General features: G+C 34.1%; 2 protein-coding genes across 2 annotated transcripts; both read left to right on the forward strand.

Moving 5' to 3' along the window:
• The first annotated feature begins 23,033 nt into the window (after nt 1–23,033).
• Nucleotides 23,034–34,818, forward strand: LOC128200461 (uncharacterized). Its single transcript, XM_052893944.1, has 5 exons — nt 23,034–23,222; nt 27,342–27,438; nt 28,603–28,842; nt 32,943–33,078; nt 34,069–34,818. The coding sequence occupies exons 1-5, from the start codon at nt 23,182–23,184 to the stop codon at nt 34,248–34,250; spliced, it is 696 nt and encodes a 231-aa protein (XP_052749904.1). The 5' UTR covers nt 23,034–23,181; the 3' UTR covers nt 34,251–34,818.
• A 2,117-nt stretch (nt 34,819–36,935) lies between these two features.
• LOC113509198 (uncharacterized) lies at nt 36,936–56,924 on the forward strand. The gene is made up of 5 exons (XM_031909130.2): nt 36,936–37,095; nt 47,621–47,717; nt 49,810–50,046; nt 55,686–55,821; nt 56,707–56,924. Exons 1-5 carry the CDS (start codon nt 37,067–37,069, stop codon nt 56,859–56,861), a joined length of 654 nt encoding a protein of 217 aa, XP_031764990.1. The 5' UTR covers nt 36,936–37,066; the 3' UTR covers nt 56,862–56,924.
• The last annotated feature ends 15,165 nt before the right edge of the window (nt 56,925–72,089 follow it).

Genomic DNA, 72,089 nt, shown 5'->3' on the forward strand with positions numbered 1-72,089 from the left:
TAGTTTCCAGGCAGAACCGCGAGGAGGTCGACCTGGTTGAGTATATTGCTAGCAATGGGATTCTCAGTCTCTATCACTAACAATTCCTTTCCCCCAACGCAATATTTAACTTCAACACATACGACCAAAATATGACTTGTCATACAAAAACCAAATCTGTAAACCAAATGTTTAGGCTTTGTTCGGACTATTTAGTAGATAGTTTATGTGAAGTTTGCACGAAATCGGTCGAGCGGTTCTTCATTTATCACATTTTTTTGCAACAAATGAAATCAATAAATGGCGGATCATTTTGTTGATTGGGATTTTTGTGTCAAATTCAAACTTTTTTTTAAGATCCCCATCTTGTGCTGTCGAATTTAATCTTTTTTCAGTGTTGACAGTACAATTAAAATGCCTAGTAATTAATATTTTTTTTAAATAAATGAATTCGATGTTTTTTTTTATTATTTCACTTTATACATAGCGAAGCACGTACCGGGCCGCTAATATTAATATAAGTGTCAGTTTATTACAGTTTTTCATTTGTTACTCTGTGAGTCGTGATTCTAAATGATAAGGAATAAATTCTTTTTTCTTCTTTCTTTCTTTCTTCTTTACTAGGTATTCTAATAACAAACCAGACATCGGTCGTTGATAATTCAAATAATTTATGACTACACTCTGTATTTCACTGCGTAATACAATCCGAATGGGAATATTCGCGGTACAACCAAAATTTCATTACACACTTTTACCCTTAGACGCACAAGGCCATTGCAAATAAATGCCTGGCATTTATACAGTCCCGCATTGCGGTTGGACTGTACAATATTATAATAATTTAATTCACCCACTACCATAAGGAGGAGATTCTCAATTGGTCTGTTATTTATATATATTTAGTTTTTTTGTTTTTTTTTTTTATTTGTGCTTTTTTATTTTCATTCTTTTATCTCTTTTACTGCGTATTATGTGTATGTTTTTTTATTGTAATTTGTGTGCTATAAGTAATGTAAATAAATTATCTATTTTTCATAGTTATATACAGTGGTAACGCCGCATGGTCTCGGTATGAATTTGCCATCCCTTCTTACCCTGTGGATGTTGTAAGAAGCAACTAAGGGAATTTCATGGTTGAAGGATGTGTAGCAGCGTTCCTCTTCAAACATCACCAAAGTTTCACTGCGGTTGCCAACTCGCCTGTCAAACGTGGCAACTACAGCCAAAACCTTTAATTAACAGTCATTCAATGGCTGATATGATATGGTATTCAGTGACTAGCTTTTACCCGTAGTTTCGTCTGCAAATCCATGCCTACGATGTAACTGGCACAAAGTGCTAGAACTCGTATTTTATAATCAAGTATCGAAATGGACGAGATCACATACTGTTAGATGGAGCGACGAGTGTAAAAAACGTTAATAATAAAAGACAGATAAAAAAGACCGACTTTAATTGTGACAAAACCAATTATTTTGATTTTAAAATTAAATTGATTTTGCTTAAATTTCTATAAGACTAACCTGGAAGTATATATCCTTTCAATAAAATGAAATTTTCCAAATCGGTTTACGAGTGACGGAGTTATGATTGGAATTTAAATATTTTAGTCGTTTAAAAAGAAAGTGTTTTTTGTTATACCACTGAGGTGGCAAACAAGTATACGGCCCACCTGATGGTAAGCGGTTACCATAGCCTATGAACGCCTGCAATACCAGAGGTATTACGCGCGCGTTGCCGACCCTGAAGAAACCTCTTTACCCCCTTTTGAAGAATCCCATGCTGTAGTCTTTTGGGAAAACCTCGGCAGGGAGTTCATTCTATAAGGTAAGTGTTCGTGAAAGATAATATCTAAAACAGTGTATATGGAATGCAACCAAAAAAAGTCCTGAACTTAGATACCGGATCGAAGAGGCGACGAGGATCTCTAATTACTTAGCAGTCCGTCATTAATAGAGACCCGAAGAGGACTCAAGCAAACAATTCGACGACCCAGAACAGAAGCTAGAACAGAAGCGAGGGATAACTAGGAGAGCCGATCCCAAATGAAAAGAGATTAATGAAGCTGGACAGAAAGAGAGAGAAAGTTATTCCTCAAAGCATTTCTTGAAGGACACTCCATCTAGACATTATTGATCAATGGTGTGCATATACAATTTGACATAATACATAATGTCATCTACTGCCAGAAAAAGCAGGAGACAGCAGCTGTAAATATGTAATGAAATTCCCATAAGTAAACAGGTGTTCGCGATTCGCAAATAAATATCATATTGATCTTTTCCCTTTTTATATTATCATTCGAATATATTTACTTACTCGTTCCACGAGTTACATTGGGAGATGCAAATAAATTTCTATAAGTGTGAATGCTATTGATTTTTTTTATTCTCTTATAGAATATGTGCACAATTTGTATATACGATGTTTGAGAACTTGGCATTTTTCTTATTTCTTTATTCATAACGCTGTCGTTTTAATGTTTTTTTTTTTAATGGGTGATAATGGAATCGTAACCCCGCCCGTGCTATTGGTATACACTGGCGGGGCACCAGTAAGGGATGGTAGGTGACGATGAAAGCAGGCCAGTTAGTCCATCGTGACGAATTCCACTAGAATTAACCACGATGTTTTCCAGGGGGAACCGCGTGAAGGTCGACCTGATAGGGTGTATTGCTAGCATTGGGTCAGTTAGAACCCATTACTAACAATACCTCTCCTCTTACAAAGGCAGGGTTATCTGTACTGTTTCATAATCATGCATAAAATAAAAACTTTTTTTTTATACAACTTAGAATGGCAAATAAGCTGACGTCCCACCTGATGGAAAGTGGTGGTTACCACTTTCCCGTCGTTTATAAACAAAAGCAGTACCATGGACACAACTGAGTATATCGTTTCGCCCATGATACCCCCCATGCGTTGCCATTCCTGAGGACTCAGGTGTTATTCCTCTGTACCTTGTAAATTTACGCCATGTTCCATACTTCAAACCGAAACACAGCCATGCAAACACAACTGTTTTACCTGAGGTACCCAAGCAAACGACTTTTGTACAAAGTCTCTGACTGACGTAAGAGTTTGAAATATAGATTAAAACAAGTTAGCAAACTGTCTGCGTATATACCTAGTTATATCCTTTATTCAGGGGTGTTCAGCCTTCGGTTACACAATAGCCGGTAATAAATATACATCAGCATGATCGGGTTAAAGAAAGTTTCCCCTTTTCCCGACCGCTATCGACTCAGAATGAGTGATGACATGAAAAAGTAGGCGTCACCTTTTTTTTTTGTATTCCACTGAATGGATAACAAAAACGGAATGAAAGAATAGAATGTTTCTTTTTTGCTCCGAGCTTGTGATTAAATTTAGTTTACGTATAATATTTAGGTATTTTTTTTTATACAACTTAGAATGGCAAACAAGCTGACGGCCCACCTGATGGAAAGTGGTAACCGTCGCCTATAGACATGAATAGTACCATGGACATAACAGAGTATACTGTTTCGCCCATGATACCCCCCATGCGTTGCTATTCCTGAGGACTCAGATGTTATTTCTCTGTACCCTGTAAATTCACGCCATATCCCACCCTTCAAACCGAAACACAGCCATGCAGGTTTGTATATAATCCCTGTGTGGTCCCGTCATAGAATAGGCCATCCCTTTCTTTTCCGTAGGTGTAAGAGGCGACTAAGGGAGCTTATCGTGGAGGGATGGATAGCAGCGTCCTTCCATCACCAAAAGCCAAACTGCGGTTGCCAACCAGCCTGCCAAGCGTAGCAACTAATTATTGGTAAAAATCCCTTATGGAGCTGGCTTTATCAGTGGACAACAAGACATAATTTACTAAGTCGACCTCCACGCGATCCCCCGTGTAAACCATCGTGGTTAACTTCCGTTGATTTTTTTATTATGAGCCAAACCTGGTATGTGGTGAGTTTGAATCTGACTAATAATATAAGACTAATAGTAATTGATCTCGATTATTGAAATGATAAAAGCATTCCTAATTGTACATTACATATTAAATTTTAAATTTCCTCTTCCGTCCCCGTGGGTCTCATAAAAAGGCGACTAAGGGAACTTAAAGGTCTGAATGTAGGCGGCAGTGTCTCTCGTCAACATCACCGAAAGCCAAACTGCGGTTGCCGAACCACCTGCATGCCATTTTTTTAATGGATGATAATAGAATGGTAACCCCGCCTGTGTTATCGGTATACACTAGCGGGACACCAGTGAGAGGTGAGGATGAAGCAGGTCAGTTAGCCCACCGTGACGAATCTAACAATAAATTAATCACGATGGTGTCCAGGGGGAACCACGAGGAGGTCGACCTGACAGGGTACATTGCTAGTAATGGGGCTACTAATGCCCATTACTAACAATCCCTTCTCCCCCCGCCTGCATGCCAATTAGGTGCAAGTGCCTGCAAAATGTGGCAATTATTGGCAAAATCCCCCTTACGGAGAAAATCTATGTTCAGCAGTAGAGAGTTCACGGCCAATATGATGTTGATGATATGATGATGATGATGATGATGATAATTCAATTTGCAAGTTGAATGAAGAACATTTGCGGCCTCCAACCGAACATCACTAATCGCCATTATACCCAAAAGGACGTAGGAAGGGGCGGCCATTAAAATGCTACGTTTTGCCTTTTTATTCTCACATGATAAGAATGTAGGCTGTCAGGCATTTATTCGCGACTATAGCGGAAACTCACGGCATTTATGGCGGTGATATCCCATTTTGTTTTTTTTTTCGCCACTTGTTAGGCTGTGTACCTTTCCAGTAATACTGTAGATAAAAGAAAAATGTACATATTCTTCATATTTTTAACTTTGACACAAAGGTTTTTTAATTTCGTTGTATTTTTTGTATATTTTATCATAATTGCCGTTAACTGTCCACGGATGAAAATAGGTGGTATCAGCTAAAGAAGGGTTTTGCCAGTAATTGCCATGCTTGGCAACTACTTACAACTAAGTTGGCAACCGTAGTTAGTTTCTGGTGACGTTTTAAGAGGAACGCTACACTCATCCTTCGACTATTAAGTTTTTTATTTCATAACTCCGTTAGTTTTAATCCGATATGTAAAAATCTTTTTTTATTTTAAAAAATATACTTACAGATTGGTTTCATAGAAATTTTATCCAAATCGGTTTAGTTTTTAAATCAACACACTGATATTACATTATAAATGAGATATTTTAATATTTTTTTTTATACAACTTAGAATGGCAAACATGCTGATGGCCCACTTGATGGAAAGTGGTAATGGTCGCCTATAGACATGAGCAGTATCATGGACATAACAGAGTATACTGTTTCGCCCATGATACCCCCTATGCGTTATCATTCCTGAAGACTCAGGTGTTATTCCTCTATACCCTGTAAATTCACGCCATGTCCCACCAGTCAAACCGAAACACAGCCATGCAAACACAACTGCTTTATGGTTGAAATATGAATGGGACAGAGGTACCCAAGCAAACTACTTTTGTACAAAGTCTCCCTCTGGTGTAAAATTGTTACTTAAATAACTATACAGACTAGATTTAAGTATCCTAGATCAGTATTTTTCAAAGTGTGGGTCACGATCCCCGAGCCTCTACAAGGGGGTCGCAGAAGGTCGCGAAGCAGTAAAAATCAACAGTTCTGTAAATATATCAATCAATTAATAATACATAATGAAGTATCTATAACAGACGTCGATTACATGTCTATTTTAGATACTTTATTATGTATTATTTATTTTATTTTATCGATACCTAACTGTGAATATAATTACAACTGTACGGATATCATAATTGTACTATAATCAAATTCATACACATTCGAAACCGTGGAGGGTAGGGGGTCGCAAGATATTTTTACATACTAAGGGGGTCGCAAGATATTTTTACATACTGAGGGGGTCGCAAGATATTTTTACATAATAAGGGGGTCGCAAGATATTTTTACATAATAAGGGGGTAGCAAGATATTTTTACATAATAAGGGGGTTGCCTCATGAAAAAGATTGAAAAACATTGTCCTAGATGTATACATGGGATTTTTATCTATTTTTTAACGGTCATAGCCGCGGTATACAGCCAGTAATAAATCCTAATAAAGTCACCGACTTTTTACGCGGAACCCTGAAAAAGAAAGTCTCTAAATATAAGTTGTAACAGCGAAAGGCAGGAATCCATCCAGCCGGTCGCGTCCCAGTAATGGTAGCCCATTATAGCGCTACGTGTCCAATATTTCACTGAAACTATGCCATCTCTTTTCACATCCAACTCTCATGGATGAAGATCACCGGGTTTTATTCCTGTTAGATTTAATCCTGGGTCATGTATACATGTCGAGTGTGTGTAAAGATATATATGATACGTATACATGTATAGTATTGCAGAAAAGACACTTTTTATTTGCTTAACGCTATGTCAAATGAGAGTTATGATTTTTGAATTGTTACGTTTCATTAAATTATGTAATTTGAGGTTTTCGCTACAAGCAGTGACATCTATTAGAACAAATTGAAGACACAGAATGTAGTAATTTATTATGTTAGTCACTAATAACAAAATAATGCTCAAAATAATTCTAGATAATTTCTCCTTCTTCTTCAACATATACTATTTTTAGTTCTAAATTCAAATACTGTAATTGAATGTTTCTACCATATATTAGGTTAAATAGCTTAGGGTTTCTATGAAAATGTCATTGTACATGGGATGTTGTGTGTGTCTCTCTCCTTGTGTGTGTGTGCGTGCCGCGTGTGTGTCGTGCGTGCGTGCGTGCGTGGGTCCGTGCGTCCGTGCGTGCGTGCCGGCGTGCGTGCGTGCGTGCGTACGTGCGTAAGTCCGTACGTGCGTGTGCGTGTGCGCGCGTGTGTGTGTGTGTGTGTGTGTGTGTGTGTGTGTGTGTGTGTGTGCGCGTGTGTGTGCGTGTGTGTGCGTGTGTGTGCGTGTGTGTGCGTGTGTGTGAGTGTGTGTAAAACGATGTATGCGTACGTGCGACGTGCGCGTGCGTCGTGTGTGTCAAACTTTATGTTGAAAGATTCAAGTTGTCATTTTTATTGACTATTATATAATTTTTATTAACATAAAAAGAATGGGACCGTTCCTCAGAGGAGACTAAACTACTTATTGTAAGCCATTAGACGCGATATTATTCATTGTGCATTACAATTCATGAGTAAAACGACGTATCATAAAATGCAATAAGACCAATCCTCAAACTTTATATTGAAAGTGTTCTTGTGAATTTTACTCCCTGTTGTAATAATTTATATTTTTCTGTTATGTCAATGATACTGTTCATGTCTATAGGTGACGGTTACCACTTTTCATCAGATGGGCTGTGAGCTTGTTTGCCATTCTAAGTTGTATAAAAAAAGTAAAGTAAACCGAATATCTGTTTATGGCACTCTATGAGGAAGACCTATGTTCAGCAGTGGACAAATAACGACTGATGATGGAGGGAGGGGGGAAGGAATTGTAAGTAATACGGACTACCAGTCCATTGCTAGCAATATACCCTGTCAGGTCGACCTCCACGTGGTTCCCTCTGGAAACCATCTTTAAAATATTGTAAGTTCCATTTGACACGTCACGATGGGCTAACTGACCTGTTTTCATTTTCGTCGATCACCCTCGACTGGTGCTCTGCCAGCGTATCCCGTTAGCGCAGGCGGGGTTACCATACCATTTTCATCCATAAAAAAAAACCTTAAAATATCGTAAGTTCCATTGACACAGAGTATACGAAAATAACTTTCTAAATTTAACGTTTGTTTTGTTAGGAATATAGTTTAGGTAGTCTGGTGTGGCCACTTTACCTGGATTTCTGTGCCTCAGGGTATCCAATTTCAAAAGCAGGTAATTGCGGTTATAGTCTGGCATTTATGAAAATACCTGGAGAAGGTTTATAAATAGAAATATAATGTCAGTTATAACGTTTTATAAGTTGAGCGATTCTAAAATTAAATTTGTACTATAATAAAATTTAGTTTTTTTAGTTTGGGTCCAAACTTAGATTATATACATTTGTTTATACAACTATAAGATAAATAGTTATGAATGATTCCTTTATAACTTCTATATTTATTTTGTCTTATAAATTATGCATTTTTTTAATGTGTAAACACTGATTTTATTTATTAAATAATACGTTAAGATATATTTCATACGTAAATATATAGAATACTGCTAAAAAAAAACGAGTCAGCTAATTTGACAATTAGCTAACAAAAGTTGATCCATTTTGAGGCTGGATGCTTTATCCATATAATTTAAGTGTCCAAAATACATTATAGATTTTATTTATTTTACTTGATACGAAGGTATAACATCTTGGTGTTTATGAATGGCAAGGCAAGAGTGGTACTCTGGTATTTCAGTCAATTTTATGACGTATATGGTGCTGTTTATATTTATAAACACCCACTTTCCATCATTCGTGTTTCAACCGTGAAGCAGTTGTGTTTGCCTGTTTTTCTGAAGTTGTATATGAAAAAAAAAAATACATATATAAAGTTTCATCCCAACCTGTTATGTTCTGGACGAATAGCGGTCTTCCATCAGGTAGCGTTTTTCAAGGCATTCTTTCTTCCACACACATGGAATCATTATCAATCAACTTACAGCTGAACAGTATTTCCGAACCGCTACGACATCAAAATCTTCACCTGCAATGCCTTTGGTGTTGTGGGTGTTCATGGGTGGCAGTAGTAACTTACCATCAGGTGAGCCGCATGTTCGTATGCCCTGTCTGTGTTGTAAAAAAAAAATAAGCGTCTGTTTTTACTTTCCCTGACTTTTGTGTTTTAATGTAAATTTCTGATTAACTCTCTGATAATGAAAAGTGTCGAAAACAAAACATTTAAAAAAGTCATTTTTGTCATTAGTTAATGACAAAAATGACTTTGTTATTAATTACGAGTCTTCTTCACACCTCTAGGAGCGTACAGGTGGGAGCCTCGGTGTAAACCTCTTCCCTCAGGGGGAAAGGGATTGTTAGTAATGGAGACTAAAAATCCCATTGCTAGCAATATACCCAACCAGGTCGACCTCCTCGTGGTTCCCCCTGGAAACTATCATGGTCAATTCCTGATGAATTCATTATGATGGGCTAACTGGCCTGTTTTCATTCTCATCGATCACCCTTCACTGGTGCACCGCCAGCGTATCCCGTTAGCGCAGGCGGGGTTACCATTCCATTTTCATTCTCCAAAAAAAAAAAGCTTTCTCCTCTGGCTTCTTTTTCGAGGTCCATTACCTCCGGGACTCTAGCTCTTATACCTGTTCTAGGCTGGTTTCATATGGTGCGTAATCTTTGTATCTATATAAAATTCCTTTCATATTGCTTTTTTAATGGACACCAAACTATTAGACCATTTTCGTTATAATTAAATTTATTGTGTATACATTTGAGTGACTTTCACTTTTTTATAGATAATGGAGGTACACAGATGGCGCTAGCGTCTAGCCACAGATTAATAAATGATTGCAATATTACAAACTATATATTATCTATAGAAAATACTGAAAATAAAGCAAATTGAACCGTGTGATGACGGCGTAAATTCAAAGTTGCACCTGTTACTTTATACTCTAATAAGTTCGATGAAATGTGGGCATGTCAAGGGCTAACTTTAACAATGGTAAAAGACAGTCGTCTCTGATTACACTATCAGGGATTATAGTCGTGATCGTCGTCTTATAATTTGAACTTTTTATTAGTATATTTAACGGGAAATTCATAAAGAATTGACTGGTCTAAAGTGCTTGAAAAAAAAATTTTTTTTCTTATTTCAAAAACATTATTTTCCTTATAAATGTTAGGTAAAATCTACATAATTGTAAACGGTAACAGTTGATAAATGTATCTGACTACACAATTAAGTGTTAAAAGTCGTGAACATATTTATTTATTTCTTTTTTTTTATTTAAAGGTGTTTAAAATAAATTTAAAATAATAATTATGCAGGCGTCCATAGGTTACAGTGACCGTTTACCATCAGGCGGGCTGTATGCTTATTTGCCACCGTCGTGCTACGAAAAATGAAGCTTTTGTGAAATTACAACTTGGATTCATTAGGATAATCGCAATATCTCGGTGTATAGCGGATTTATTGCGAACTGTCAGGTATATCGTCAATGTAATTTGTCAACCAACAAATATATAATAACCTTTGCTAAAAGCCCTCAAGCGGAGACGTCGTCTGCGTGGGCGAATTAATCATAACTGAAATACTCATATGTGTTGAAATGTAACTTAAAAGCATAAGTACATATAAGTAGCTACATATTTAGATAGAAAAATTATGGAAAACTAGCTGCATAGTAAGATCGTAAGATTTGTTTGCAATGTGAAATGTGAAAGTGAGTTTTTTGTTACTGCTCGGCACTTTATATATATATATAAAGTTGGTATATACTTACAGATGGTTTCCATATGAATTTTATCAAACGCGTAACAGTAATTATAATATTATAGTATATTATAATGATATAGAATAAAAATAACTTTTTAATAACATTTTGCCACAAATTTAAGTCGATTTTGTTTATAGAAGACAATTTTTAATTATTTATAATGTATTATGATCACAATACCGTGCCATATTAACATGTAAAAGCGAAAATAATGTTAGTTTCGTTGGAGCAAAGTTTCACGTTTTTCGATCCTGATTTAAACTATATATTATTCATCAATCATTACCATGAATTGTATCAATAACTACCGCCGTCAGATTGAGATCGATTGATAAAAATACTCGTGTATATTTTAATTAACAAGTTTATACAAGACAAACCTTCCTTAAGCGTCTTCGAAGAGGCAGGACTGCAATTAATTAAGTTAATTTGCATTTCTAGGTCAAAGGAGAATATTTTAATTAAGACATTTAGGCCGCTACAAGGCTTGTTTACTGTTGCCAACGTTGAAAAATGCAAGGCGGCAAACAATTCACTTTTATAGCAATTAAATTACCCCGTATCTACTGGACTCGTTTAACGAACGACCTGAATTTACAGTCTTTATTTTAAATAGTAAATTGGTAACCAAGAGAACTATATATATATATATATATATATATATATATATATATATATATATATATATATATATATATATATATATACATACATTAATACTTAAATAATGAATAATAATAATAATAAAAAAATACGTACTTATCGTGATACACTATTTCGAAAGTGAAAAAAGTGTTGTCCTCCACTCTCCTACTGCCCAACAGGGTTCATAATTGAAACGTTATGTACTAATTATGTTATGGATGAAATAAGAAATATATATATATATATATATATATATATATATATATATATATATATATATATATATATATATATATATATATATATATATATATATATATATATATATTACTTAGAACAAGTTTATAATTTTCTGTTTTTATAATTCATAATTGTAATTTATATATATAAATATACATAAATTACCTATTATAATGGCCTTTGAGATCGTATAAGGAGAGGGCATGATTTACTGCGTTCATTGGAATCATGCAACTTTTGTTTTTTGCTTTTTTTATACAACTTAGAATGGCAAACAAGCTGACGGCCCACCTGATCGAAAGTGTTAACCGTCGCCTATAGACATGAGCAGTACCATGAACATAACAGAGTATACTGTTTCGCCCATGATACCCCCCATGCGTTGCCATTCCTGAGGACTTAGGCGTTATTCCTCTGTACCCTGTAAATTCACTCCATATCCCACCCTTCAAACTGAAACACAGCCATGCAAACACAACTACAAGACAGTTTTATTGTTACTCTGTAAATATTATTATAATATATCTATTTAAAGTAACACTAAAACTATTAAATATATTAAAGACTATAACTGTACCCACCGGAGTACTTATTAATGTTGTATCAAACAGTGCATATGACTTACATGTGATAACCTTAGCTTATATAGATATAGTGTCTCTCTATAGAAATGCTTCGAAAAAAACGGGTCAACTTTTTCATACAATTTTGCTTGATAAATAGTTATGAATGATTCCTTTATAACTTCTATATTAATTTTGTTTTGTAACTTTTGCATTTTTTAATGTGTAAACATTCATTTCAATATTATATATATATATATATATATATATATATATATATATATATATATATATATATATATATATATATATATATATGTATATGCAAAATAGAACCTTTTCCTTTTGGAAATCGATGGAAAGGAAAAGGTAACCGAAGCAGGAAACATAGTTCGGTGTTGCAAATTGCATCGTAAACCCGATTAATGTGGCCATAATAAAAAAACGTTGACAACATCGTGTCCTAGTTACGAGTACGAGGTGTTAATAATCTGAAGTTTACTGCAAATAGATTTTGAAGCCAAGCTTTCAACATTTTCCTTGAGCCCTTCACGTAAACTGCTTATAGAACGCTTGAACCATCCGCATCCATTGACAGTATGCAACATATTTGTGTGTGATATTCTGAATCTATTACGTACCGAAATATCATAGTTTACTAAGTAAGTAAGTTTTTACATACGGATAGAAGTTTAGATTTTTTTTTATGATAATATTTCCGATGTAATATATTTAAATCTGGGATTTGATTATTTACTTCAGTTGCTAAAAACTAGTTTAGGTGCATATATTTTTTTTTATTGGATGAAAATGGAATGGTAACCCCGCCTGCACTAACGGGATACGCTGGCGGGGCACCAGTGAATGGTGATCGATCAGGATGAAAACAGGCCAGTTAGCCCATCATGATGAATTCATCTGGAATTAATCATGATAGTTTCCAGAGAGAACCGCGATGAGGTCGACCTGGTCGGGTATATTGCTAGCAATGAGATTCTCAGTCTCCATTCCTAACAATCCCTTTCCCCACAGGTATATATATTAGGTCCTTACATATGAAATTAGCGTTTTGTCGTACTGACCACTTTGATCTAAAATATCTCCTCTTTAATTGAGAATTCCAAATTCAAATTTATAAATTCATTTAGCTGGTACATTTGAGTTTTGAAAACAGTCATTCATTTGGTTTTTTCTCATAATTTATTTCTTTGGTATCGCTTATTACTGCACAATGGAAAACAAGAAATACCGGTATCTACCGTGGCACCAGTGCTGCAGAAACAGCTCGAAGGATTAATGATGTGTACAGCATTGGTGTCATAACCTTGACAAACTGTGAATAGTTGAAACTATGTATATATTTCTTTGCACAAAGTCACATACATACTTTGTATTAGTTATAATGCTTATTCCTTCCTATACGTGTGGCTTATACTCCCATAACTCGGGTTTACCATCTGCGGTTGGAGCTTGTCACTGGGTCCTTACACACACAATGTCGTTTTACTATGGGACTGTAAAAATCACACATTTTATTTAGAGTATCAGAACAGAACTGAATCTTAAATACTTTGTTGCTGATTGTTTTTTTTTTATTCGTTTCTGCGCTTTTGGTGTCGTTCATGTTGGCAATGTTTTGCAATGGCGAATTAGCTATGGTCTGTTTTAAATATAAAGAGCATCGTGATATATATATAAATATAATTGCGCACCTATTTCTTAAAAAAATAACTTTCCATTTAAACTTGATCTTGCTTGTTACTTTGTTTGAGTCATAAATTGCTATGTGCTCTTCTGTTACAGTTAATTGTTTGATATATATTGTAGTAATATTTTATATATTTCTTTATATATGTATTTATTATATGTATATATTTATTTATTTTATAATATATGTGTATGTATCTAATATAAAATTAGTCTTATTATATGTTTATATTAAATGAATATATCATCAGTCATCTATATTGCCCTACCTTTATTTATTCTCTATTCATTAAAAAAAATATATAAAAATAGTGTAATTATATGTTTATATTATATGAATATATCAAGTATTGCTTTATTTATTCTCTATTCAGTAATGCACCCCCTACTTTTTTCTTGGTTTGCCTAATGGTTGTTTGGTAGAGAACGCCGTCTGATGTTAAGTCCGCCAAATGTACATGGAATTTTACTGTGCAATAAAGTTTAAATAAATAAATTACACAGTAACTTTAAAAATATCTTTTCCACTAAAATTAATTTTACTTTTTTTATTAAAAGGTTTTTCTTATCATATTCTAAATACGAAATCGTATTTTTGTATGTTTACAACGCACAAAGCGGCGTGAAGGCGGGTCGTTCGTTTAAAAATAAATCAAATAGCTATTTATTTATTCTGTCAACAGAGTTAACAATAATGTCGATACATTTAAAATGATCACAGTCCATTTTGTTGTAACTCCATAAAGCACATGCTCCCATTGTTCTTAGCAGAAATAGTGTATTTCGGCTCATTGTTATGCGTGATACAGTGGCGAAATGTGTGTAGTTTGAATGTCGTGAGCTCATTTTTGGTAGCTTTTGTTACAAAACTAGAGCGCCTGAACACTCGACGCAAATTCATATTTTCTACGAGTTATTGCTATTTTAAATTTACAGGCGCAATATTTAATTTCTTGTTTTGAAATTTAATGTCTATTAAATCTAATTATATATTTTTTTGATTAGTGATAATGGAACGACGCCCTTGATTTTTCTACGGGTATTATTAGAGTCGACTAAAGGAATTTAATAGTCGAAGGTTGGGCAACAGTCTCTAAAAATGTCACCGAAGCTTGTGATTGCTAACTCGCCTCCCAAGCGTGCAAACTACCTTTTGAAAAATCGCTGGGGGAGTACCAGTGATGTTGAGAATGAAACAGACATCTTAAGACCATAGTGAATGGATTCACCCCATCTATGATATATATATATATATATATATATATATATATATATATATATATATATATATATATATATATATATATATATATATATATATATATATATATATATATATATATATATATATATATATATATACCAGAGGGAGACTTTGTACAAAAGTCGATTGCTTGGGTACCTCTGTCCCATTCATCCGCAGTTGTGTTTACATGGCTATGTTTCGGTTTGAAGGGTGGGGTATGGCGTGAATTTACAGGGTACAGAGGAATAACACCTGAATCCTCAGAATAGGCAACGCATGGGGGTATCATGGGCGAAACAGTATACTCTGTTATGTCCATGGTACTGCTCATGTCTATAGGCGACGGTTACCACCTTCCATCAGGTGGGCCGTCAGCTTGTTTGCCATTCTAAGTCGTATAAAAAAATTTAAATTCAACAGCTATAAATAAAAAATAATTTTATTAGGTTATAAATCATTTATATTTGTTATATTAAGTCCAAATAGCTTTTAATAACATATTGATTTATTGGAAGTTATTTATTTATATTTTTATTGGATATAAAAAAATGAAATAATATTAATTTTAAATAGTATTTCGTTGGAAACGTAATAAATAACTTTCCATTGAAATAACATTCATGTAAAATATGTATTTAAGTTTAATAAATAACATTGATATTCCTATTTTCGTTTCGTTTAATTAACTTTTAAAAATAAGTACTAACTTATTTTATTTTTCAGTTGCAATTAAAAAGAAAATTACTTGGTAACTTGGTATGTTACAAATAGATTTTAACTAACTTTAAAAATAAGGAAGTTATAAGTTTTACTTAATAGCTTCTGTTCTACTTTGGGTTTTTTAAAGGTTCTAGAATATAGTATAATATGTTTATTTTATTTATTTATATATTTAACACTTTACTGCACCAACATTACAGGATTTGTTGAACAATTTTCAATAAGTACAGTGTATTACAAAAGGCGGTCTTATTGCTAAGCAATCTCTTCCAGACAACCTTTGGGTAGAAGGAATTAAAGCATAAATAAGTAGCTGGATGGAATGGATGGGCTATAGAATTAATTTATTTGCGTTTAATACTGGTGCAAAATACTTTTAGATTTTGCTCCACAAAAAGACAACACCGATTCAATTCGATCAATTCTTCTTATTATGTTTTGTTTTTTTGTGGGTGATCATGGGCGGCGGTAGTCACTTACCACCAGGTGAGCCGCATGCTCGTTTGCCCACTGTGTTGTAAAAAAAAACCTCTCTAATATGATAGTGTTCGGTTGTTACGGGTACCTATTAGTACATTAAAAATTTTAATATTAGTCACAAAATGCAATAAACACATCCTATTTGCGATGGAGACCGTGTGGTCCTGGTATAGAATGGTCCACCCCTTACTTTCCTGTGGATGTTGTAAAAGGCGACTAAGGGAACTTGATGGTAGAGGGATGGTAAACAGCGTTCTTCTTAAAATGTCGCTAAAAGCCTAACTGCGGTTGCTAACTCGATTGCAAATCGTGGCAACTACTTGCAAAACTTTCCTTATGGGGAAAGCTTATGGGGAAGGCTTATGTTCAGCAGTGGACAGTTTATATCTGAAATGATAAGAGACGGAGAAGGACATAAGCATTTATCCTGGCCGGTAAACGTACCAGAGGGGGACTTTGTATAGAAGTCTTCTGTTTGGGTACCTTTGTCCCATTCACGTTTTTGAAGCAGTTGTGTTTGCATGGCTGTATTTTAGTTTGAAGGAAGGATATGGCAATGAATTATAGGGTACAGAGGTCCCCTTACAACTTAGTCCTTAAGAATGACACCGCATGAAGGGTACCATGGGCGGTACAGTATACTCTGTTATATCCATAGTGCTCTTCATGTCTATAGGCGATGGCTACTACTTTATATTAATAATAATAGGAATGATGTAGAAAGCGGTGCTCCTAGATACTGCTCGCATTGTACGCCGGTTTCTCTCCCTGGGGCCCTGAACCCCGGCGGACTGTGCTTCTGCCGGGGGGTTTTTTTTTTGTTCGGTGAAAATGGTATGGTAACCCCGCTTGCGCTAACGGGATACGCTGGCGGAGCACCAGTGAAGGGTGATAGATGAGAATGAAAACAGGCCAGTTAGCCCATCATGATGAATTCATCAGGAATTAACCATGATAATTTCCACGGGGTACCGCGAGGAGGTCGACCTGGTTGGGTATATTGCTAGCAATAGGATTCTCAGTCTCCATTACTAACAATCCCTTTCCCCCCTCTGCCGGGGGTTAGTTTGTCATCTCCTCTTCTTAAGAGGGGAGATGTGAATTTTTTGAAAAAAGAAAATATTAACAATAAATATATAAGTGGGCCGTTAGCTTGTTTGCCATTTTAAGTTGCATAAAAAAACGTACTATTCGTCGCTGGTAAAGTCTAGTATGAATCATTCTAGATGTATAGTTAGATACAAATCTTGTGGTACATCTCGCGAGAGAATAGGCCAGTCGTATATCAATTATTTGCTGAACAGTTTGCACAACTGATATATAAGTTAGATTGGAACACCAAGTTAGCACGTATCGACATTTTATCGTATAACTTGAGAACCGATAGAAATTTATTGCATTCTCTCTGTTGAGGAACTTTTGTAAAAGCATTTTTTGTAAAATAATTAAACTATAAAAAATTAGGGCAAACGCAGTGTAGGATGACCCCCCCTCCCAGTAGATGGGATGACGACCTGAAATGCATTGCAGGGTTGTCAGTGGATGCAGGTGGCTCAGGACCGTTCTCTATGGCAGTCTATGGGGGAGGCTTATATCCAACAGTGGACGGATAATGGCTGAAATGATGATGATGAATAAAACAATTAAAAAATGAAATATATATATAATATATATATATATATATATATATATATATATATATATATATATAACATATTATTATTTATTTTTGCATAAGAAAGATATTCTTATTCTTATGAATGTGGAAGAAGCGAAAGAGGTTTGTTCGAATCGAATCATTTGGCGTTCCATTGTTTCTGCCTACCCTAATGGGAGACAGGCGAGACAAATATGTATGTATATATGAGATACATTCATTTAAACAATTAAAATGTCAAAATCATTTTGATATATATTCTTTTATATGTATACTAAATTTCATAGTAATTAATAAAGCCGATAAGGTAAAGATACAATAAGAAAACTTACTTTTATATTTATTATTAGTAAGGATGTAGGAATTTGGGGGAAACAGTCAACGCCCACCAAAAACTTATATTGGGCACCAAAACGCTATTACCTGCGAGCCTGCGACCTACATAGCAGTTATATTAGATAATCAATAATAATAATGGATGTAATGAGTAAACTTGTACGGTGAATTGGGAAAGTTGGGGCCCACCGTCCCCAGGCGGCGGGGACCACACCTGCTTATTTGGTATCGACGCGGCGCGTTTCGTAACGCTCATGTTATTTCACATTTGAGATTTTGTGATAATAGATGTTTGAGAGTAATTATTCACGGGCCCTTATCACCACTTTTAGTGTTATAAATAAAGCAAGCGTTGTGTACGTTTGTGGTAATACTAATTTTTACCTGTGGCTTCGTTCGTGCAATTAGGGGTTTTTAATGGATGATAATGAAATGGTAACCCCGTCTGCGCTAACGGTATGCGCTGGCGGGGTACCAGTGAAGGATGCGTCAATATATAGAACATTGACAAACATTTGTCATTCCATTGTTTCTGCCTACCCTAATGGAGACAGGCGTGACAGATATGTATGTATGTATGACAAACATACGAGTCAGCTAATTGGATAATTAACTGACAAAAAGTTAACCGGTTTTTGAGATTCCTATATAATTTAAGCTTAAATCTCATATATAATATAAATAAGTGCCTCCGATCAAATTGTTTATAATTACTCCTATCCATTCAAAGGTTGATATAAAATATATATATAAAATATATATATATATATATATATATATATATATATATATATATATACTCTTTGGATATATATATATATATATATATATATATATATATATATATATATATATATATATATATATATATATATATATATATATATATATATATATATATATATATATATATATATATATAATATGTAGATATTTATTCGATCAAAATCATGACCTACTAGAACACAGTTTACTGCATGTTATGCAAAAATTGCATTTCGTTGTTGCACACCATTTGTTATATTTCTGCTGCATTTTATACATGCTGTCCTAACTATTTTTGTCACAAGATTTCAAATTTTATTTTTTTCAAAAATTATATTTTTTAATACAGTTCTTGAAATTTGAATTTATCTACACATTAATACTTATTAGTATTTTTTTTTAATGGATGATAATAAAATGGTAACCCCGCCTGGGTCATCGGTATATATCGGCGGGGCACCAGTGGGGGATGATTGGTGAGAAGGAAAAGGCAGGTCAGTTAGCCCATCGTGACGGATTCAACGATAAATTAATCACAATGGTTCCTAGGGAGAACCGCGTGGAGGCCCACATGATAGGGTATATTGACAGTAACGGGGACTAACCTCCCCATTATTAACAATCTCTTCCCCCCTACTATTATTGACATCGCATCAACACCGTGTGAAAAGGATAGCCCATAAAGGGCCACCTTTTCCTTTCTCGTGTGTGTTGTAAGAGGTGACCAAGGGAACCTAATGATCGAGTGAATATGGTTGCCAACCTGCTTGCCAAGCTTGGCAACCATTAAGTTCCCTTTGTCGTCTTAAACAACATCCATGGAATAGGAAGGGTTGGTCCATTCTATGCCGGGACCGCACGGCTGAAAGATAACAATGATCAAAACAAATTACGTCCTTGAGACTGGCCGGATTATCAACTAGTGAATTTATTGTCACGCTTTGTGCACACTACGAATAAAAAGAACAGACAAAACTTGTTTTCGACGTGACTGTTTTGTTTCGACGTAGAATTTGGTAGTCCGATAAGGTGAATGCACCTTTAACCGTATCATTGTTTTTAAATGTTTATTAAACTATTACGAATGAATATAAGAATTATTAAGCCACATACTATTTTGGCCGTATGGTCCCGGAATAGAACAGGTCACCCGTTCCTTTCCCGTGGGTGTCGTAAAAGCCGACTAAGGGAGGTCGAGAGATGTGCAGCAGCGTCCCTCTTAAAACGTCTCAAAAGCCTGACGTCGGTTGCCAATTCGCCTGCCAAGCGTGGCAACTACTGGCGCAACCCATGGGTGAGGTATGTCCAGCAGTCGACAGTTAAAGTCTGATATGAAGATCATGATACTATTTTGTATTTGACACGATAACTGGTTGAGTTCTCCCACGAACACTAAGATTATGGAATGAGCTCCCTGCTGAGGGTTTCCCAAGAGACTACAGCATGAGGTTCTTCAGAAGGGTGGTAAAGAGGTTTCTTCAGGGTTGGCAACGCGCGCGTAATACCTCTGGTATTGCAGGTGTTTATAGGCTACGGTAACCACTTACCATCAGTTGGGCCGTATGCTTGTTAGCCACCTCAGTGGTATAAAAAAAAACTGGTCGAGTTTGTTAAGGTAACGAGACGTAATAAATGAACACACGCCTTAGTGTTATAAATGTTAACAAGGATTGAGAAATAGAAAAATATTTGATAATAAAAATAAATCAAATTTTATTTTTACTTACGAAAGAAATAGGTATGATTTTTATTGAGTTATTAAAATTGAAACGATGACATCTCTTTAACTATGATTATATTTTGCTCTTTGCTTTATATCACTTTGATGTCGAAAAAGCAAGTCTCTAAATTAATATTACAATATCTAGAAGTAACTATGACTTCTAGGATAGCTCTAAATTTTATTATAGGTCATTTCTTTATACAACTTAGAATGGCAAACAAGCTGACGACCCACCTGATGGAAAGTGGTAATCGTCGCTTATAGACATGAGCAGTACCATGTACCAGTAATTGTAAAGCGAGGTGATCACGTGAAATAGACTAAAAATATATATCTTATAAGGATACCTACTGATATGAAGGTATTAGGATATGTTTAGAAATTTAAACGTTATTAAAAATTTATCAATTAATGTCATTATATTTGACAGGTCAAAAAACATCAGATTGTTTTTACATTCTCATAAAATATAATAAATAACCATCCTCCATTAATGGGGATTTACCAGCTTCATTGCTAGCAATATACCCTATTTTTTATGGGTGATAATGGTATGATAACCCCGTCTAAGCTATTGGTATAATTGGCGGGGCACCAGTGATAGATAACTGATGAGGATGAAAGCAGGTTAGTTAGTCCATTCTGTCAAATTTAACTAGAATTAATCTCGATGGTTTCCAGGGGGAACCACATGGAGGTCGACCTAATAGGGTATATTGCTGGGGGAAAGGGATTATTAGTAATGGGGTCAAATAGCCACATTACTACTGACCTGCTTTCATTTTTACCTATCATCTCTTACTGGTACCCTACCAGTGTATACCGATAGCGCTGGCAAGGTTACCATTCCATTATTATCCCATAAAATGAATTACCCTACATTAATAAATTTAGTATGTACTTGCTATATAAGAGGAAGAAGGATATGAGCTTTTTTTTAACCCGTCAGTAATATATAGAAAGAAAGAAAGAAAAAAACTTTATTCTACATAAATATGCGACTACACCCACACAGAGCTTAAAAAAAATTAATATTTTAAGAATTATAACAACGAAACTACACACAATATTTATATATATTATATATAAAAAAAGAATATAAAATTAAAAAAGAAAAAAAAAAAACAGTTCGTATTATAACAGTTTCATCCAAAATGAGTGTGTGTGTGCGTGCGTCGCAATACCTGTAAAATGAGGTGCGTGCTCAGCATTATGCTGTAGTGTCAGGGACACTACAGCGCTGATTTTCAGCACGAGCCTCACCGACCCGCGGGGTCCTAATAGTAACAATAATATTTGGATAAGTCTGACTAACACAGTGGTGTGCTTAAAGTGTATTGTGTAAAAAAAATATATAATAAATTTGTGGTGGGTATATATTGAATGATATATTTTTTTTTTGATGGGTGAAAATGGTATGGTAGCCCCGTCTGCGCTAACGGGATACGCTGGAGGAGCACCAGTGAAGGGTGATAGATGAGAAAGAAAACAGGCCAGTTAGCCCATCATGATGAATTCATCAGGAATTAACCATGATAGTTTCCAGGGAGAACCGCGAGGAGGTCGACCTGGTTGGGTATGTTGCTAGCAATGAGATTCTCAGTCTCCATTACTAACAATCCCTTTCCCCCCAACCCGTCCTCGCTATTGGATACGGGTGACGGAATGCCTATACAAGAGGGTACTTGGTGGGCGCAATTTAGACGCAATATTTGAGGAGCATTAGGAAGGTTAATGAACGGCCGGATACTGCAACAAATGAGTATGTGGTCGGCCTCCGAACTGGCGACCTCTGCAGTCTACCAGTCCCCAATTCGAGGGATGACCGATCACCGGCCGTAAGAGATGACGCAGGGCGTATGAAAGCAAATATGTATCAGTTACACGAACGAAGTCACGGGTAAAAGCTATATCAATATAACACTTATAAATTTATTTACATTCCGTATTGACATTGAATGCGCTTTGTGTCATTACACTGTACATTATCAGTGTTGTCACATGCGAATTTTTATTTCTCTCTAAATTAACAATATTTTTTCTCCAAATTTTTCCTCTATTTCCTGTATTTTAACCAACTTAATAACCTTGTCTCGGTTTACGATTTACTACGTAACTATAACGTGAATGTTGCCGAGTGATTCTGGCATAGAATGGGCTACCCATTTCATTCCCGTGGGTGTCGTAAGTGGCAACTAAGGGAACTTAATGATCGAGACATGGGTAGTAGCGACCCTCTTAAAATATCACCAAAGGCTAATTGCTAAAAGGCTAACTTGTCAAGCGTGGCAATTACTGGCAAAACTCCCCATTAAGGGAAGGCCTATGCTCAGTAGTGGACAGTAACGGCTGATATTATCATCATCGTTACGTGAATGAAGAAAAAGCTAATAAAAAAATTGCTCAAATTCATTCTCCATGTCCATTCGAATTTTTTCTCCGAAAAATTCTTTAATTATTTAATTTTGCGTACGAAAAATCTTTTACCCGAAATTGGGGGAATAAATAATCTAGCAACCCTGCATTATATTACGCGTAAGCGCAGAATTTATCACTACGCGGCTCAGTTCGGTTTAAAAATAATAATAACGAAAAAACACAGTGGCTTAATTCGCTTTTAGTTGTGAAGTGTGCACGCGACGTTTGCGGGCAAAATAGTTTTTTTTTTTCTCTTTTATACATAGAATGAATAATCGAATGGATGAAACAAGTATATCATATGACAAGTGAGTTTTAATATTTATTATTTTAGTGATTTAGTTTACCATTAACTTTAATACCCTCACCAGATGGAGCAATGACCTCAATTGCATTGCAAGGAGTTAGTGTGTGCAGGTTTTTTTTATACAACTTAGAATGGTAAACAAGCTGACGGCCCACCTAATAGAAAGTGGGAACCGTTGCCTACAGACATGAGCAGTACCATGAACATAACAGAGTATACTGTTTCGCCCATGATACCCCCCATGCGTTGCCATTCCTAAGGACTCAGATGTTATTCCTCTGTAGGTCAGGTGGGTCAGGACCGTTTCTTATGATGGTTTGTGGGAGAGGCTTATGTTCCGTAGCGGACAGTTAATAGCTGACATGATGATGATGATGATGATGATGATGATGACGACGATGATGATGATAATTAATTGCAATACAATAATGGGACATTATTCTCCAGTGTGGTCCCGGCATGGAACAGGCCACCCCTTCCCATTGCTATTGTAAGAGGTGACTAAGGGAATTTAATGGTGAATGCCCATCTCGCATCAGCGTCTTTCCCAAAACACCAGAATATCTTAACTGCGGTTACTAATCCGACTGCCAAGCGTGGCAACTACTGGCAAAACCTCTTAAGGGGAAGGCTTATGTACAACACACACACATACACACACAGTTAAAACACAGTTAAAAGTTGACATGGTGATGATGGGATATTATTGTTGACTAAAAATATGTTGGTACGAGATGTGGAATCGGACATTTTATGTAAGTGTTTATAGTAATATATATATTATTAATTTTAATAGTATAAAACGAAGTCGCTGTTTACATGTCTATTTTTCTGCTTATTTCTTCTAAACCATGCTACCAATTTTACTACTGGCTTCATTGTCATTTAGACATTTTTTCATGTATCTAGAATTTGCACCTGTTTTTTTGTTTTTTGTTGTTTTTGGAATTAAAACACAAATTTACAAGTATTTCTGTAAATGCATGACTTTAATGAATGCCAAGAATTGTATTTTTTTTTAATGGGTGATAATGGAATGGTAACCCCGCCTGCGCTATTGGGATACGCTGGCGGGGCACCAGTGAAGGATGATAGGTGAGGATAAAGCAGGCCAGTTGGCCCATCGTGACGAATTCAACAAGAATTGTTCACGATGGTTTCCAGGGGGAACCACGTGGAGGTTGACCTAATAAGGCATATTGCTAGCAATGGGGCTGTCTACCTGTCTACCTCAATTGCTAACAATCCCTTTCCCCCTCCAAGTATTGTATTGGAATATTCCATCTTTATATTATTATTTCATAATAACATTAAGAATGTATTATAACAATATTTTTTTAACAGAATAGAAAAATAGCAATGTTGATGTAAACTTAAAATTATTAAGCATTTTTGAATGGTCATTGTTTTACGATTCTGTCGCCCAATTCAGAATGCAATTTCAGCTAAAACGAATAACGGCAAATAATTATTTAGATATTGCTTTTTTCAAGCAATATGGAATTTTATGTTATGAGTCTTTGTGATTATAAACTACCTACTGTAATTGTTTGTATCTATAATAAGTTTACTATTGTAATCTTTAAGTGAAAACAATCAAGAGTATATATCTATCTATCTATTTACCAAATAGTGTAATACCAGAAGAGTTTAAGATCATAAAAATGAAGGTACATACACAATTGAAGTATAATTGAGAATTTAGATAACATGACTCACACACAAACACACACACACACTCACACATACACACAAAATACACCTTTACATCAGTTATTACGAAAACTTCCAGTTATGCGACGTTTAGCATAAATATTTCCACTGCGTTTATTTTGTATTACATATCTATATAATTTTGTATTATCTACCTACAAAAAAAAAGTAAGTTATTGTTTGGTATAAAAATTGTAAATTTGTAATTGACTAATATACGGTGTAAATATAATATATTTTTATTATTCTACATATAATCTTTTGATATATATTTTCTGATATATACGTGCATAAAGAATGGATATATATATATATATATATATATATATATATATATATATATATATATATATATATATATATATATATATATATATATATAAAAGGGTATATCTGGGGGGGGGGGGAAGGATTGTTAGTAGTGAGATCCAACAGACCTATTACTAGCAATATACCCTAACAGGTCGACCTCCACGTGCTTCCCCCTGGAAACCATCGTGAACAATTCTTGTTGAAATCGTCACGATGGGCTAACTGCCCTGCTTCATCCTTACCTATTATCTCTCACTGGTGCTCCACCAGCGTATCTTATTAGCGAAGGCGGGGTTTATCGATTCATGTAAGTATCATTCCATTTTCACCCAAAAAAAAAAACTTTTTCAATTTTATATTCCTTTTTATATTAATACCCGCCCACTATGCACTTTTTATGTGTTATACATTGCGATTTGTTAATCTTTGCCGAGTGTCCACGATACAGGCTCGCCTAATGTGGGGCCTATTGTATCTTGTGTTTGTAACTTTGTGTAAATAAAATATAAATAAAAAAAAACGTGGCAGGGGGCCTACCGCCGTCACTCGAATTGAATTGATTTGTTAACGCTGTTTTCCATAACAAGAGAATAAGTCGGATATATAATTAGATATGGTACACAAAGTTGTTTTCAAGCGACTTCCAGAGACGCAGATACTCAATTCGGTTGTACGTTTCTTTTTATGTTTGTCACCTCATAACTCCGTCAGTTTTAAACCGATTTGGAAAATTCTTTTTTTATCTGCACGGATATACTTATAGATTGGAAACTTTATCAAAATAGTTCAGTAGTTTAATTTTTAGACCAGAATTGGTTTTGTCATAATTAAAGTCGGTTTTTTTTTAGGGATACAATCCGTATAATCCGTATTGATTTAAATGCTGTAACCATGGAAACAACAGATTTACTCCTCAGGTTGACCACTAGATGGAGTTGTTATTTTAGTATGCGTGTTGTATTGGATAATAAAAATAAATCTTATCAGTTCAAGGTTGTATTTATTTATTGAAACCTAAATTAAAACGTACCTGTACTAGTAGATTTGAACAAGGGTTTGTTTAAAATCTTTAATTAGTTATCTTTAATCTTGATATATATAGCACGTAGATGTTAGGTGTGTATATAATAGATCGACTATATTTTTTACATATTTGTATATAATTAATATATATCAATAATTAATTAACTATATTCAAATGTCAAAAATTATATATTATTAAATAATCTTTAATTTTTGTTGACAGTTGACAGCCATATTGTATTTATTTAATTCTAAGAACGAATGGCAAATGAAGTGATAAACATGAGAGGTACCGTGAATGTACTGATATCGACGGTAGCTCTCATGCTTTAGGGGAGATAAAATTGTCAGTAATGCATCTGCTTTCTTTTCTCAACTATCGTTCCACACTGGTACTCCGTCAGCATATACTGATGGTGCAGGCAGGGTTACTATCACTAGATAGTATAAAACAAAGTTGCTGTCGCTGTCTCTCCGTCCCTATGTATGCTTAAATCTTTAAAACTACGCAACTGATTTTGAAGCGGTTTTTTTTAATAGATAAAGTGATTCAAGAGGAAGGTTTATATGTATAATACATGCATAATATTGTAGAGAAACACTGATCAATTTAGAGGTATCTAATGTGACGAGATGTAATATGTACCCGCGCGAAGCCGAGGCGGGTCGCTAGTTCGTAATAAATTTCTAAATTCTAAAGTTAATTGTCCATTACTGAAACAGGCCTCCCTCTATTGAGGGTTTTGCCAGTAGTTGCCATGCTTGGGAGGCGGGTTGGTAACCGCAGTTAGCTTTGGTGATGTTTTAAGATGGACGCTGCTGCCTATCCCTCGACTATAAGTTCCATTAATTGCTTCTTGCGACACCTATGGGAAAGAAAGGAGTGGCCTGTTCTATGGCGGGACCACACGGGGGGTTAATAATTATATATAATTTAATTAATGTTGTGACTTTTTTATTTTTGACATTTTTTTTTTCAGTATGTCTAATCCACCGGTATCACGCCACAATTTGGCGTGCAAAATTTAAAATGTTGTGACTTTTTTATCTTTGATATAATATTTTTTTTCAGCATGTCTAATCCACCGATATCACGACCCGTATTCGCAAAATGTCTATTTTGCATACCGTTAAGAATGGGATGTTTAATTCTTGGATATTTGAATTTGGTAAGTATGTTAGAGACTAGAAAAGGAAGAGGAAGACCGAGGAATAACTACATGGGACAGATAAATGAAACACTAGGCGTCATGTCGTATAGGGAGATAAAGGATATGGCCTGGGATAGAGCTGGCTGGAGGAAGATGCATGAATTAGTTGCACCGACAAGAGGAAACTCTTAAATGAAAAGGCACGAACTCTTAAATGAAAAGAGTTAGAGACTAGCGACCGGCCCCGACTTCGCACGATAGGATTTTGATACTTTGCATTATATAACAGTAATTTTCGTAGAGTTCTTGAACTTGTTTAAATAAATATATAGCCTGTATTACTCGATGATAGTTTTTTATACGTGAAAGGTGATTTTATAAAATCGCTTGAATAGTTTCAGAGTTTGTCTATTATATTATATGTAAATAAACATATAAAATTGAAAATATTAAGTATAAATATATGTCTCTCATATACTGAGTAATAAATATACTTAATGGTAGTTCTCTTCACGCACACACGGATAAATCAAAGCTGTATTATTATGAGTAAAATTAATATTTCAATTTGATATTACAGTGAAAAGATTTAAAGGATCAGTTTAAATTAAATTTTTGTTCCGTTTCACATTTAATTTTTGATGGTTCATATTAAATAATAATTTTGGTAAACTATCAAATCAAAATTGTTGTTTTATGGATAAATTTGGGGAACGAATTCTCAGGACTGAGGATTCGTATTCGATCCTTATTGGACTGAGTTCGGATAATAATAATTAATATAAATCTATAACACGCACACACGCACGCACATATATATATATATATATATATATATATATATATGTGTCCACAGATGTTAGTTGCTTGTAGTTGCTTGGTTCCTCACAACTTCAGGACCAGGCGAATAGTTCGATTGTGTGGCACTTATTTATTTACTATACTACTACTACTTATATAATTTATCTATTACTTATATTTTTACCTCAACTTCATCTGCTTAATCTTGATAATTCACAGACGGGGATAAAAAATAGGCTGTATCCTTCTTTATCTCCTATATCAAGTATAAACCAAATTTCATGGTGATTGATTAAAATGTTAAGGCGCTAAGGTGTACCAAACACATTCACTTTCATACAAATAATATAAGTAAGGTTACAAAAGATAAACCTATTCTAGATAGCTACTGTACTAAGTATCATTGCAATTACCGGCATCACCCTGGTCCTCGGTTATGCGACCCACGGCTTCGACCACTTTGATCAACCCACCGAGATAAATCTTCAACAACATCCAGAGTTTTCGAAGAATTCACTGAGAAATTTCCTGATATTGATCGAGATATTTATTGCAATTGCTCTGTTGATGAACTTTGCATGGATTGTAGTCGATATTGCATGCTTGATTGGAGTGCACAAGGTTAGTACATTTCTTATTTTTAATACTTTCCAAAGCATTTATGTACTGCGGGCATGTAATATTATATATATAATATTACATATATATATACATATATACCTATATATATATATATATATATATATTTTATGCGACTTAGAATGTCAAACAAGCTGACAGCCCACCTGATGGAAAGTGGTTACCGTCGCCTATAGACATGAGCAGTATTATAGACATAACAGAGTATAGTGTTTCGTAAATTTACTGCCATATCCCACCCTTAAACCGAAATACAGCCATGCAAACAGTATTGCTTTACGGTATGGTCACGGGTGACACGAATGGCTCAAAGGTGCCCAAGCAATCGACTTTCGTACAAAGTTTTATACAAAGAATTAAATTTATGCCATTGTCATCTATTGAACAAAAAACTACATATAAACCAGAATGTAAGAATTATGTATACGATAGTGAAAACTCGGTCGAAATCAGTAGAGTGGTTTATTACTTAACAGGGAATGAACAAACGAATGCTACTCTATTTTACAATACAATACTCATATTTAAAGATGTGACTACATGTATAATTTTTATTTTCATATTAAACTATTCTCATATTATAATTCCTTATTATTATATATTTAAGGATAAATCGAATGTTCGCTTGTTTACTCTAGAGATATTGCATATATGTAGCAATTTATCTGAAGTTTACTTGGATACATACAATATTTTTGCCAACAAAACGTAATGAAAACGCATCATAGATTTTTGATATGGCAAACAGCCAGTGTTTATTATTGTTTTTGGAATGTGTCGCGAATTTGCGACACGATATCTCTGTTGCGACTTTTGGATATTTTTTTTCAACTTAACACACACGTAAGCACGCATGCATACACGCCCGTTGGCACACATGCACGCAAACACACACACACACACACACACACACACACACACACACACACACACACACACACACACACACACACGCACGCACGCACACACACACACACGCACACACATATTGACACAGATTGAATGAAATGCTGTTCAAGTCTAGAGTTGACGATTATCACTTACCATAAAATAGGCTATCTACTTGTTTGCTATTTTAACTTTAACTTTTTTTTTTATACAACTTAGAATACCAAACAAGCTGACGGCCCATCTAATGGAAAGTGGTAATAGGCTATAGACATGAGCAGTACCATGGACATAACAGAGTATATTGTTTCGCCCATGATACCCGTATGCTCTGCCCTTCCTGGGGACTCAGTTGTACTCCTCTGTACGCTGTAAATTCACACTATATCCCACCCTTCAAACCGAAACACAGCCATGCAAACACAACTGCTTCACGGTTGGAACACGAATTATTCCTGAAGACAATGGTGTTTTTTTCTAATAGGATGAAAATGGAATGGTAACCCCGGCTACGCCATCGGTATACGCTGACACTAGTAAGTGAAAATAGATGAGAATGAAGGAGCCTTGGAATTAATCATAAAGGTTTCCAGAAGGGACCGCGTGGAAGTTAATCTGATAGAATATATTACAGTAGAATCTCGATTATCTGAATCAAATAAAACCAGGGGTATTACGTATAATCGAAAATCCGGATAATCACTTTCAAAGTCAAATAATACAATATACGTAATTAAATTTTAATATATTTTTATTATGTAAAGGGTTTTACATGCATTATTTATACAATACGCTATAAAGAAATTACGAGATATAAAGATAATGACTTGCATAATACCTATTTGCCCAATTAATACATAATACGATTTCTAAAACGGTAATTAGAGTCGTGAAGATTAAGTCCGGATAATCGAATATTCGGATAATTATTGTTCGGATAATCGGGATTCTACTGTACTAGTAACAGAGCCAAGCGAACCAAGTGAGATTGGTAACAATCCATTACTCTCATGGGTATAGTGTTATATTTCCGGATCCTATAATTGCAACGTCATAAGCAATTCCTCAAAGCATCTATTTTTTCTTATACATATGTGTATTAAATAAAAAAAAATCAGTAAAATTGGTTTCGGAGATTAGCGTAAATTCCCGGCGCAAAATAGGGGTGTTATTGGTTACACGTGTCCGAGTGTCTCTCGGTGGCAACATATCTCCTAAACGAACTGATTATGATGCGTTTTTTGTTTAAAAGCTGTCGTGATCGAGATGGTTCTGAGTTGCAATTTATGAAGATCTGTTCAGCTGTTTTAAGGTCATTAGCTCTTTTTATGGGGTTGTTTGTGTCGAGGTTTTTTTAAATTTTTCATAAATAGTTGGTTATTATTTTATAAATTGTTGGTTATTATATATTAAGATGTTATAAATGATGAAGGTGTCCTTATGGTATTTTGAATAATAAAGTTGAAGTTATCATGGGATATAAAATTTAAATTACTCAAGAATGTACTCAGCGCGTACGGATGTCAGTAGAAATTTCACGTGTAACACGACATGTCAAATTGTATTGTGACAAAGTTTCACGAACTCATTGTTGTTAATTAGCATTCATTTGTAAACGAGATACCAATATAATAATATGCGTAAAACGTACAAATCTTTAAGTAAGGAATGATGTCAGAAAGTTTTCAGAGTAACCTACTTTGTTGGAGTTATTTTTAACGTATTACTACTGTTTACAATGGCATCCGGCTAGAAGGATCAATATTTTATTTTTATTATTTCAACCGTTAACTGTCCACTGCTGAACGTACGTCTTTCCCATAGAGGGGTTTTGCCAGTAGTTGCCACGCTTGGCAGGCGGGTTGGCAACCACAGTCAGGCTTTTGGTGATGTTTTAAGAGGGACGCTGCTGTTCAACCCTCGCCTTCTCTTAGTCGCCTCTCACGACACCCACGGAAAAGAAAGTGGAGGCCCATTGCATGCCGGGGCATATATGGCGAGATTAATAAGAGATCAAGGAGGATAAATAACTATGGTGGATTATTCAGATTTTTTTATGAGACTAGGAAAATGTTTATTTATAAATTTGATATACAGTCAATCAGGTAGATCTCCACGCGGTTCTCCCTAGAAATCGTCTGTTTAATTCTTGATAAAATCGTCACGATGGGCCAACTGACCTACTTGTACGCCAGCGTATACCAATAGCGCAGGCGGGGTTACCATTTCATCTTCACCTATGAATAAAAAAAAACCTCGAACGCTGCAGCAATATGCTGAGCAAGGATCTAGTTCGAAGTACACTGCAACACACACGTTATGCATACGTAGACACTTGCATTTGCATACTTTTAAATTTAGGCTTAATTTGAACAATAAATGATAGATTTTTTTTTATATATTTTATTCTTGTTTTGTTTGTTTTGTTTTATCAATAAATTTATAAAAGGAGGTTCGTAATTCGGATGTAATTTTTTTTATGTTTGTGACCTTATAACTATCCTAACTTTTTTAACTATGTTAGTTGTGAACTGATTTGAAAAAATCTTTTTTTTTTATCTGAAAGAATATATCTATAGTTTGGGTCAATAGAAATTTTATCAAAATCGATTCAGTACTTTAGTTTTTAAATCAAAATAACTGATTTTGCCATATTTGACTTTTTTTTTTAGATATATAATTTTAAATTATTTCGGCTTATATTTTATATTGTTACACTGGGAAGAGGAGAGATGGAGTGATGAAGATTAGAAACACCTACTGGCCTACCTGTTGGAAAGTGGTAACCGTCGCCTATAGACATGAGCAGTACCATGGACATAACAGAGTATACCATACTGTTTCGCCCATGATACCCCCCATGCGTTGCCATTCCTGAGGACTCAGGTGTTGTTCCTCTGTACCCTGTAAATTCACGCCATATCCCATCCTTCAAACCAAAACACAGCTAAGTAAACACAACTGCTTCACGGTAGAAACACGAATGGGACAGAGGTACCCAAGCAATCGACTTTTTTACAAAGTCTCCCTCTGGAAAATGTACCACTATCTTCATTATTTATGTAACTGTACGAATCATATGATTCTATTAATAAATTCTTAATTTTCGATTTATATTTAAAAATGATTTTTTACCTAATAAAAATAAATAAATAAATATAGTATTTATACAGAGTAATCTCTTTTTTTTCCAGAAACGTGTCGGTCTGTTTCGCCTCTACATTTCGTTCGCCTCTCTTAGATTAATATTCATATTAGTCGGAATCCTTTATCTTGTGGCAACCAACAGATCGTCATTAATGGCATTTGCCGTCGAAATGTTCAACTTTGGTAAGTTTTCGTCTACAATATGTTTATTATGTTTGTATATATATATATTTTTATACAACTTAGAATGGCAAACAAGTTAATAGCCTACCTGATACCTGAAAGTGGTAACCGTCGCCTATAGACATGAGCAGTACCATGGACATAACAGAGTATACTGTTTCGCCCATGATACACCCCATGCGTTGCCATTCCTGAGGACTCAGGTGTTATTCTTCTGTACCCTGTAAATTCACGCCATATTCCACCCTTCAAACCGAAACACAGCCATGCAAACACAACTGTTTTACGGTTGAAACGCGAATGGGACAGAAGTACCCAAGCAAACGACTTTTGTACAAAGTCTCCATCTGGTAAAATATATTTAAAATTTAAAAAAATTATTTAAAAAAATTAAAAAAAAAAAAAAATTAAATATATTTGTATCTGTGCAACAGTGCGCCACCTACCCTTTGTCTTTTTTTCTCAATATCCTCAACCCAAAGGTTGTCTGCAAGAGATTGCTTAGCGATAAGGCCGCCTTTTGTATCATTTCTCATTAAAATTTACTGTATTTATTAATTTATAAATGATGCAATGAAGAGTAAAAATGTGTATTTTTTTATACAACTTAGAATGGCAAACAAGCTGACGGATGGAAAGTGGTAACCTCTGGAAACCTGGTGGTGGTGGTGGTCGACCTGGTTGGGTATATTGCTAGCAATGGGATTCTTAGTCTCTATTACTAACAATCCCTTTCCCCCCTATGTCACTGGTTATTTGCATAGAATTATTCAATTTACCATTAGTATCTGTATGACTGAGAACACTCGAAGAATTAAGAAGTGGTGGAATTTCTGGTAGTAAAAGTGGGGGTCAAGTTTCGAGTGTTCGCAGTCTCACACATACTAATGACAGCGGAATTAAACAAAATAATTCTAAGTGTACTGTGATTTTTTATGTGATTTGTATTTTTTTTTTTATTTAAATTTTGTACTCAATGTTCTTTTACAGTTTTGACTGCATACTTCATCCTGATTTACTATATGTATGTGAAACAAACAAATATAGAGGAAAACGACAAGATTTATACTATAAGTTCTCATTACAACAACAACATAAGCGACATCTATCCGACATTTATTGATAAACGAAAATTTGTCGTGTACGATAAGTACATAAACAGTTATTATTAATCATATATTTTATATTATTTAATTTAAGACAAGTGTCATTTTTATATTATTATATTAGTTTATATATAATTAATTTTATATTAAATATTATAGATAATTAATTGGAAATAGAGTTCTCTTCAACAGTTTTCCATTTAGAATGAAATATGGGACATTTGAAATACGTGCCTACAAACATTTAAAAGACCTGCAACATACAAGCAACTCCTTTCGTGTTGCAAGTGTTAAAAAATTTGGCGGTAATATATTTAAAATGAATTATTAAAATTTACGTCTAAATTGTATTTTAATTTAAATAAATGCAAAATTTTATATATATAATATTAGAAAAAATGAGCAAATTATATTCCAGTAATTATTTAGTTTAGTTTTTTAATTTACAAAATATAATTAGTTACTAGGCGACGATAACAGCTTTCCATCAGGTGGACTGCCTGCTTATTTGCCTATTTCTCTAATAATAAAAAAATTGGCGATCATTTATTTAAAATGAATAATTTTAATTTAAACTAACAGAAAATTTATTACAAAAATAAACAAATTATATTATAGTAATAATATAGTTTAAATTTTTTTTTTTTATATATATATATATATATATATATATATATATATATATATATATATATATATATATATATATATATATATATATATTTAAAATTAAGAATTTTATTGTCTTGATATTTAGTGTACTTTTATATTGTTTAGATTTTACTTCATTAATCGAATCTTTCTATGGTGTTTGTAACTCAAATAATAACTATAATGAAATGTGCATTGTTTTCTTTCTTGTTTAAACAGTAGTTATATTCATATATAAAAAATAAAATTTAAAAAAAATGGGATTTTTATTTATAACAGATACTATTTATTTATTTCCTACTATTTGTAGTTTAATACATTTGTAATTTTTCGTGTATTGTGATGTCTTCCCTCATTTTAAACTAATTTAATTGAGTAATTAATTTCTTATGAAAATATATTATCAAATTTAGTTTACAATTGGGAAAACTAATTTTGATGTAGTGTTTCATTAAAATACATTAATAATATAATTAATTAGTTTGCAATTAAGGATAAATCGAAAGTAAGTACTTATTATATTATTGTAATGATAAAGTCGAACATATTTGTGATAAGTAGTACATTCTCGTATTATATATCATATTTCACGAGATAGGGGGAAAGGGATTGTTAGTAATACAGATTACTAGTCTCGTTGCTAACAATAATATCAGAGGGAGACTGTACAAAAGTCGTTTGCTTGGTCATTTCTGTCCTATTCATGTTTCTATCGTGAAGCAGTTGTGTTAGCACGGCTGTGCTTCGGTTTGAAGAGTGGGATATGGCAGTGAATTTACAGGGTACAGAGGAATAACATCTGAGTCCTCAGGAATAGCAACTCATGGGGGGCATCATGGTTAAAACAGTATACTCTGTTATGTCCATGGTATTGCTCGTCTATAGGCGACGGTTACCACTTTCCATCAGGTGGGCCGTCAGCTTGTTTGCCATTCTAAGTTGCATAAAAAAAAACTGTTACCACTATTCCTTATAATACCTAGAATGTCGTAATATGCAATTAACAAATATAGCAAGGGGCAACTCTATCAAAAATATATATTAGGTAAAGTCGTTTAAAAACCGATTTGTAAATCATTAAGCAATTTCTTTTTGATTAGCTATCTTAAATGTTGGACGCAATTACGTTGAAACTCTGTTATCAACGCCTGAATTGACTTTGTATAAGTTCTTTGAATTTGTTACTTGCTTGTTATGAATATGATTATGCTCAATGTTTGTTTACGTATGATTATATGCAGAAATCAGTGTTGCCAACAACAGTATCTATTCCCCATTTGTTAGGAAAACATTGTTATTTTTTTACTACAAAAATTAAAATTATTTATTAATAAAAGTGAATTTAATTTAATTCTTGTTACTTATGGCAATTAAGTAACAAATATTTACAGTAATTACATTAGTGATTTGACCTGGCTTCGTACGGGTATATATTTATGAATCGGTTTTAAAATTGATTTAGCAGTTTTTGAGTTTATCCATTACAAACAAACAAACAATCAAATCTATACTCTTTGTAATATTAGTAAAGGTAAAATTGCTAATATTAATTTTATACTCATATTCTTCCACAAATCGTTATAATAAGTGCATGACCAGTTTCGACATTCAATGTATTTTCAAAGGTAAATAATTCTATTTGTTTAACAAATATAAATAATTTAAAAAATTACATAAGTACAACTTACACTTTAATATATTACACAAAAGTTTCAATAACTTCATCCCTATTCTCTTTCCCCTACTTTTACTGTAATAGTATATATATATACATATTATCATTTCAGTTATTATTTGTTCACTGCTGGACACAAGCCTCCCCCATAGACTGCCATAAAGAACGGTCCTGAGCCACCTGCGTCCACCGACTCCCTGCAATGCTATATACTCTTATATACATATGTATGCATATATAAAAGTACTAAATATCCAGCAAAGGACGTTTACAGTTAAAGTTGTAAGTTGTAAATAAATCATAACTTTTTTAATGGAAGGAAAATTCTGCGTTTTTAATATACACTATTTCTCTGTAAACATTATTAGGGAAATTTTATGCTATATAAAATGGCGACACTAGCGAAATTTCATAATTCATTGCATTCCGTTCACTCATTCACTCTCTCACTCACTTACTCGGTCAGTTCAGTTCTTTGTCGTGGATTGCGCACGCGTCGATCGCTAACAAAACACGGCTGTTGTTTATTTTATTTTTTGCAAAACCGAATAACAAAATGACCGGTTCCACTATACCATATGACAAGTGAGTTTTAAATGTTATTATTATTTATATAATTGAGTTTTTACTACACGTTTATAAATGACATTTAGACGCTATTGTCAATGTAAAACGTTGTGTAATGTAGACGAAATGTTTTTATACGTGGCGTGCTATCGAAACAAGTTTTATCGTGTTGCTTTTTGTGAAACGAGCAAGTACAGTCGCCAATAAAAATATGTTTACAGTTTTGTATCTTATCGCTGTATTGTTATTTAAAATATAAATAACGTTATGAATAATTAATATAGTGTCTTATTAAAAATATTATGTAGTAATTGGATAATGTTTGTACATGGAAGATATTTAAGAAAAAAAAAATTATAAGAGGTTTTAGTAAGAGCAATAGAAGGTATAATATACGTTTGTCTATCTGTTGATTCGTTCCGATATCACTCGAAAACTACTGCACCAAATTGGATGCAGTTTTAATAGTTGTATCCCTGAAGGTGTAAACTAAAAATCTGGTGTATGTTTTATATTAATATGTTATTTAGAAGTTTATATTTCTTTTTAATTTATTCTAAATCCTTTCCTGTCCATGCAGTTTGCCTGTGGAACTCACTACCTACCTCTATTTGGTGAACTTAATCTCTCGCTAGCATCAAAACCTCTGTTAACCCTTGAAATGTTAACATTTAATGCCCAAAAATTATATAAAAGACCAAGTTCACTTTAAGTTGATCGTGTCTGGATACCTTTTTAATGTCCATTGTAAAAAATAAAATATAGCTATCAAATTTATATTTTTAACCATTTTTCCTTTAATTTTGAACATGAATTATGTCATGTCACCTTGATTTATTTCACCAATAAAAAAAAAATCGTGCAAAGAATGATTGAGTCCTACTATCTCACCCTTTAGTACTATTTCCCTGTGTTCTCTCTTCATCTTCTTCCATCATTCTCACCTTGTTGTATGTGTGCTATTAATTATGTGTATGTTTATATTTGTTTATATTATATATAATAGTGCGTCATCTACCCTTTGTTGTTTTCTCAATGTCCTCTATCCAAAGGTTGTCTGGAAGAGATTATTTAGCGATAAGGCCGCCTTTTGTGTCACTTCTCATTAACATTTACTGTATTTATTATTTTTTTAAACCGTGCAATAAATAAATATTTTATTGGCTTACCTACTTCTGAAATCCACGTGTACGAAGTTTTTTTTTTTTTATACGACTTAGAATGGCAAACAAGCTGACGGCCCACCTGATGGAAAGTGGTAACTGTCGCCTATAGACATACATAAGCAGTACCATGGACATAACAGAGTATACTGTTTCGCCCGTGATACCCCCCATGCGTTGCCATTCCTGAGGACTCAAGTGTTATTCCTTTGTACCCAGTAAATTTATTTATTTAATTGCACCATTCACTTTATTGCACCAATATTACAGGATTTGTTGAAGAATTTTCGATAAGTAGTGGGCAAAAGGCTAGTATTATATATATATGTAACCTATAAAGTATTTTTTTAAACAGAATACTAGTATTAAGGCTTTTTTCTTTGACAGACAGAAAATACATTAGACTGAGTTTAACTTTCTCATAACTGGTTATTACCCGCGACTTCATTCGCTTTTTTATACAACTTAGAATGGCAAACATGTTGACAGCCTGATGGAAAGTGGTAATCGTCGCCTATAGACATGAATAGTACTATAAATATAATATAATATACTGTGTCGCTTATCCGGGATATGTAAATTGACTGTTATGGGCGTACAATATTTTTTTTTTCATTTTAAATTTCACTTGAATATTAAAGGTACATAGGCCTTCTTCATAAGGGGGGTTTTGCCAGTAGTTGCACTGCTTTGCAAGTGGTTTTCTTCCTCAGGAATGGCAACGCATGGGGGGTATCATGGGCGAAACAGTATACTCTGTTATGTCCATGGTACTGCTCATGTCTATAGGCGAGGGTTACCACTTTCCATCAGGTGGGCCGTCAGCTTGTTTGCCATTCTAAGTTGTATAAAAAAAAGTGGTTTGGCAATCACAGTCAGGCTTTTGTTGAAGTTTTAAGAGGAACGCTGCTGCCCATTCCTCGACCATTAACTTCTCTCACATATGGAGGGTTTTGCCAGTAGTTGCCATGCTTAGCAGGCGGGTTGGCAATCGCAGTTAGATTTTTGGTGATGTTTTAAGAGGGAGGCTGCTGCTTATCCCTCGACCATTAAGCCCCCTTAGTTGCCACTTTCGACATCCACGGGAAAGAAATGCCTATGCTCGTTTGTTTCGTTGAAGTCTGTTTTTTTTTTACGAAAATAAATTTACTTGTAACCGCTCACTCATATTACGAAATGTCATTAATATTAATGTATTTAGTTAGGTAATTTCCAAAACATTTAGTTAGTAAAACTTCGTTACTTCTGGTAAAACCTATTACGTACTCATTAAATGACCACTTAGAAAACAAACGACGTTAGTGGATCGTGCACGGGATTTTAAATATTCAATCTATTAATACATTGCTATTAAGTTTGAGAATTTGTTCGGATTGATACCTGCTGCTCATTTTCACCACCGTACAACCCGCCATAAACTAAAGTTTCATCCCAACCATCTGGACGAGTGGCGAGTTTCCACCGTGCGTTTTTCAAGGCACTTTCTTTCACGCACAACCACTTTTTGGAATCAACTTCCAGTAGCAGTATTTCCCTAACCGATACGACATCATAACTTTCAAGAAAAGAGCATATTCCTTTTTAAAAGACCGGCAGCACACCTGCAATGCCGTTGGTGTTGTGGGTGATTATAGGCGGCGGTAGTCACTTATCATCAGGTGAGCTGCATGCTCGTATGCCTCCTGTGTTGTAAAAAAAAAACTATTAAGTAAAAGAATACGACAATCGAGTTTCTTACCAGTTCTTCTCAGCTAAAATAACTTTTTGATTTAGTTGTACAACATATATGCAATAGTTTTTACCCTGAGTAGTAGGGTAAAAATCTTTAAATACAACCCATCAACTGACCAGATTTTATCTGTAACTCCGTTCACGTTTTCTTTTTTATACCATGATGGTGGCAAACGTCTGATAGTAAACCGTTATGCTACAGACGCCTGCAACACTAGAGGTGTCACATGTACGTTGATGACCCTGCAGAAACCTTAATAAACCCTTTTTGAAGAATCTCATACTGTAGTCTCTACGGAAAATCTTGGCAGGGAGCTCATTCTACAGCCTGAGCTTACGCAGGAGGAAACTCCTTTGAAACAGCATTGTACGTGACCATTTCGATTCTAGGGCATGAGGATGAATTCTCTGTCGATGGCCAGCGGTACGATGATAAAACCTGGTAATGGCCTATATCGTTCTCCATCCTAATATCGCATGTATACCATTTTGACTATTGATGGTTGAAGTCATTGAGGCAGAGGTAGACTTTGTACGAAAGTCGTTTGCTTGGGTATCTCTGTCCCATTCGTGTTTCAACCGTAAAGCAGTTGTATTTGCATGGCTGTATTTTGGCTTGAAGGGTGGGATATGGCGTGAATTTACAGGGTACAGAGGAATAACACCTGAGTCCTCAGGAATGGCAACGCATGGGGGGTATCATGGGCGAAACGGTATACTCTGTTATGTCCATGGTACTGCTCGTGTCAATAGGCGACGGTTAACACTTTCCATCAGGTGGGTCGTTAGCTTTTTTGCCATTCTAAGTTGTATAAAAAAAAAGGTAACAAATAAATTCATTTTTACTTTAACGAATACAAACATTTAATTTATCTATCTATCTATCTACCTTCATACTCGTATTTGGTTGATTACCTGGTTTCGACAACATAACTGTGATTCCCTTCAGCCACATTACACAAGTCAATTCATTTGGATGGGCTAATGGAGAACACGAGTTCGTGTACCGTGAGGCGCTCATTTGTCGATATACTGTGTACCGACACGGTACGTTAGCTATGTATGTTAGTTAATTAATTGTTTTAAAAGTAATTAATTTATGAGAAATAATATCTTGGTATAATGTGTTTTTATATTTTGCTCAGTAAAAAATCGACCGGTGATAAACACAAGAGAGAGAGTGTTAGTACACTTTCCTTCACTTTGGGAAGAAGAAAAAAAAATAGTGAACGTAAATACTGATGAATAGCGAAGCGTTTCGTCATTCATTCATTCATTAGATAAAATATTTTTTTTTTATTAGAATTTGATGAAAATGTAGACAAATGAATAATTGATCGGGCCACAGGACAGTTAATATAGGTTTTTTACAACATGAAGTGTTTTCCAAAATTTCGAAGCCAAACGAAACACAAATTTGATTGATAAAATTACAGAATACATACCGTTTAAAAATATTAAAAATGTAAAAATATCGTTCCTTTAGATTTTTATAGTAGGATTTATGAAAAACGAAATGTTAAGCTCCATTTTTGGGTTTAGTTAAATAGGTATATCACAACATATTTGCAATTGTGTTAACATATATATGTGTGTGTATTTTGTATATATTTATTATGTATGTATTATTCTTTATAATATAATACATACATAATAATGAATTTATTAAGATAAATTATAATAACGAGTATTTTTTTGTGTAATATATTTTCGCCACCATTGCCCTCAAATGTTTCTTGTTTTTACCTAATGGTTAGCTGATAGAGAATGCTTTTTTTTAATGGGTGATAATGGTATGGTAACCCCGTCTGCGCTATTGGTATACACTGGCGGGGTACCAGTGAGGGATGACAGATGAAGATGAAAGTAGGTCAGTTAGCCCATCCTGATGAATTAATATAGAATTAGTCACGATGGTTTCCAGGGAGAACCACGTGGAGGTCGACCTGACAGGGTATATTGCTTGTAATAGGGCTATTTGACCCCATTACTAACAATCCCTTTTCTCCCCGTAGAGAATGCTTTATAACATTAAGCTCGTCATTTGTACAAATTTAATTATGCAATAAAATAAAATTAAAAAAAAAATTAAATAAGTAAATAAAGTAAAACAAATAAAATTAAATTAAATAAATCTGCATAAGGGGTACTATGATTACATCTTGTGATCTATACGGCTTTGTTCATATTTAAACGCGATGGTTAACACTTTCCATCAATGTTTCACTCACAATAACTACAAAGAAATAATAAAATCTCATTTCCCACCTTCGTATAAAAAAGTAGTATTTATTGAGAAGAAGAAGTCACATACTCAACGTATGTTTGAGTACGACCTCGTTTCGTGAATTATTATGAACCTATACTTCCGCTACGCGTGACTGCCGCAGTTTGTCCAATTTTTATAAACTATACAGTTATTAACTTACAATAACAGTCAATTATTACAGTTCAATTGCAATTCTTTACATAACACATACATACATATCTGTCACGCCTGTCTCCCATTAGGGTAGGCAGAAACAATGGAACGCCAAATGCTTCGATTCAAACAAACCTCTTTCGCTTCCTCCACATTCCTCAATCTTATCATACACGCTCGTCGGTTACGGGTACTTTTAATTTGGCCCTTCTTCAGTACGTCGCCTTATTTGGTCGACATATATTCGACTAGGGCGGCCCCTACCGACATCTCCATTCATTCTTACTCGATAAACCTATTTCGTAATTCTACTTTCATCTATTCTCTCCAAATGCCAAACCAACGCATTCCCTTTTCGATTTTTGTCACTACATCGTCTTTCAGTGCACATTTCTCTCTAATCACTATGTAATGTTTTTCTATATACAGAATGGGCCACCACTTTATTCCTCATAGTGTCGTAAGAGGCGATTAAGGGAGGGCGAAGGATGGGCAGCAGCGTCCCTCTTAAAACATCTCTAAAGCCTAACTGCGGTTGCCAACCCACCTTCCAAGCATGCCAACTACTGGCAAAATCCCCCAAGGGCTTCAGCAGTGGACAGCTAACGGCTAAAATAATATAATAAAAATAATAAATAATAAAGATTTATTGCACATAAAATTATACAGATATGGGCTTACAGAAATTTCAAAGTGAATTACATGTGTATAAAGTGTAGCATTATGCCCAGCACATTAGTGTCTAAACTAGGCCTAGCCTGTATCTTAGACACTAATGCCTTCTATTAGATACATATTTTATATATAAAAAAGTATTATTTACCTTAATATTTATAATTAAAGTAATAATTTTCAATTTGGTTACCCTATGTACGTGGCACAAGCGCGTGGAAGAAGCGAAAGAGGTTTGTTTGAATCGAAGCATTTGGCGTTCCATTGTTTTTGCCTACCCTAATGGGAGACAGGCGTGACAGATATGTATGTATGTATGTATGTACGTGGCACATGTGTGAAAAAGTTGACCCGCTTTTTCGAAGCATTTGTATGAAGTCATCTATATAATCTAAGGTTAAAAGATAGATTTGGAGAAATGGCTTCTCAGAATTGGCCCTATTGTCAAAAAATATGGCGAATGGAAATTGTCAAAAACATATGAAATAAATGATTCATTTTGGGGCCACTCGCTGTAGGTACACTTTTGGAAAACGTGGAAAACAATACGAAAATTATTGGGTTAATATAGAAGGAATTATCAAATAAGTAGTTTATTGGCACAAAATTGTTTTTGTCGGGTTTTCCTTCCGTGTTGGTCCCGTTTCTATTTTGTTACAAATGTTGGTCGCTATTTATTTTTCTAGAACAGAAACCACTTGTTAAATTCAAGTAAAGTAAGAGTTCTCTTCCAGCAAACCCTGAGTAGAAAGGAGCATTAAGTTGTATAAAAAAAAAAATTGTGATGCTCAAAAAATAAATATCAACTAAAAACTAGACGGAACGAATTTAATTACTTAAAACTATTTCGACCGAGGAATATTTTAAAAGGCAATTTGTTTTATTTTTGGTAATTCCCCTAAAAAAGTTTCTTTAATACTAGTTTTAGCTAATTTTCAAAGTTAGCTGTAAATTCTAATGTTAATTAGGTAATTTTATTTATTTATTTAACATAATTTATTTAATATAAACATTTATTGCATCATAAATAAAAATATACAATGACAAATGAATAATTCAAATGAAATACAGTAACATAAATACAGATTGAAATATACACATAAAGGTGCAAAAAGCGGTCTTATCGCTAGGGCGTAATCCTAGTTTTAACATAATTTTTGAGTAAAAACCATTTTTAACTAGAGAAAACGCGTTATATAAAAAACGGGTATTATATGATATTCACAATATTGATACAGATTGTGTGTGTGTGTGTGTGTTTTTTTTTTAAATCAGATACGCTATCATTTAAATATTCAAAGGTTTTCCTCAAAGTATATATAGGTTTTTATAATTTCATCAGTTATTTACGTATCATTAAACGAGACGCGATTTGTTACTGGGAAATACAACAAGTAATATGCGCTTTTTTCCTCATTTGATTTAAGGTCTATCCATATTACAACGGGTGGAAAACACGTGAACGCAGTGCGTGTTCCCAAGTCGTCAAATATTATTATTTTTGTATGCATGTTACACGATATCTTTGCTGAGAGTGAATGGATCGTTAGCCGGGTATTTTTTTTATAGGTGTTAATGAAATGGTAACCCCACTCGCGCTATTGGTATACACCGGCGGGGCACTAGTGAAGGATGATAGGTGAAGATGAAGCAGGTTAGTTAGCCCATTGTGATGAATTCAGCAAGAATTGTTCACAATGGTTTTCAGGGGCAACCACGTGGAGGTCGACCTAATAGGGCATATTGCTAGCAATGAAGCTGTCAAAATCTATTGCTAACATTCCCTTTCCCCCCGTAAGCCGGGTGTTCGTCTCGTATGACTTTTGTTACAATTGATAGAGTTTTTTTTTTGTATTTTTACTAATTTCAAATAATAATTCTTTAATTATTACAGTTACATTTGAGTCATTTTAAAGACACTACCGGAGCAAATGTTGAAAATTAACAATTGAGCAAAACTGAAATAGTAAAAGTCGTTTATTTTTTATTTCTTACTTTGGATTTATTATTTATCTCTTAAAAAAATATCTCTATAGTGAATTAGAAATACAGGAATGGGTAACGAAAAATTAGAGCAAATTGTAAATAGCTCATAGATTAAAGATAGTAGGTACTTGCGATAAATAGATAGATAGATAGATAATTTATTTGCATTAATTACAGCACACAAATTACAACATATATATACATACATAAAAAGTGAGATAACATAATATCGACTATAATTAGGAGTTACATTATGAATTCGGGTGTGAACGCATTATTTTATATTGTATTTTTCATAAAAAAAATATGACGCCAATGTGGGAAAAAGGGATTGTTAGTAATGAGATGTAATAGGTTCATTACTAACAATATACTCTAACAGGTCGACCTCCACGTGGTTTCCTCTGGAAACCATTGTAGTTAATTTTAGATGGATTCATCATGACAGGCCAACTGACCTGCTTTATCCTCATTTATCACTCCTAACTAGTGCTCCGCCAGTGTGTACTGATAGCGCGGGCGGAGTTACCATTCTATTTTCATTCTCTGAATAAAAAATACATCAATGTAATTGGAGAAAAATCCGATACGAAATTTATACCAAACTGTCCTGTTAAAACGGCGTATCAAGTTACCTGATCATCCTGAACTATTATTATAAAGTAAAAATATTTGATTTTATTTTTTTTTCTCATAGAAAGCTACATTGTCATTGAGTGACATGCGCTGTATTTAAAAAAAAAAGAAACCATGCCTTGCAGGTAGTAAAATAATATCTGTATTTGGTAGGAAAAGATTTATATTAACCAGTGGGATGTAAATGACTTAGTAAGGTTACTTAGTAAGCACATAATGGGTACAGAGGAATAACACCTGAGTCCTCAGGAATGGCAACGCATGGGGGGTATCATGGGCGAAACAGTATATTCTGTTATGTCCATGGTATTGCTCATGTCTATAGGCGACGGTTACCACTTTCCATCAGGTGGGCCGTCGGCTTGTTTGCCATTCTAAGTTATATAAAAAAAAAATTTACTAGTTCTTTGCCCGTTGTAATATGAATAGTCCTTATGATTTGTCTGCCCGCGTATTGCTTTGTAAGCATATGGCGGACTTCTCCGACCGGTTTTGTGTTTTTATTATTTGTATTTTTATTTTGAAGTCGTTTTTTATTAGTCGCTCATATACGGGACTTCATTTTATGGTAACGTGCTTTTGCTATAAAGTAAAATATTTAATTTCAAGAGTTTTTTGTAAGGGTATAATTTAAGACAATTTGCCGTATGGTCCCGGTATAGAATGTGTTACCACTTCGTTTCCCGTGGGTGTCTTAAGAGGCGACTTAGGGGATCATAGTCGAGGGATGGGCAGTAGCGGCCCTCTTAAAACGTCAGCTTAGCCTAATGCGGTTGCCAACCCGCCTGCCAAGCGTGGCAACTACTGGCAAAACTCTCTATATGTCTATTGTTTTATATTTTTATTGTTTATATTTCTCTTCTCGGCGTCCTCTACCCAAAGGTTGTCTGGAAGAGATTGCTTAGCGATAAGGCCGCCTTTTGTATCATTTCTCATTACAGTTAAATGTATTTACTATTTTATAAATTGTGCAATAAAGTGTAAAATAAAATAAGGTCTATGTTCAACAATGGACAGTTAACGATGAAAATGGTGTAGTGGATCAGCATTCCGATCTCGTCAACGTCATCACTATACGCTGACGGGGCAACAGTGAGAGATGATAAGTGAGGATGTAAGCAGGCCAGTTAGCCCATCGTGAGGAATTACACAGTAATTAATCACGAAACTTTCCAGGGTGGACATCGTGGAAGCCGAACTGTTAGGGTACATTAGTTATGGGTTAATTAGACTCCATTGCTAATAATCCCTTTCCTTCACCCTAGATCATCTTAGTTACACGCGAAGACCTTTGAGAGGTCTCCAATGTATGAACATTTTTAAATGATCCAATGTTGAATTCGAAACTGAATAATTACTAAATTAATTAATAACAAGGATTAAGGTTTTAAAGATTTTTTTTTATACAACTTAGAATGGCAAACAAGCTGACGGGCCACCTGATGGAAAGTGGTAACCGTCGCCTATAGACATGAGCAGTACCATGGACATAACAGAGTATACTGTTTCGCCCGTGATACCCCCATGCGTTGCCATTCCTGAGGACTCAAGTGTTATTCCTCTGTACCCAGTAAATTCACGCCATATCCCACCCTTTAAACAGAAACACAGCCATGTAAACACAACTGTTCCACGGTAGAAACACGAATGGGACAGAGGTACCCAAGCAATCGACTTTTGTACAAAATCTCTCTCTGGTAAATCATCACAATCACATCACAAATACTATAAACATAGTGTATTAAAGTTCTTTTACATTAATTAAAATTGACTCACAAAGTTTTAGATAAAGATCAGGTTCTTGATAAGATTCCAAGTTTGAGGTCTTATTAAGAATAGTAATATAATGTTTGACGGTTTACTACCTGTATACTATGTAGCTATAATTCTTTAATGCTGAATAGTTTTTAATATAACTCTTTTTCTCTTCCAGTATGTCAACGCCTTCGAAGCCGCTGCCTTTCTTCACAAAATGCTGTTTCTGCATACCATTAAGAATCGGATGCTTCATTTTGGGATATTTTAGTTTGGTATGTATATATATTTATTAGATAAGAGATATTTTTTAGCACCGAATATTCCATATAGCGCCATCTAATTTTAAACCAAACAAAACTACCAGATTATTCATAGAATTTTTTTTTTATATTTTTTTTTTATTGTATCAATTGGATGAGCTTTACAGTCTTCCAAAACGCTCACCTAGGAAAGCATCAATACAATAACATATATAAAAAGGAATAATACTCATAAATAAAAGAAACAATATAAAAAGATTAACTTAACTAGAAATAACATTAGAGCCTAAATCTCTGAACATAAACACTTTGTAGTCATCCGACGAAACTCCAGCAAGTTGAAGGCAAATACATCCAACTGTGGATACCGGCTCAAAATATCATTGAGTAGTTTCAAAGTAATATAGTTTTTATACAACTTAGAATGGCAAACAAGCTGACGGCCCAACTGATGGAAAGTGGTAACCGTCGCCTATAGACATCAGCAGTACCAAGGACATAACAGTGTATACTCTTTCGCCCATGATACCCCCCATGCGTTGCCATTCCTGAGGACTCAGGTGTTATTATATATGAGTATACAATCATGTGTAGAAAATACTTACACAAATCCAAGCATACGAGTATGTTCTTATGAATCCAAAATGTTTGTATTATTCTTTTAGGGACTAAATTTGTAATATCAGGATGTGAAATGTATTCAACCGCTAGTCTATGTAGATCGATTAAGGTATTCTTTAAAATTTAAGATGTGCATGCTTAAGAAGAACTGGTTCTATGGTCTGTTATGTCGAACTCCAGGTGGTCCCATAATGAATACCATAACGGTTGATTTTGGGTATGATAGACCAACCAACTTCGTTTTACACCTCGCTGATGTCTCATTCTATTTCTATTCCATTAAAAAAAAACATGCATTACAAGTTAAATAAGAGCTTGTAATATTGAATATCTAAATCCATATCATTAATAGGATTTTCTTAATGATTCCCACTTAAGAGGTTTCCGTTTGTAAAAATTGTTATTCCAAAAAGTTAACGTACCGCCGCGACGCCATTACGCGTGACGATTACTCCTGAAAGTGGTTTCTCTTGTAACTCGGTGAAAAACTCGCGTCGCGAACTTTCCCGAACAATGCCACCATTGAATACAGTTTACGGAATTTTCAAAAGTATCCCCCACTTGGTTTAGTAAAGCTTATATACGGCAATTAAACTGCGATGAATACGAAATCGCGCAGTGAAACTTTACTAGATGTAACTTTTAACTTTACCAGTATGGATAAGGATTAGGATTAAATCATTCTGAGTATTGGTCTAGAATATGGGTAGTATAAAGTTTTTTTATGCAACTTAGAATGGCAAACGAGCTGACGCCCACCTGATGCAAAGTGGTAGCCGTCGCATATAGACATGAGCATTATCGTGGACATAACAGAGTATATTGTTTTACTCATGATAACGCATGGAGGCGTTCCCATTCCGATTTTTGTACAAAGTATTCCTCTAGTATAGTATGTAAAATTTCATTTGAAGCTGTTCCCAATTCTTGTGACTACTTACTGAATTAAGCTCTTCGGATAGCGAGAAGGAACACTTCTTGGGTGCTGATCTCGTAAAAGAAAATTGTTATATACTTGTATAGCACTATTATTATTATATTCTCGAAAAGAGTATAAATCTTTAGAGGGGAAATGAAACTAACCAGAAAATGGTGTGATAAAAAAAAGGTTTCATGAAGTCAATTGCTGCAAGGAGTTCAGGACTGTATTTTCTGGTGAAATTTGAAAGTTCTATGTTTAGCTTAACGTTGTTATGGACGATGGATAGGTTGAACTGAATAAGCGATTTCACTTATCACCGTACTACCTTTTATCTGCTTGGCCGAAATATTCATTGATTGCGTTAAAAAGTCTATGTTCTTCTCCATCCTATATAATACTTGTATACCAAATTTTATAATGATTGTTTGATAGCTGGTAGGATGCCAAGACCTTTTAACAAACAATTATTAATAAGAAGTATTAATAACTAATAAATTCACCTTCGCATTTATAATATTAGCAAGGATTGTGCTTATTAAAAAGGTCACCAATTATTTTCAGGTCATCAAAACGGTACACACCATCACGCTCATCGGTTTCACCGCATACTTCGGCTACACGACTCACGGCTTCGATCACTTCGACAGACCAAATGATATGGATGAGCGACGAGTGGCCGAGCTGGACATCATGGAGAAGCCTATCCTGAAGAGAATCGAGTTATTCTTTGCGATCGCGCTTTTGGCAAACTTTATCTGGTTGTTTGTCAATATTGCCTGCTTGGTTGGACTACATAAGGTTGGTAAATTTATAATTATCACATTGTTAATTTATTTGTAATGATCCTTTGAGGACTAAGAAGGTTCATGTATGTGAGTACTGTATATAAATTTAATTAATTCTCCAATTCCCATAAGAAATGAATTCCTTGAACTTTATGTTCTATCTTTCTATTCCTCGAAGAGAGACTTAATACAATATTTGCTTTATTACCCTTACACCATTTAAGCCGCAAAGCAGCTGTGTTTCAATTTGGAGGTTGAGATATCATTTTGTTTATTTATTTGTTTTTGCTTTTGGAAAACATATCGACGGTTGAAAGGCAACCTTAACTAAGCGACATTTAATAAACTTTACAGGAGAGCGGTTTAAAGTTGAAATTTTTGAAAAAAAAATCATAACTATTTACCTGATTGACATATCGAAATAATTTTAACAGTTACGGAAAACATATATTTTTTGTTATTTTTTGATATCAAAGAAAGTTATCCCAGACTAAAATTTGAAGTATTTTATGTCGGTTAGATAAAAAATACCTAGATTTGGTTACAGGTAAAATTATATAAATTTACCTAAAAAGTTAACAGAAACGAGTAAAAATATCGTTATCCTGATTCATCTAAATCTCCTTACAAGTAGAATTATATAAAGACGTATATTAGATTGAACAAAATCAAGTAAAATTGTCTAGGTAAGTTCTTGTATGATTGTTCTGTTAGCAGAATATGTATCTTTAGTTAATAAATTTTCCTAAAATTATCCCAAACTGAGTTTAAACTAATTATTATTAATTATTTATAATGTAATAATGATAATAAATAATACTATAAAATTAACAAAAATATTCATAATATAAGAAGACTAATTTTGCTTTCACATAATTTATCTAAAACCTGTCTTTAATTTTCGTCTATTAAAAATAATAAATGATTGTTAGAGTTATAATAGGTTATCTGGTTTTTTATTATAATTAATTTAATAAACTATTTTAATTAATTATTATTAAAATCACAATCTTTAATATCTGATTAGTTTAGAGTGTCTTTGATATTTATTGCACGTGGAAAGCTAACAAAGCAATTAGGAATAACATCGTCTGTGAAAAGTTTGACTAGATCATCATATTTGGCTTTTGATATTGGAAGCTGCGATCGATAACAAGATAAAAGAGATATCTTGGTTTTAAATTGAATTTCAGTATCAAAAGAAGCGTTAATGTTCACGAATATTTTTGTTTTGCTTATCCTTCTTTGAAAGTCATAATACAAATCTTACTTATCTTTCCAGTTAGATTATTAATATGCAAAAATTGTAAATCATTGAGATGGTGCGTAAACAATTGTATTCTTTAATCTATTTTCAATCACTGCATGTACTGCATCTACGGGTATATAAGTATGACCAGTCAAGAGAAAATTTATTTTAATAGTATTAATATTTTCATACTCCTGTAGTGATGAATGCAACATTGCTAATACAGTACGATTACTATTTTGACCTGGACAACAGTCACAATATAAAAGTAATTGCTTGATATTTCCTCTAGTATCTACAGATTTAATATATTTGTTCAGTATTGATACAATCTTATTTGATCCTCGTTTGCCATTAGTTTCATCCCAATAGTAACAGAAAACATTACGAGTTCCATTTTCATAAAAGCAAATATTGTATACTGCCAGTTTTCTACTATAATACAAGGGCTGGTAATTTTTGGATAAATCTCTTAACTATAGTAGTTTTTTTTTAGTTCTATTTGATAGACATATAATTTATTTGTGTTACTTACAAGCACATAAATTATAAAAAGCGAGAAAAGAGAAATTATTAAAAAAATACATAAAGCCAAGTATAATTTTTCCTTTTGTGCGTGTGCCGTAACAATACAAAATGGTCACAACTCAGTTTATTGCTTTGCCCTCAAAAGAGCAAAACACTGATATTCTGTTGTGGCCAAAGGGGTTTCACATATTTCTGGGTTCAGATATCCCTCTCATATTTTCTTTCGTGCATCCAAAAGTAGAATCTTTTACAATATTGTAAATTGTTTTATCAGAAATGTTCAGAGTAGCTACTAAAAATTGTTGACAAACATACTTTTTACCTTCGCCTTTGTTAATAAAATATTTAATAGTGTAGTTGCGCTTATCAGTGTCTGTACATTTACGTTTGATGAATCCTTTTTTGACATAGATACTAACCAATCACGGCGACGTGTTTGGTCAAGATCCCAAAAATCATTGAAAAATTTCCTCTTCTTACTTCAGATAAAGAACCACAGTTATTACCAGATTTTTTGCCAGAGCAAGGATTAGGCGCTGTTTTAACTATACCAGTCTTTGTAATATATTCTTTACCAGATTTTATATTTTTAGTTCGTTCTTTTCTTAGGTTTAATTTTTTAGCTTTGGACGCAGATTCTCCGATAATTTCTAGTTCTTGGTTATCAGGACTACCATCGTTAGTTTTAGTGTTATTTTTTTAGTACGTTTTACTTCTTATTATTTTTCTTCTATTTCATTGTATATCATATATCTGTATATCTGTATATCTGTATATCATATTTCATTGTATATAATCTTCAGAGGTTACTTCTTCTCCTTCTGACCAATTATCTGAATCATTTATGCCATATAATATGGAAAAGTCTTGATCTGACATATAATCAATATAACTAACATCTTTCTTAGGTATTCTTTTATATTTAATTGGATTTAATTCATTGGATTCTTTACTCAAACCGGTGGATGTAGATGGTGCATCATGGTCTGATGTTAAAAAACGTGAGTTTTTCTCATTTTCGTAATTATATATATTTGATGCAGAGTTATCAGATTTATTTAACGTTATGATATTATAATCATGATCAATCGATACAATAGTAGTGCCAGGAAATGCCACCTGTTTAGTTGATGCCGTGTTATCTATTATCGTGCTTGCAATGTCAATGGTAATAAACACATACACATTTTCTATTTGCCAAATATAATATTTGTATTTCGCGTACTGGTAAATTTATCTAAGCGCCATTTTTACTCATTTCAACGAGTCAAATATATGCAGTAAAAATATATACCGCTAAAAGCAAACATATTTTTATACAGGTAAAAATATCTAAGGTATAATTTACTTTAATTTTATTTTTAGTTAAATTACATAAATTGCAATATCACAAAATATTACATCAGGTAAAATTACATAACCAAATTATTTATATTTTTTTTAAATAGGTACAATATACTAAAACAGATAAAAACGAAATTTCATAACAAGTAAAAATTCCTACTTGCAAATAAAAGTGAAAACAAAGATATGAAAAATTGAATAAATCCATATTTCAACTTTTAAAATGGCGTAAGTAGCAAATATTCTTTAAATGACATTTTTTTTGTCGCTAAGTAAACATAAAATTGTAAATTTAGCTAAAATCACGCAGTACTTAACCGACAAAAAAATTATCGTAGAATTTTAAAACCTAGACCAATCGACGCAGAAAAATCAGGCGATTCGAATGGTATACGAGGTTTGTCCGGAAAGTACGTATAAAAGTTTTTTAAAATTTTTATTTTACAATTATTCAGGTAAATCAATTTTATCCCCTTCAAAGTACTCCCCCTGTGACATAATGCACTTGTGCCAACGCCGTTTCCACTGTGAGAAGGCTCCTTGAAAGTCCTCTGGTTGTAGGTTTCTCAGCTGCCCCGTCGTAGCTTTTTTTATCTCATTTATGTCCCCCAAATGCCGCCCCCGAAGTACCAATTTGGTTTTTGGGAACAAGAAGAAGTCACACGGGGCCAAATCCGGCGAATAGGGGGGTGTTCGGTCACCGTAATGGAATTTTTACTCAAAAACTCACGGAACGATCTTGGCGCAAATTTTTTTCATTTGAAGTTCGTTTCTTAGAATTTCGTGGACCACGGTTTTGCCCAAATTAAGCTCTTCAGCCACCTGTCTGACCGTTAAACGACGGTCCCCATTAACACAAGTTCGAATTCTTTCCACGTTTTCGTCGGAATGTGAAGTGGAAGGACGTCCTGAACGTGGGTCATCTTGAACGCTTTCTCGGCCCTCTCTGAATCTTTTTAGCCACTTGTGGACGGTTGGTTCCTTCACAGCATCATCCCCATAAACTGTTCTGAGATCGGCAAAAATTTCACGGCCATTCTTGCCGAGTTTCGAGAGAAACTTGATTACGACGCGCTGCTCTTCAACGGAAGCGGGCTCCATGCCGACGGGGTTTCGTTAAGAGGTAACTTCACAGATGGCGTGACAAGCCAGTTCGCACCGCACGGCGGTCAGACCAGAACTGAAGCATTGTTAGGGACATAAGGAAGGGGTCCTGCGCTTACCTGGCCTCCCCACTCCTCTTTCTCGCATTCCAGAACACTTTTATACGAACTTTCCGGACAGACCTCGTATAAAACTCAGTTTAGGTATTTTTGTCGCTTAGTCAATTTTGCCTTTCAACCGTCGATATGTTATTATTATTATATAACCAGTATTAGAGAGTAGTGGACTGTGGTTGAGGTAATAAAAGATTAAGAATTTTGCAGAGAAAATGTATTGAATATCGAACAAGCAAGAAAAAAATAGACGTCAGAATATATACAAATTCGAAATTACAAATTAAAATATTCTAAAAAAAAAATTGTTAAAAAGGTATATAATGAATTGCAGGCAGCTTGCATCGTTGGGTCGCTAACAACCAGAATCAATCACCACATGTGCATGATCAAGTTACATTTACGTTGAGCCACAAATAGTTTTAACATTTGCCTAATTATACAATCGGTAAACATAAAAATTAATTAAAAAGTTATAAATTTTGTTAGCAAGGTTTATAAACTAATACTTAATAATAAAATAAAGAAATACAACGTATAACAACATTTTTACAGTAATGGCATTTGGATAGCGTTATCTAAGCTATAGTTATAGCAAAATTATTAATTAGCTCGTAGTTAAAGAATAATTTTGCTATTTGCAGTTTAACTGAATGCGGTTTTGTGGTGAAAACATCAATAACATACTCATAGTTAAATAGTAATTTGTCAGATTTAACTAGAATTTTGCAGAAATATAAATTTCATAGGAAGTTAGTTTTCCACCGAGGGACATCTATGAATATGGCAGTAAAATTACAGAGTATGGAGACATTAAGCTACAGAATGGTAACACATGAGGGAAATCATGAGAATCACAGTGTGTTCTGTGATTTCCATGGCAAAGCTAACTACTTTATGCTACAGTTACAACTTACCATCAGGTGTGCCGTCAGCTAATTTGATATTCGTCGTTACATAAAAAATATGTCTTTTAATTTATATGAGTGCGATATTGTAAATGTTGATCAGGAAACAAAGCATAATAACATTATTTTAAGATAAGGAAAACACGAAGTAAATTCCTATAACATCCTTCTCTACAGGAACAGCTCATGGGATTGTGTAATAGATTTCGATACTTGTTGATACAAATCTCCAAAACTAATGGCATCTGAAGGGGGAGAAATTTTTGTATTGTCTTTAAAAGTTTGGCTTTTAAATTTTCATCTGATTATTTACATATTTTTGTTGTATTTTTGAAAGATTCCAATGTTACTAAGCAATGTGAATATATTTCCAGTATTAATATTTTGTATAATTTACTTTTCCCAGCGGCGCCCCGGTCCTGTCCGTCTCTACGTCTCATTCGCTACGTTCAAGCTAATTCTGTCTCTAGTTGGAATCATTTCTCTCATGGGAACTGACTTGACGCGTGTTCTGACTGCTATATTCGAGATGTTTACATTTGGTAAGTTTTATTTCCCAGTTCGGTTGTATAATAACAAATTTAGTAGATATCATCTGAAGAAGGAGTCGAGAGTCTCCGAAACTGACGTGTATGGGGTAAGTTATGAAAGTTGATGAACCAAGAGATGTGTGTAAGAATAGATGTCTTATATCGTCAGGGACCTAAAGTGATGATATCATTATTATAATAAATCCTACATTATCACACTACCACATCAATTTTCTGATGTTCAGGCTCGAAAAGCCAATGAGGAACAAGGCAACGAAGACACAACATCTGAAAGTCCAACCTAGAACATCCAGACTCGAGTCAATTCAGTAAAACTTGCTTTCTTAAATTGGTCTAACCGGGAATCGAACCTAGGATCGTGTTTATCATTATGGAGGTCATTCATGAAAATGGATTTGATATATAGATTTAGTAAATAATTCTAAATGTGACAGCTACGTTTATAAATAACAGATTTTATCATGATGCAACTGAGAAAAGTTACAATCTTTGTGCTGAACAGATTTCAAATTTTTTTAAAACACAGGGGTCAAATGAACTTGCGACTCACCTGATGGTAAGTGATTATCGCTGTCCATGAGCATCTATGACACTGGAGAAAGGCAAGTGTCTTTCGCCTTCCATGAGTACCTTCAGTTCCTGAGAAATTGCAGGTGCGCTGTCAGTCTTTTAGAAAGGACTATGCTCTTTTCTTAAAGGTTACGATACCATACCGCTGCTGGAAGTCGATTTCAAAGTATTGGGGCAACAGATTCGTTTTCGTATTTTACTGTACCACCAGTAGTTTACTCAATGGTCCTCTCTGCCTACTCCTTTAGGGTTTTGGCGTGATAATAGAATGTAATAGACGTAACTTATTTTTATTTTCACTTACAGTACTCGCTGCATACTTCATCCTGGTCTATTACGTATACGCCATGCAATTAGAACGCGAGGAATTCGAGAGACAATCGAACATCACATTTGAACATGTAAAGACCATAGGCGACATCTATCCGACCAAACTTGATAAACAGAATCTTGTTGCTTAAATTTTATTATAGCAAATAATTTCATTTTAATTGTTTTGGTTTTTTCATATATTATTAATCTATTTGTTCACTATTGGTGACTGGAATACCATTTTAGCTTCTCATTTATAAATGCTAAAATTTTTTATTTCTATTTATAAATATGTATTCCGTAGTCGATTAATATTTAAATACTGCTTTGACTATTGACATTAAGTGTTAAATTAATTACAAATTATGTTCAACAAAAAAAAAATGTAATTAATTTTAATCGTTACAAAATGAATACGAAAATAACACGAATAATAAATTAAGATTGGAAATATAATCATTAAAATTAACTGAACTCTTTCAATTAATTTTAATAATTATTTTGTTTAAAATTTTTAATGGAAAAGAATGGCAAACATTTTGTGACGATTGTTTTTTGGGAGTAAAATTTCAAATTTTATAAACTATTTAAGTTAGCTTATTCCAAACTAATCAATTTCGGTTATTTATAACCTGTTTGTAATTCTGATTTGCTTTTATGTAATAAGAACATATTTACCTTTTATTCAATAATCGAATCTCTTTCTATAATTAAGTAGGTATACTTTGACATTGTTCAAAGAGTAAATTAATGAAAATCAAGTGATTGATTTGTTACTATAAATACCCAGCACTTGGTTTGATATAAATTTTGTACCATAATAAGTATAAATAAATTTATTAAAAAAAAAAAAATGTTTTTCATTATTGTCTAATAAGTTAGTGTTAGTAAATGTTTCTGGGAGGTTTTTTTTCAGTTTATTTTTTTTTACAACTTAGAATGATAAACAAACTGACGGTCCACCTGATGGAAAGTGGTAACCGTCGCCTATATACATAACAGAGTATACTGTTTCACCCATGATACCCCCACGCGTTGCCATTCCTGAGGACTCAGATGTTATTCCTCTGTGCCCTGTAAATTCACGCCATATCCCACCCTTCAAACCGAAACACAGCCATGCAAACACAACTGCTTCACGGTCGAAACACAAATGGGACAGAAGTACCCAAGCAATCGACTTTTGTACAAAGTCTCCCTCTGGTTTTTCATCATCATTATCATATCAGCTTTTAACTGCCACTGCTAAACATAAGCCTCTCTCTTGGGGTATTTTGCAACTTTTGAGACTTTGTACAAAAGTCGATTGCTTGGGTACCTCTGTCCCATTTGTGTTTCGACCGTGAAGCAGTTGTGTTTGCATGGCTGTGTTTCGGTTTGAAGGGTGGGATATGGCGTGAATTTACAGGGCACAGAGGAATAACATCTGAGTCCTCAGGAATGGCAACGCATGGGGGGTATCATGGGCGAAACAGTATACTTTGTTATGTCCATGCTACTGCTCATGTCTATAGGCGACGGTTACCACTTTCCATCAGGTGGACCCTCAGCTTGTTTGCCATTCTAAATTGAATAAAAAAAAAAAAACTTTGTTCAAGTATAAATAAATAAACGGTTATTATTAAAAAAAAAAACTAAGTTCTAAATTTAAATATTTATAATTTTTACAGCACACGCCGTATTACAGAAATAGGCAATCCAAATATATCTTCAAACATGCATATATTTATTCTACTCTCCATTTCAAAGCTTCGAAATCCCGGCCGAGAGACCCGCTAAGAGATTACCCGACCGTTCTTAATTAGGGCATAAAAAGAGATACGTTTTAAAGAAACCAATGCGTTAACCCTTCAACTGCGGCAGTGTGCCCGTATACCCGGATTTTGTTGTCAGCCCCCGTCATGTTCCGGGGATTATCAAAGTATTGAACAACCGTATACCGGACGTGTTTCAGGGGAACATAATTTACCGGAATTTTGCTTGTAAAGTCGACCAGTGAAAGAAAATAATTTTGCTCTGTCAAGAAAAAAATGGCTTGTATTGCAAATGTGTATGTTTATTTGTTTGTCATCTCTTGATGCTGTGATGACTGAAGTACTACTAGCGCTGATTTCAGAAGTTCTAAGACCAATGAAACAGACCATTTATAAATGTATTTAGATGGAACATACATTAGATATTAAGTATATAATTGTGAAAACTAAATCCAATTTGGTACAGTAGTTTTTGCGTAATACCTCAACAAACATATCATCATCATTATATGAGCTTTTAATTGTCCACTGCTAAACATAAGCCTCCCCCAGGGGGGAAAGGGATTGTTAGTAATGGAGACTGAGAATCTCATTGCTAGCAATATACCCAATCAAGTCGACCTCCTCGCGGTTCTTCCTGGAAACTATCTTAGTTAATTCCTGATGAATTCATCAGGATGGGCTAACTGACCTGTTTTCATTCTCATCTACCACCCTTCACTGGTGCTCCGCCAGCGTATCCCGTCAGCGCAGGCGGGGTTACCATACCATTTTCACCTATTAAAAAAAACCATAAGCCTCCCCCGAGGGGGGGGGGGGGGGGAGGGTGAGGTACCAGTAGTTATCACGCTTGGCAGACGGATTGGCAACCGCAGTCAGGCTTTAGAGACGTTTTTAAGGGATAGTGCTGCCCATCCCTCGCCCTCCTATCCCTCGTCCTATCCCGTGAGTGTACAAATATATCATCATCATTTCGGCAATTATCCGTCCACTGCTGGACATAAGTCTACCCCATAGACTGTCATAAAGAACGGTTCTGAGCCACCTGCAACCACAGACTCCCTGCAACGCATTTCAGGTCATCACTCCATCTAGTGGGGGGTCTATACAATACCATAGTATATACAGACATATAGACATACAAACATTTTTAAAAATTTAATTTGTTCAGTGTTTCTTTAATATCTGCCACATACGGACATCGTGTAAGTACGATTTTATTATATTAATAAAAAAAGATTATGTAACACATGTTATATATAGGGTGTACACAAAACAAGGCAGTCATCGATCAAAGTCACTTAGACAGATTAAGTTGCAAAGTCTAAAGTTGTAGCAATCTTTGTTGCCACCACCCTGTATCCCGTTGAGAATGCACCAAACAACATTCATTCCGACCAGACGATGGCAATTTCGCTATTTCTTGTTTTGTTGGTACTATATTTATTTTATAAAGGATTAAAATGTATATTCTGTAAGTTAAAAGAAAGAGTTTTTACATATAATAAGTACATTTTGTTCCACTAAATAAATAAATTGACAAAGTCGGTTATTTTGACTTAAAAATTAATTTATTTTTGATAAAAGTTCATTAAAAACAAACTGACAGTAAGTTCTTTCAGATAAAGAGTTTTCCAAATCGGTTTATAAATATACAACGGAATAACACCTGAGTCGTCAGGAATGGCAACGCATGGCAATATCATGGACGAAACAGTATACTCTGTTATGTCCATGGTACTATTCACGTCTGTAGGCGACGGTTACCACTTTTTATCAGGTGGGTCGTCAGCTTGTTTGCCATTCTAAATTTTATAAAAAAAAAAATGGAGTTCTAAGACATAAAACATATACATCCGAATTGAAAACGTTCTGTTTTGAAGTCGTTTGATAATTTGGGAAATTAAAATGAAGGTGCACTATAAATGGAGCGTTCGGTAGATACGGATTAAGTCGAAGTATATATCGTACCTCGAAATAACCGTGCTGGCGACCTGGGTCTGCCGCAGAAACTATTACTGCGAAAGTTAAATCAGTTTTGTTACCGCCTCTGAACCGGATTTTACTGGTTTCATCCAGTTTCTTCTGTGCACGCAATATTGTAAAAACTACTAAACTAGTTTTGATTCTAGACACAACGGTATTGAAGTTATTGATTATTGGTCACTGGCTAGTTCCCAAGGCTTTTTCAGCGTAGTAGTCGAATTAATCTTACTGCAAATCCTTAATAATATATCTTGTATCTCGTTCTTGTATCTTGTGTCGTATCTTGTATCTCGTTAGCGCGGGCGGGGTTACCATGTCATTTTCATCCATCAAAAAAAATAACAATACAAACATACACATAATACAGACATACACAGTAAAAGAGATAAAGGAATGAAAAACAAAAAAAAAACAACAAAGAATTACTTCAGCCTTTTTACGCCAACCAATTAGTAAGAAAGTTTATAACACACTTCATGTGCAATGCAATAACGCATTCCGAGCGATGCTCAACTTGCCATGGCGATGTAGTGCATCTGGCAAGTTCGCTGAGAACAGCGGGTCTACCATGAAATGAGTTCCGAATTTTCGAACTCAATTTCGTCTTTTTGTTTATAACAAAATCAGGCCAATAAATGGAGTTTAATTAATTTCGTTCGTCATACATCCTATCATAAAAGTCCAGAGGAACGATATTTTAACATGTTGAATATTTCTAAACAGCACGTATTATGTAATTTTAACAGCAAATTTGTGTTTCGTTTGAATCCAAAATTTCGATAAATATTTCATGGTAGGCCCTCAGCTATTTTCATTTTTTTTTAATTTACCTTAGTAAAGCTAAATTAAAAAAAAAAATGAAAATAAATCTTCCTACTGTTAATATAGTATTCCACATTATCGTCGTGTGGTTCCTGCATAGAATGAGCGCCTCTTTCTTTTACCATGCGTGTTGTACTTATTATGCTTTTACCATGTGTGTAGAGGCGATTAAGGGAACTTAATGATCGAGGGATGGGAAGCAGCGTCCCTCTTAATATATCACTATATAAATATAAAAACATAAAATAAATATATGTGTATTTACAATATATAATTTATATATATAATATAATTTATAACAGAGATTAAAAAGAGTAACTGTTGAGTTTCTTGCGGACTCTTGTCAACAGATAGATAACAATTTTCTGAACTTTGCAGTAGATTTAAAAAATGACGATTAGAAAGTGCTTGTAAAAAAGTCTACTTGAATAAAGACAATTTGAATAGATATCAGTGTTATATATAGTATGTATGTGAGAACGATTAAATTCCTTGGTTGCAAATGCTATTCATTTATAACTGCAGAGTCAACAAACCAAAACGTTATTTGTTTACCGTGGATAAAAACATTGTATCTGCTTAAAAATGAAATGAAAATTTCTTCCTTTTTTCGTAAAAATATTATTAGTATTTTAAAAATAAGTTAGAGTAATAAATTACGTAGGCAGATTTTATTTAAGTATGCAATTTGGAATGACATAATATAAAGACGGTTCGTCTAATGAAAAGTAGTAACTTATAAAGTAATGTATAAATAAATGCACAACATAGGCTTCCTTTAAAAGGGGTTTTTTTCCAGTATTTGCTACGCTTGGCAGACAGATTAGCAACTGCTGTCAATATTTCGACCATTAAGTTTCCTTGGTCATCTCTTACGACACCCACGGGAAAGAAAAGGGTGGCCTATTCTGTGCTCTGATCATAGAGAAAACTTAATGGTGAGTAGTAATAGATTATACAGAATTACTCGTGTGTTAATTTGATATAGGAAAATCCCATAAATAGTACGTTTATATTTATAAACATGAAGATACATATATCATAGTTAAATTGGAAAGCTTTCAGTTGGTATGAAATTCTGTAAATTCTCTCTAATTATGTAAATATTGATGTATTTCGGACCGCTGATATAATCAACCGACTTCAAACAGAATAAAGTTCTAAATCCGATTCTATTATTTCTAATGTTTGTTACCACATAACTCCGTCAGTTGTAAACCGATTTGAAAAATTATCGGAAAGGATATACTTCCAGATTTGTCTTTCAGAAATTTTATCAAAATTGATTCAGTATTTTAGTTTTTATATTAAAATAACTGGTTTTGTCACAGCTGAAGTTAGTTTTTTATGGCATACAATTTTTATTTAAGGCAACCGATTCGAGAATTGTATTACGTTCATTATGCCAGTTACCTGGTTTTGATTCGAGCCCAATATAACTGGGAGCGCTGGGGCGAAACATTGCCCCTATACATCAAGTCTAAACGTCCCTCGCGGTGCCATTAATAAGTTATATGATAGAGGTTCTTTGCAATTCGGAAAGTTACCCCCGAAAGAGGTAACTCGGCCTTTTAATGGTGATATTCTTTGTAACATTTAGTTCGAGTTATTGAGGCAAAGGTAATGTCTTGACACAGATTGTGGTCTGCATTATTCTACCTCTTTTCTTTGCAATTTAAGTGTTTTCTCTTGTCGGGTAAATAAATCACGATTCTTGTATGTTCTCAAGTCAGATCACGGTTCTTGTATGTCTTTGATATGTCTTGACTGATTCTTTATTTCTTGCCTTTTATTTTTTCTTCCATAAGGATCTTTTTGAAATTGTCATGTCGTAAAAGTTTTTTTTTATTAGGTGGCAAACAAGCATATGTCCTACCCGATGGTAAGCGCTTACCATTGGGTAGGACATATGCTATATCAACATAAAATAAGGTGCTTCTTTAAAGAAACTTATATAAATTCAAAACCTCTTCTTTTTGAAAGTCGGTTAAATATAATAAAATCTAAACTAAAAGTAACATTCAGGGCAAAAAAGTATTGTGACTTTTCAAACAGTCTTCAAGATTTTCACACAAAAGTTTTCCTTTCGCTTTTTCATATTGCGTAAGTTCCTTACCTAGACATTATGTGATAAATATGAAAAATATCTAGACCGTTAGATCTGAAAAGGTCTTTAAGAGGCCTGTAAGGTATAAGCCTATTCAGTTTACATCAAACGACTATATGCTTTATGATATTTTTTGATAATATATATATATATATATATATATATATATATATATATATATATATATATATATATATATATATATATATATATATATATATATATATATATTTTGATTTGATTTTTGATCAGACTTTTATTTTATATATATATATTATGGTTGTGTTTGTATGTTTATATTCAGTTTACTTATAATATTTAATGATGAATATACTGTTATATACATATATATATATATATATATATATATATATATATATATATATATATATATATATATATATATATATATATATATATATATATATATATATAATAAAATAAAATAGATAATAGAGCAAGGCTATTAATAGAGTAATGTAGTACTGTATTATCAGTACGTATTAGTGACTAGTTAGTAATTAGTTATAGTAATAAAGAGGTGCCAAATGTACCTTATAGCTTCACGAGCATGAATCAGTATAATACTTGTTCAAGTTGATCAGGGACTTTTTGTGGAACAAAATCTTAAATTACATGTATGAAATCCTTTTCATACGAGCAAATGTTTCCTACATTTGGTCGTATTGTTCACGCGTCGTTTATTTATGTTCATCATCATCATCATCATTTCAGCTGTTATCTGTCCACTGCTGAACGTAGGCCGTCTCCATAGACTGCTATAAGGAACAAGACCATTCTTTGTTGCAGTTTATAAGTTATTATTTATTTTACTATATTTTATTTCCTAATTCTAACTAATATTATAAACTATTTGTATCTCGCGGCGTCACCTGTGTGAATCAGTATATATAAGGTGTCCTATATTCTAAGTTAGAATATAATCTATTCGTGAACCAGATTTCATTCAAATCCGTTCAATACTTCTTGCGTGAAAGAGAAAACATTTATTTTCTCATTTTTCCTCACAAACTTTTATATCTTTATAATAATAGTTAAGATTCTTATTTCAAACTAATATTAGTTCGTTTAAAACTAGAAAAAGTTGACGGGCCGTTGATAAAGTTTAAACAGAAAGAAAGAATGTGGCAATAGCGAGAGAAGTTTAATTTCCTTGCTCGAGTTACTCGTTGTGCGCGATCAAAGGCAGCCGCCAACAGAAGTGGAAAGGTCCACTTTTAAACTCTTGTTGGAATGACGCAATAAATGTTAGCTGCTTACCTTTCTTTTTTGTAATGTCTTGATTATTTATACTGTGAGTCGCTTCAATTTATCAAAGAGTACTGTTTGCCCGTGGCTTTGTCTATGACTAGGATATGTTGATTTCAGAGATAAATGATAAAATATATTATAGATGAATTCCGTGTTATGTGATCATCACTTTCCATCAGATTAGCTATCAGCTTGTTTGTCATACTAAATTGCATTAAAAATAATTTTGATTAGAATTATTTTGTTTAATTCCTCTACCAATAATAACGGCACCAGCATTAACGGTTTGATTAGAACTATTTTGTTTAATTCCTCTACCAATAATAACGACACCAGCATTAACGGTTTGATTAGAACTATTTTGTTTAATTCCTCTACCAATAATAACGGCACCAGCATTAACGGTGTGATTAGAACTATTTTGTTTAATTCCGCCATCGTTATTATTGGTAGCGGAATTAAACAAAATAATTCTAATCAAATAAGCAGTGATCTCAACTTCCACAAGATAGCACCTAGTTCAGTAAAATACTTTGAAAATTTATTTATTATTACTTTTACACACGGAATTTCTTTACGATAAATAAACCCACTCATGTCTTATTTTAGAACAACTAAAGATTTAGGAAAACCACTTTTAATTTTGGTCACTTTCGGGTGTAACTTTTGTAGGGAAATTTGTATCTAGGATTTTTATTTATCTATGGTACATTATAACACCACTAATAAAAGTCATTATTAATTTGTGAATGATATCGTACTTTAGAAACTATCTAAAACAATTCCAAAGAACGCCGCGAGGAATCCAATAATAGTGACAATCTGGAATCCGTTGACGCTGCAAATTGGATTAATGGATTCTCTGATCGTTTCATTGGTGGCTTTGTTGAGTCAATGACCGAAATACGATCAATATCGTCTAGAATTAAGCTTTTGCTCAAACATTATCTTTCATGGTAGAGCCATCGATATACTAAAATCTTAAGATGAGTGAGAGTCAGTGTTGCCAGATTGAGTATTTACGAATAGTTCGCAATTTTGAGTTGTTTTAATAAATATTGGAGAAATTAAATTTTTGAAGACAAGTGAAAGGTTTGGAAATATTTGCGTAATTTTTTAGGAAATTTTAATTTATATTATTTAAATTTACTATAATAATATTTTTTTTTGCTCGAAATGTGGTTTGTACAAATAGTCTTAAATAATAATAGAGCTACACATTTCGCCTTATCTAAAGGCATGCAAATTTTTAAAGTAAAAATTTATCAGTTATAACAATCATAATAGCCTTTATTTTTAATATATTTTTGTTTTTTCCGCTTCTGGCTGTCATAAGAGTAACAGTGTTAAATGTGCTGCCGAGTTTATTTTTTATTAACCAGTGAAAACCAGCAAACATCAATTCGAATTCGAGAAAATCATTACGCTTAAACCAGAACAAATCAAATTGCTACAATAGTTAACTAAAAATTGAATTTTATAGGAAAAAAAAAATGTCAATTACATAAGCCTAAATAGTTATTTCAAATACATAATAATTATTACATTTAATTAGTTGATTATTGTATAAGTGTCAACATTTAAAGATATTATAGTAGTATTAAACATTGTACATGTCATATTATTAATATTAAATAAAGTCTTATTTTTAATCTAATTCAGATTTATAAATTATTTTACTGTGTAAAACATTTTAGTAATTGTAAAGTCTATAAAGGTATTTAAATATAGTAAATTATGTTAATTAAGATACATAAATTACAGAGAATGGGATGGGTGGAAGGAGAAAAGTAAAAATAGAAGGAATGCCTTTTTTTCGTTGTTCACTTTGTAGCATAAGACAGAATGTAATGGGAAACGGTACAAGTTTGTAATTGGGAAGTCCTGGGAATCTTATCAATTTGGAGAAAGAACATTTAAAATATGGATAAAAATAAAAAAATCACATCTGGCAATCCTGGCGAGAATTTATTCAACAACTATTTGAATAGGCACACCTGTTCCATTCATATTTATACGTTGTATACTAGAAAAGACATAATAGTTTCAGGGTATAGAAACGGTAACATTTTACCCTTAGAAACATTAGAAATGCATGACGGGTACTACATTTAGCTTAATAGGGGTAATAATAATTCTCCCTCACCAGAGGGATGCTACAAAAGTCGATTGCTTGGGTACTTCTGTCCCATTCGTGTTTCAACCGTGAAGCAGTTGTGGTTGCATGGCTGTGTTTCGTTTTGAAGGGTGGGATATAGCGTGAATTTACTGAGTACAGAGGAATAACACCTGAGTCCTTAGGAATGGGGGGTATCATGGGCGAAACAGTATACTCTGTTATGTCCATGGTACTGATCATGTCTATAGGCGACAGTTACCACTTTCCATCAGGTGGGCCGTCAGCTTGTTTGCCATTCTAAGTTGTATAAAAGCTGATCGTATTTATAGATGTTGTTTTTTTTAACAGTACTGAAAATATAGAGTATTCAATCAATTTATCATCTAGGCTTTTTAATCACACTATGGAAAAAATGTAGGGTATTAGACTTAAGTAATTTATTATGAAATGCAAAGCAAGCCTTTTAAAAGCTTTTTAAATAAGTCTTTTCTTTTTAATATTTAAATTCATTATTTTATCAAACACTTTAGCTATTTGTAAATCGTTAACGTCCTAACTTTTTTATTAATTGTTTTCTTAGTTTATAGAAATATGCAATTGAAGACTGTATATCAATTTTGGAAAAATCAATTATTTTGATTTTAAAACTAAATTACTAAACCGATTTTGATAAAATTTCTATGGGACCAATCTGTAACTTTCAGATAAAAGGAGAATTTTCAATTTTTTTTCCAAATCGGTTTAGAACTGACGAACTTATGAGATATCACACATAAAAAAATACAACCGAAATGAGAAAACCGAATTGATAAACTACTTTTTTGAAGTGTGCTGAAAATAGAATTGAATCGAACACCATTACAGGAACAAAAAGGTATTGTTTTAATAGAAGTCTATTGGAAAATGCTTTCCAAATTCCAGCAATCTATTGTCGGACTTTTTGCAGTTACTGCGGTCTCTTTAGAGAATTGTTTTATAGAGCTCTAGAAGAATATCGTCGAAAAATGTAATAGGTATAAATTTTTTACTACATCAAAGCAAGAGTGCTGTAATAATACGAGTAATTCTCTGTTTATATTGTTTTTTTTTATACAACATAGAATGGCAAACAAGCTGACGGTCCACCTGATGGAAAGCGGTAATCGTCGCCTATAGACATGAGCAGTACCATGGACATAACAGAGTATGGCCCCTCCAATCGCAAAATCGTAAATTGGAAACGACAACCCACTTTACTCATACCTCGTACTCCTTTAATTGGGCGTAGGCTAATGAAATTAAACATGACCGAGCGTTCTGACGAAGATTATGTATTTTTTTTATACAACTTAGAATGGCAAACAAGCTGACGGCCCACCTGATGGAAAGTGGTAACCGTCGCCTATACACATGAGAAGTACCACGGACATAACAGAGTATATTGTTTCGCCCACGTTACCCCCCATGCGTTGCCATTCCTGAGGACTCAGGTGTTATTTCTCCGTACCCAGTAAATTTACGCCATATCCCACCCTTCAAACCGAAACACAGCCATGCGAACACAACTGCTTTACGGTTGAAACACGAATGGGACAGAGGTGCCCAAGCAAACGACTTTTGTACAAAGTCTCCCTCTGACCATTTGATGGAATAACAAAGTAGGTAGGTAGGTAAGTAGGTTATTAATATATGATTTAAAAAAAAAACTTCTTCTAACAAGGTTTTTATTATTATAATGAAGCAATTTGATCCTAAACGAGCTTAACAAGACATTAGATACGTATTGGATTGTTTATCATTATTCAAGCCGTGTAGGTCCCGACACAGAATAAGGTCACCTCTTCTTTTCCTGTGGGTGTCTATTTTAATGGGTCATAATGGGATGGTAACCCCATCCGCGCTAACGGTATACACCGGCGGGGCACCAGTGAAGGATGATAGGTGAGGATGAAGTAGGTCAGTTAGCCCAGCGTGACGAATTCATTAAGAATTATTCACGATGGTTACCAGGGGGAACCACGCGGAGGTCGACCTAATAGGGCAAATTGCTAACAATGGGGCTGTCAAACTCCATTGCTAACAATCCCTTTCCCCCTTCCCGTGGGTGTCGTAAGAGGCGACTAAAGGAGTTTATAGTGGAGGGATGGGCAGCAGTGTCCCTTTTAAAACATCGCCAAAACTAAACTGTGGTTGTCAATCTGTTTGCCAAGCGAAGCAACTACTGGCTAAGTTCCCCCCTTTTTGGGGGAGGCTATGTTCAGCAGTGGACAGTTGATGATACAACAACAAAAATATTATTCAATTAATTTATCAACTGAATTGCTTTTACTATTTTTCTTCAATACACACAAGATCTTCAACGTCTTAAGCAGTGCGTGTTGCCAGTTATGATCTAGGAAACTGAAACATGGTCCTATAAGGTTATTCTTTTTTTATACAACTTAGAATGGCAAACAAGCTGACGGCCCACCTGATGGAAAGTGGTAACCGTCGCCTATAGACATGAGCAGTACCACGGACATAACAGAGTATATTGTTTCGCCCATGATACCCTCCATGTGTTGCCATTCCTGAGGACTCAGGTGTTATTCTTCCGTACCCAGTAAATTCACGCCATATCACCCACCTTTCAAACCGAAACACAGCCATGCAAACACAACTGCTTCACGGTTGAAACACGAATGGGACAGAGGTACCCAAGCAATTGACTTTTGTACAAAGTCTCCCTCTGGTTAAATGCAAATGCTTCAAATTACTCAGCGAGCTATGGAAAGGGCTATTCTCGGAGTTTCTTTGCGTGACAGAATTTGAAATGAGGATATCCGTAATAGAACCAAAGTGATTGACATAGTCTAAAGGATAAACAAGCTGAAGTAGCAATGGGCTGGTCACATAGCTCGAAGAACCGACAATCGATGGGGAAGAAAGTCAGTGTAGGACGTTCTCGCGCTATATGTAGTGAAGATCTCAAATGAGGGTAGTAAATGCATTGCAGTGAGACAGTGAATGCAGGTGACTCAGGACTGTTCCTTATGGCACTCTACAGGGGAGACCTATGTTCAACAGCTGATATGACAGTGATGAATAAAGAAACTCTCATAAATCAATGAATCCTTAAAACAGAATATTCCTTTATACAATAATAGATAAACAATCAAGAAATATGAGCCACAACTTTTAAACGATGATATAAACGCTTCCACGTTCCAATTAATCTATACAACTGGCATTGGATAAAATTTAACGAGTTCCTCAAGTTGTTATAATTGTTTGTCTTCTATGTAAGGATTGACTGTCTTAACTTGAATCTGCAATGAAGCTCTACTCGTGATTGAAATTGACGAAGTAATTACATAGTTCATTCGATACTTTACCTATATCTACGAGTATATTCCCACCAAGTTCCTAGCGCAGCAGAGAGTACAGTGTTAAAGGCTTCCCTCTATACAAGAATAGAATGTAATAAAATAAAGTAAAAGAATAAAATAACTTTATTTCATAGAATAAGATTAGCTTATGATACAATGTAGTTATGATCTCACGTGATACAATATAGCTGTGACCACATAATAGGCAAAGCCTGTTTCGGGACAGTCAAAGCAAGAAAGTTTAGAGCAGTGTGCGTGCGTGCGTGCGTGCGTGCGTGCATGTGTGCTTGTGTGTAGGTGGTGTGTTTGTGGTTGTGCGTGCGTGGTTTGTGCGTTCGTGTGTAATGTGTGCGTGCGTAATGCGTGCGTGCGTGCATGCGTGCGTTAAGGAGTGTGTCACTTTTATTATTTTCATGACCCGGCACAGTATTTCTGAAGAATTTCTCTCTCAGATAGAACTCGGTCTATGTGATCATAGTAAACGTACTATAAGTTTAGGTCTCCTCCAGCATCTATATTTATCCACTTTCACATTGGATATCTAATTATTTAACCTTTCTTCTTACATTCTTGACAATGTATTACAAAATTTATTTTACCTATTTCTGTGTACTAACAAAGCGCGTGATTTTATTTTTCGATCTGAATATGACCACGTGAGCGTAATATTTTATAGAAACATAAAATTTCAGTTCTCAGGTACCTAATATAAAAATCTTTATTCTACACCAAATCTTCAATACTAGAAGTTGACAATTCAATCATTCGATGCTATCCACGCACGAGTAAATATAAATATAGTTTTTTTTTTTTCTATTCACAATAGTATAGAATAGAATATATTTTAGTGTCAGGACAATTTTCCTCAATCGGTTCGCTCCGCCGATTGAATTGTACCTACTTTGTTGTTCTTTGTTAGAAGCTTTCTAGCGCCAGAGAGCAGTCTAAGACATTTGTTTGGTGACCTTGTGTATTTATTTTATTTGTATCTATAATATGGCTTTGATTATTATTTTTTTTTATAAGAATTTTAAGTTATTTATTAATGGTCTACTGAAACAAATATTATAAGAATGTTTTGTTTGTTATTGCTAGACAAAAGCGAGTCAATTTAAAAAAAAAAACCGACTACAATTGTGGCAAAATTTAATTGTGAATTATCAAAAGTACCGATTTTGATAACATTTTTGGACTTTGGGATTACTCTAAACTCTATATATATATAGATTTTTCAAAATCGGCTTATAAAAGACTGAGTTATGAGGTAACAAATAAAAAAATACAACCGAATTCAGATCTTTTTTGAATTTGGTTAAAAACGTCTATAAGACACCGCCTGCTTTGTTATTTTTATACGAGTAATAATACCTTAGAGAATGTACTTTGTATATTAAATTAAATTTAAACCTAGTGTTAGTAATCATGAAATTGAATATCTTTCCTCGAGTAGCATCGCTGGCTTTCTCATTAGCTATTGTTATGGCTGTAGTATGATTTCCTTTATCCAGATCTCTATCAGCTGTCATATCCCGGCTGCGTCTTTGTTATGCATGTCATTTTCCATACCCTTATATATAATATATAGTCTTAGATTATACATATAGTATATAAGATCCTTTATAAAGTTTTTTTGATTAAAGTGAATGCAGGGTCGTAGTTAGATCCAAGTTTAAGGTAGGGCAAAATAACTTTCTTTTTTTGATGGGTGAAAATGGAGTGGTAACTCCGCCCGCGCTAACGGGATACGCTGGCGGAGCACCAGTGGAGGGTGATAGATGAGAATAAAAACAGGCCAGTTAGCCCATCATGATGAATTCATCAGGAATTAACCATGATAGTTTCCAGGGAGAACCGCGGGGAGGTTGACCTGGTTGGGTATATTGCTAGCAATGGGATTATTAGTCTCCATTACTAACAATCCCTTTACCCCCAGGGCAAAAAAACTGGTAGGGGAGAAGTCATAATTAAAT

This window comes from Galleria mellonella, unplaced genomic scaffold (genome assembly GCF_026898425.1).
Source record: "Galleria mellonella isolate WM207_F2 unplaced genomic scaffold, CSIRO_AGI_GalMel_v1 utg184, whole genome shotgun sequence".
Taxonomy (NCBI): Eukaryota; Metazoa; Arthropoda; class Insecta; order Lepidoptera; family Pyralidae; genus Galleria; species Galleria mellonella.

Excerpts from the sequence above, each read along its gene's own strand:
- LOC128200461 (XM_052893944.1), top strand. The coding sequence starts at position 23,182 with ATGAATAATCGAATGGATGAAACAAGTATATCATATGACAA. Across the intron at positions 27,439-28,602 it reads TTCTTGGATATTTGAATTTG|ATAGCTACTGTACTAAGTAT; the intron begins GTAAGTATGTTA and ends AACCTATTCTAG. Across the intron at positions 28,843-32,942 it reads GCTTGATTGGAGTGCACAAG|AAACGTGTCGGTCTGTTTCG; the intron begins GTTAGTACATTT and ends TTTTTTTTCCAG.
- LOC113509198 (XM_031909130.2), top strand. The coding sequence starts at position 37,067 with ATGACCGGTTCCACTATACCATATGACAA. Across the intron at positions 37,096-47,620 it reads TCCACTATACCATATGACAA|TATGTCAACGCCTTCGAAGC; the intron begins GTGAGTTTTAAA and ends TTTCTCTTCCAG. Across the intron at positions 55,822-56,706 it reads ATTCGAGATGTTTACATTTG|TACTCGCTGCATACTTCATC; the intron begins GTAAGTTTTATT and ends TTTCACTTACAG.